We start from the raw sequence: 72,089 nt of genomic DNA, 5'->3' as shown, positions 1-72,089 counted from the left end.
ATGGAGCTATTGTATCAGCATACTCAAAGTCTTGTGTACAGTGTAGACCAGAAGACTTGATTTCATCATGCAATTCAAGTAGCTTCACTACTCGGAGGATGTCTACTACGTTACTCATATTGGCAGCTGTTCTTCATTCGAATTGTGGAATATTTTTTTCATTTCGTTTCTGAAGGCATTTCGGAAGGGTGTGTTTAGTAACTCTCCTTTGGCGGCACTGTCATCCCTTTTATCTCCATCGCTATCGCGCAGAGAAAGCATTGATTGTGTCTCGCCGCTGACATACTTAACAGACGACCGGAATCTCTTTAGATTTTCTGCCAGGTTTCCAGACAAAGTTTCATTGTAGAAACTATTATAAGGATCTCGCATTGAAGTCCCCGCTAAATTTCGAGCTTCTGTAAATAATCGCCAATCTCGGAGATTTTGCGTCTGATAGAATTTGGCTTGTTTTTTCATTGTTTCTGCAACTGTAAATTCATACGAAAGCTATTTTCTCGTTCATGTACAGTTTTACTTGCAAGTGATGTAGTTCTTTGTGTTTATGAATTTAAAGCTGCCTTACGAAATCTGAACTGGAATTAACTTGTGGTGGAGAAAAATTTTGGTTTCGTGTATGCGAAGGTAGCTCGTAATGAAGCACTGCTATGAGCATTTAGAGCTGGTAGAGGAGACGCGAAAGCTGTAATGCTGAAAGTAGTACAGCAAAATTTGAAATACTGAAACTGAGAATGAGAAAAAGGATTGTGGGAGATAGGATGCGGATAGGGTAGGCCGAGGCGAGAAATTTGATACGTGACACTTGTGACAATCGGGATAAAAACCACAACCTGGCCTACCTAAGGTACAGCACAAGCACCGCGCGGGAGGTTTTGAATATCCTCTCGCCCTCTTACGACTTTGACTTAGTCGGTCAGATTTTGGAGGTAAAATTTAGTCATATGTTTTCCAATTTGTAAGTGCAAGAACAAAGTATAGTCAACATTCAAGAATGGTTTTAGAGAGAACTGTGAAGACCGACAGAGCATGAGGACGAGAAAACATCGACAATTTCGCTCACCACATACGCGCTGTAGGTTAGGTGGTCTCTGAGGGCCGGTTAGATGTGGTTTCCAAGATTGATGGGCTGGTAAGGTGGTTGTACTTTCATTCGTAATGGTAATCTGGAGACCCAACCCACCAGGTGAAGAATCTTGAGAACCGTCAGCGGCGAAGCCCCCCCCCCCTTTACCACCAAAATGGCAGCGCACAATTGCGCTGCTTTCTCTTCAACGTACCTTCGAGTCATAATATGTGGCTAGTCCTCTTCAACGGGGATTGTTCAGTGTGGACAATCCGTGCGTGGCAGATCTCGAACGAATTGTGTCTCACGGTAGTGGCTGAATGTTCGAACGGTGATGGCGTGGTGAATGCCATTTCAACTGGTAATTTAATGTGCAGATAGCCTTTCCTGCCATAAAGGAAGAATGTGCGCACAGTCTACGCTTGAAGTCATTTTTATCAGAAAATGTTGACACACTGCGTAAATATTATTCACTGCTGAACTACTATACACTGCGTAATTATTATGAATTTTCTTATTTGTATATAATGTAATGTGAATGTTCCTCCTATAGAACAGTGCAAATGCTATGACGACATAAACGTGTGATGAAAGGAGACGCTAAATCAACCTAAATGTATTCCAATTAACTTTTAGTAGAAATAATTAAGAACCTTAAAACTTTATGCTACCGAAGTTATCATGTGAAGGTATATCATACAGTGTAGCGAATGATGCTACAATGCGTGACGTAATAGTACATACCTTTTAATTCTATCACAAGAAACTAACAGAGTAAAAGTCCTGCCTAAAATTTCCAACCGACCTTTGGAAGAATAAATGCCAAAAATGCTCTTGTTAAAATTTCAGTACCCAAACAACTCTGAAGCCTGCGTGACATACAGGCGAACATGTAACATAGCACACTGTAAGACTAAAAAAAATTGCCAAGAGATACGAGATCTGAGACTCATGATAATTTGTAATGCAATGCTTGAAAGTAAAGTCTTACTGTGTCCCAACAGTAACGTCAAACTAGCCGTAACAAGCTTTCATGTCTTACTTTGTGGCAAGGGGAACAAAGTACTGCTCGAAAGTCGTTAACCTTAGAACACAGTGCTGCAGCAAAACAGCTAGAAAAAACCTTTCCCAAGTGCAATGCAATGAAAACTAACTGTGCTAAGCATATTATACAGGGTGATTCAAAAAGAATACCACAACTTTAAAAATGTGTATTTAATGAAAGAAACATAATATTACCTTCTGTTATACATCATTACAAAGAGTATTTAAAAAGGTTTTTTTCACTCAAAAACAAGTTCAGAGATGTTCAATATGGCCCCCTCCAGACACTTGAGCAATATGAACCCGATACTCCAACTCGTTCCACACTCTCTGTAGCATATCATGCGTAACAGTTTGGATAGCTGCTGTTATTTCTCCTTTCAAGTCATCAATGGCGGCTGGGAGAGGTGGCCGAAACACCATATCCTTAACATACCCCCATAAGAAAAAATCGCAGGGGGTAAGATCAGGGCTTCTTGGAGGCCAGTGATGAAGTGCTCTGTCACGGGCTGCCTGGCAGCCGATCCATCGCCTCGGGTAGTTGACGTTCAGGTAGTTACGGACAGATAAGTGCCAATGTGGTGGCACTCCATCCTGCTGAAATATGAATTATTGTGCTGCTTGTTCGAGCTGAGGGAACAGCCAATTCTCTAACATCTCCAGATACTGTAGTCCAGTTACAGTAGCACCTTCGAAGAAAAAGGGACCAAAAACTTTATTGGCTGAAATACCAATGTTTAATACACCACCTATCAGGAGGTTTAACACCATACTTCGTTCGAAATGCACGCTGAACAACTGTCGTCGATTCACTTCTGCCGTACTCAATAACACAAAAAGCTTTCTGTTGAGCGGTCGCCATCTTAGCATCAACTGACGCTGACGCCTAGTCAACAGCGCCTCAAGCGAACAAATGTACAACTAAATGAAACTTTATAGCTCCCTTAATTCGCCGACAGATAGTGCTTAGCTCTGCCTTTTGTCGTTGCAGAGTTTTAAATTCCTAAAGTTGTGGTATTCTTTTTGAATCACCCTGTACTTAAAGCTTCCGCTAAGAGCAATCCCGTGACTCCAGATTACAAATTTAAACTTCAGTAAGGGGACAGTGAAAGAAACTGAACATATTAAATGGTATAGAAGAGAGTAGCAATTAAAAAAACTTTATTATGAAACAGGCTTTTAAAGGTACAGCAATCTTTACAAAATTATCTTCGTATATAAAAAAATAGACCTCTGCTCTGCTGCAACTGATTAATGAAATGGTAAAAGAGTGGTGAGTCAATGACTCTGTATCCAAGCCATAAGAACAGATAATTTCGTTTAATCTCGTCGCGACAATCAAACTAACCGACTTGAATCAATTATGGAAAATCACAACGAAACTTTGCCTACCTTAATGCGGCAGTGCACTGGAAACATTAGCTGAATATCTTGTCACTTATAAAGTCGATGCTTACAAAACAGTATTTCCAAAAACCAACATCCTCTGCATCTGTGTGTCCTGCAAGATATTTTCCCATACCGTTCAGAAATGTGACCGACACCAGACACTGTCACTGAATATGCACGAGTGCTAAACTGACAACGACAAACTACTGACAACGACAAACTACTGACAGCACAAAATCACACTGCTTGTACCCAGAACATTTTTGGCCTAACGTATCGACAATTAAAGACATTTGTCTGATAAATATCCAGAGTTCAAATATAAAGTATGACTCATCCAATAAACAGAGAACTCACATCGCTCTCAGCGACTAGGAATACTAAGCTGGAGACTTTACATCATTTTACAACAGCACGGCGCACACAAGCAGCGTCACCCCATTCCCGACAGAGTCAGCGCGCTCTTCTTCACAGAACTCAAGATGCAGGTTCACTCTTAACTTCATTACATGGGAGTATCTTTGTAGCAGTTCCCTGGCATCAAAACGTGTTGAGGAAGAGGTACCCGACGAATGAAAAAATGGATTAGAAGAATCTTTGTGAATCATGGAGGTAGTAAAAAACATTAAAACATTTTCTAGCTGTTTGTGTTGTACAGATAATAAATCTTCATAACGGCAAAATCATGCGAGTGCGGCTCTTGGGTATTATGTTCTGTGAGCTACTGACATTCACTGGTGGTATTCTTGGACACAGACTGAATAGGTACACTGGTCCCCTCTGTAAGTAAACCTGTGAAATACACAACAATGATCGGTTTCTGATGTTACAAATTATAATTTTATCATTTCGAGTGCATCTGCATTTAATAATTCTGTTATGTAGGCAGTATTTCATTGTATGAAATAGGAGACCATAGGTAACATTCAGGTCATGTGAGTACATAGAAATGTGTTGGTTTGGGAGCACTTAATTACGAAATAGTTATGCTTTCTTCCTCAATTTAACGTACATAGGACAGTGATAGTGAAGAAGGACTCTACAATTATTAATTTCAACACAGTTACAGAATTAACTTTCTTTAATCAATACTACACGCAATGAAAGTTACAAGAAAATATAAAATTGCTAAAATATCTTTTAAAACTAGTACAGGTACATGAGCACCCTTCTCAGTGACTCCCACACTGGTTGTTTGTTCGTCAGTCTACAGTCCATTAACTTCCGAATTGTCTGGCTCCAATGACTCATACCCCAACAAGCTGACCATGTTCGCAGCAAATCAGGTTATGTGCAAGTCAGACCCAATGGTGTCCGCTATGTTGCAGGCTACATCAGTCAAACAGCAAGGGTTCACACACACACACACACACACACACACACACACACACACACACACACACACACACACCATGCCTCATAGATCTAACAGGACATAATCGAAGCAAGACCAAGTGTCCATCTGAATCCCTTCAGTTGGGGACATTGGCATGTTGTCCTGCTCTTCTACTGGTGTAGCCTGCAACAGTGTGGATACCATTGGATCCCACTCAGATGTGTACTGGTCTACAGTCGTCAGTCCACATTCACCCATGTCCTGGTCTTCGGTATTTGTATTCCACTCACACACATCCTGATTTTCAGTTGGCAGGACCCATTCACACAAACCATGATCTTCAATCATTGGAACCCTTTCACACATGTCCTGGTCTTTAGTCATCTGGTTCCATTCACTCACACCCTGACCTTCGTTCAACATGGCCAACTGATTGAGGTATACGCCATTTTCGGCGGTAGGTGGACTGCAGTGGTTTTCAGTAGTGGGTAGGGCGATGCCAATGCCAGTTGCTGATTCGCTAGAGTCAGGATACGCCCAAGCCTTGCCAAGGTTTCCACCACTGCTCTCTTCGTCTTTGCACTCTTCACACTCCACCTCTTCGACCTCTTCACAGCCTGGACTCTCCCTCTGCCTCCGCTCCTTCGCCTCGTCGGAGCTCCTCTGCAGCGCCGCCTTCAGCAGTGACAGCCGCCCATCCTTGCAGCGCTGGCGGCGGCCCTTGCGCAGCCTCCGGACCCTGAGATCCATCCACCTGTGTGGAAGAAACAAGCGGCTGCTTAAAGGCTCCCACTACCTGGAACTTACATTTCTAAATATGGTACACAGCTCCAGCCTCTGGACCCTGACCTCCATCCACCTGTGTGACTGAAACACACGGATGCTTAGCGGCTCCCACTACCTGCCACCTACGTTTCTAAACAAGGTGCACAGCCCCAGTTACAGGTTATCTACTTCACAGTTTCAAGGACTAACAAAACTTTATTTTCAGTACTTCATAAAATTCTTATTTGACTTTAAAATTTTAAAATGCTGTGAATCTACTGACAGGTAAATGACAGGTAAAATGTTACCTCAAACGAGTGACAGAATAATTGAACTATCATTCAAGACCGACTTGTTTCTTTTTTTTCAGCAAGTTTAGATGTATTCAAGTAGAACAAAATACAAGTTATGGCAATTGTGTTTCGTAGGGACTGTAAATGCTGATAAGTAGGAAACTGTCTCACCTCTCTCACCTTTTAAATCCGTGGGAACCAAACTAAGATACAAACAGATTATTTCCAAGAGGATAAAAATTGGAATGGTTGGAAACATTTAAAGATCGCAACTCAATTTAAATTAACAGAAATATTTTTAGTGTACTTGCAAGAAGTCGAAAAAATAAATGAACTGCCATGGAATAAATGTTTTTTTTTCATTTAATAAGAAACAGTTGTTGGCCCTGTCTAGTTATATTACAGGAAAACATTCTGCTGGCATTAAGCTTGCAACAGTCATTTCACTAGACGACAAATATGAGCGACATAATTTTCTCGACACCACCTGCAGATCTCACCCCAAGACATTTGAAACTGAAGTCAGACACTGCCCACTGAGCACTAAAGACGTAATAATATTCTCATAAAAACGCAATCATATTTTCAGAGAAAATGCTACATTTGTGTGTCACATGAAACACTACCGCAAAACACCGCAGGAAAAGTAGTTCGCTCTTTCTTGAGATTTCAGTTGTGACCCGACCTCAAATGATGCCAGAGATCTTGTCGGTATCTGCGACGCTGGTGCCACCTCTTAGAGCGCAAACAAATGACTGGATTTTGGTGTGCTCGCTCAGTGTCAAGAGCCAGCCCCAGGCACCAATGACATACCACCGCTGTTCCGGTAAGAGATGTTGTTGCATAGTCCCAGAACGCTGATGTGTCAGATCAGGTTTTATTTGATCAGACGTATTTTTTATTCGTTAGAGCGTTCTCAGAAAGCTACGATTTTTCTGTATCACGACTTTCTGTACTCTTAGTGTTCTGCATTACATGTGAAAACTGTCATAACCGATGTAGTTGCTTCTGAACTACAGTATGCCTGCATAATCCAGGGACGCTCAGGCCAAGACATGAAAGCTGGATGCAGCAGTGCTTTTCTTTTCTTGGACGGTCGGAAAATTTACCTTTTGTCTTGTCTGCGTAGCACCCTACTACACAGATAACCATAACATTAAGTTTCATGAAACCAGAATCTCGTCCAAACTGTCTTCGCGGACACTTGTAAAAGATACTGTAGAGAACAGACTCTGATACTTCATTGGTATTGCAGCTGTAATTTTAGAGGTGCATGAAAGCGGTCTCTAGAGATGGGATACTCGAAGTTTTATCACCTTGAAAAAAATATATGGCGTAATTAAAGTTTTGGCTGCTGGTAAGCACATGTTTACAGTCCTGGTACACAGTGAAAACCCCGCGCCATTCAAACAGTTGCGTAGCGGTCGGCCAGAGCAGCCAAAATAAATTGGCGCAGACAACTGGTAATGCGGCGCATGCGCAGTAATTCATTTTCGGCTGCAGCAGCTATGTCGCGGCTGTGGCGGGCCAGTCCAGACTGCTGGGGGAGTCTCCGTACGGAGCAGTTCGCTGCTGGGTTCACGTTCCCATGGCCAACACTGGCATCGCACACACGTCGACACGATGTCTAATACCACAACAGCAACTTTTTACAAAGACGAAGGAGATTACCGTCGAATGACAGAGTTCTCACCTGACACCGCGTGAATGCCGAAAATACTTAACAAAAGGGTGCCATCGGGAGAAATATCTTTCCCGCATGCCTCAATGTATTGATAACTACTGAAACCAAGAAGCAGCTTAGGAAAACCTGGACAAGGAATGTCGACATCCTTTCAAAAACACTTACTCAGAAAAAAGTATTTACGCGCAGATCTGAATAAGACGAAAGGAATTCATATGCAAATAGTGGTCAACTCTTCGTCCAGAAGGATCCTGCGTGCAAGTTCAGTTGCTAACGCATATATGTGATTAAGCTCGAGTGGTAAGTAGGGGACTGGAAACAGTTACTCAGAAAACAAAGGACTTACTAGCAGATCTGAATAACACGGAAGTAATTCATATGCAAATAATGGTCATCTCTTCACCCAGAAGGATCCCACATGCAAGTTCAGTTAACGCATATTAAGGTAAAAGAACAGTTTTTCATTGCCTTCATTTTGATGGGAAGTTGAGAAGTGATGGCCTACAGTTCCTGGTCGTCAGATTTATTCCCAATTTCCCAGATTAAATTCCAAACATATCGACCATGTCGCTTGCTGTAAAAACACTCCACGATAAGATCCGTCCGTTGGACTCTACCACTGCCGAATCTCAGTTTGTGAGCGCCTCAAAATTGCACGCTCTCCCATCAGTCTTATCACCAGCAACGACACACACACACACACACACACACACACACACACACACACGACGCGACACACCTTCAACACCCACTCACCATGGCTACTCACACTACATTTCTGACACCATGCAGGCGTATGTGCCAAAATGATATCTACATCGAAGGTTTCCTATCGGGAATGAGCAACACAGCAAGTAAATCAAAGTCAGCCGTTGCGGCCGAGCGGTTCTGGGCACTTCAGTCTAACCGGGTGACTGCTACGGAGCAGGTTCGAATCCTGCCTCGGGCATGGAAGTGTGTGATGTCGTTAGGTAGGTTTATGTAGTTCTAAGTTCTAGGGGACTGATGACCTCATCTGTCCCATAGTGCTCAGAGCCATTTGAAGCATTTGAAGTAAATAAAATTCTGGAGAAACTAACAACCCCATAAGGTACCACTATCTCCTAGATCTTACACCCAGGCAGTTACTTCTTATGTCAGAAAGTTATTGGTCCCAGTCAGAGAAGGCTAATCTCAGGAAAATCCAGTACCCAGATTACTCTTAGAAAATACATGCGCTTTTCCAACGACTTCTGCAGGGAACAAGAGTTGACAATCAACTACCAGTTTTGAGGATCAGCCTCAACGAGGTCTCTCACGAAGCACTACAGTTAACTGAATGAATATACCGACAGTAGGGGTGCAGTGGTCAGTGTACTGGACTTGCAGAGGGCAAGAAAAGTTCGCATTCTCGTCCGGCGCTCGGACTTTCAGTAGTTTCCGTGACTTAATGTGGTTACAGGCAAGGGCTGAATTACTCCCCTATTCTCTTCCAATCTCATCTACCAGCCCGACCCTAATGACTTCATCGATGGGACCTTAAACTCCAGTATTCCTTCCTACAAGAATATCTCGAAAGCGTTTATTTAGAGAATGAAAGGAACAGCCTTACCAGTTGCTGCCTGCATTAAATATCAGTCAAATTTATGAAAATCTCATGCGTTTTCTCTTGTGCTCTGACGGAGTTCCAAAAACTGTCTTGCCCTTCCCCAGACCAGCGGCCACAGCTAATCATCCCAAGGAAAAGAACGAACAAGCTGAGAACTGTCTTACTTTCTTATGCCCTTCGCATATTGGGCTCGCATATTACAGTTAAGGAATTTCATCCTTTCATCAGCCTAGTATCCCCCACCTTTCTTCCTAGCATCTTTTGTGCTAAGATATGCCTGCTTTCATCTGCTGTCTTTCAATTGGGATTCGTTTCAGTGTTCTCAAATAGGTTTAATCTAACCAGTACTACTAGAAACGTATTAGCTGGTACTTCACTCTTGGTTTGGTGACAAAAACTACTAGTAAACTTCCACTAACGCACTAGAAGCCAAAATTGTGCTAAATTTTGGCGCATACGCAATTATATCTGCCCCAAATATTTCATCCATTAGCCGAAATTTTTAAATTATGACATTCATAGTAAAGAAAATTATAAAACACGTGTTAAGAGATCAGGAAATAATTTAAACTGCACTACTGGGTGGTCTAGGGGGAAGGGGGCATTGTCGAGGAAGGCCATAACTAAAATATACAGAAAAAATAATTGACGACGTTGGCTGAAATATGACATTGACGTAGGAGAGAAAATAGCTTACAACCATGGCAAACCAATCATAAAACAGAAATCCAAGACATTTCTCAAAAAAGTGAAGGAATACACATTACACTGTACGATTTTGTGTTGATGATAAAAGTGCTTGCTGCCGTTCTAGCAGGAATTTATCATTGGTGTCTCGGGCAACGAAGCGTTCCGTATCAGTGTGAAAACGCGGAAGTAATTGCTGTTATCAAAAAAGGTCGCCGCATAGATGAGTTTAACTATAGGTCTGTATCACCAGTCTGTGCTACATTTTTGGAATATGTTGTACATTGGGGTATCAGGATCTTTATAGTGCCACGTAAATCTTATAAATCTCCATTGAAATATAGATAAACTAGAAGTCCGTGTCATAAATCGACAGTTATAAAGCTTAATTTTACTTGCTAACTTCAAATAATTCTACATACCGCACGCTTTAGCCTGTAACTTCACACGTATTTGATATACTTGAGGTAGAATGTGTGATATCTAGTGGATAACTTAGTACAATAATTGGGAATTGAGATTCAACATGATTTAACAGAAATTAATTATAAATTAATATAATGTAAGCTACTGCAGAAGACTAATTGTACCTGTAAAATGAGAGTTAAGCTTTCGAAAAATTGGTGGAATTCTAGAAACTGTGTTGACCACACACACGTGCTCCCTTTACGATTAATCTGAATTCAATTTTTGGGGGCAATAGACAACAATATCTTCTCTAACTGAATTCAGTAGAAACTGTTTTAGTAGAGTTTGGTGCTAGTGCAGTCTAAATCACTAGGAAGGTTTGTGTTCTCCCCAGCGACAACCAAGCAGTCAGAACACTGAGCAACGTCAGCAGCATCAGACGTAATTAACGTGTTTACACCATCAGTTTGGCTTGCAGACTTTAACTCGAAGTGCTGGGGCCGTATGCGTTTTGTTCGTTTGAAAGTCATTTATTTGCTGATTTAACTCACATTGGCTCAAACTCGACATCAAAACGGCTCTAAGCAGTATGGGACTTGACATCTGAGATCATCAGTCCCCTAGACTTAAAACTACATAAACCTAACTAACCTAAGGACATCACACACATCCATGCCCGAGGCAGGATTCGAACCTGCGACCCTAGTAGCAGCGTGGTTCCGAACTGAAGCGCCTAGAACCGCGCGGTCACAAAGGCCGGCAAACTCGACATCGGCGAGATTTCTATTTCCATAGCCTCCCAGGCGTTCAGCTGATGTAGTAATACTCTTACTTCCAGTACATAACTGAAATTCTCAATTTATTACTAACTCCGCCTTTTCAACATAAACTTGTTTTTTAATAGAATTGGCCAAATCATAAAACTAAGATTTGATAATAGCTATATCATCCGATAGAGAAAGGATACGGGGCTAACTCATACAGATAATATTTCCAAAGTTGTTCAGTGGATTTCCTGTGGAAGAAATATATCAGTATTTGAAGGGTGAAGTCTGCCGATAATTTGGATTTGAGATGCGATAGTATTTAGAGGACAAGTCGATTAGTTTTTTTCTGTTTAACTTCACTATACCGAAGTTCTCCCCATTCGGTGTAACGCATTCAGTTTATTCACCCACTATCGCAGAGCTAATGGACACTACGATCTCAATAACAGGAACAGTATCGTGAGACGAAAATCTATCATTCAGTTTCTTTGACTAAGTTATTTATTAGTATTCTGACAGGTCTAGCCACCAGATGCTGCTTAGGAGTGCCAAATGTCGCGCCATATAACTGCTGGACTTGGTGTAGGATCTCGACAACAGTAGACATCGAAGCAGTCCGCCCAGCCAGAATGCTATGTATCTATTAATTCTCTGCCATGTGTTAAGACGCAAAGTACTCTGCACTTTGCTGACCTTTTTGAAAACTTCTCATGTTTGACAACTTTGATCCTATGATGTTTTTGCTAGAAATATGGGCGTTTCGTGGATATTTTACTTTTCCGTCAAACTTAGTAAGACTACCTTGTTTTGACATTGTGTTTCTACAACGGCCCTTCATAGAACAGAAACTTATCTGCACTTTATCGACCAATAGTTTAATACTATACATTGTATGTACTTGTGTATTTTTAATGAAAGGATTAGTTTGATAAAATGGAGGACAGTAAGAAAAAAGTTTGAAACTTTAGACATTTTTTCAAGGTAGCAGCCGAAGCTCTACTAGGAAATAGGGCACTCTAATATTAACCATATGGGACGCTTGCCTCAGTGATGAAAACATTGTCCATAACTTCTCCAGGGCATCACATTTCCTGCATATAATTTTACAGGGCCACAATGTTTATTCATTATTGAGGACCGAACTCTAAACAGCGACAACCATAAAATATCGATGAGTATACATCTAGAACGATCACATAAAACTGTTTGCAAAAAATCACCTACTAGACAGATTCACGGAATAATTTAAGGATATGTTGTTCACCGTCGAAATAGGTAGCTTTGAAAACTGTCTTCCGACAAATACTAAAACATTACTCGTTATCCCTGGGACTATTACGCGATAGGATTAGTAGAGGTTAGAGAGTAGATCCAAAAGAGCAGCACGTTTTTCTTTGGGTTCGTTTGGACAGAGCAAGAGGAACAAAAAACGTTCTGCATCACGAAAACGCTTGCTTTAAAATTGTACGAGCGGTCGTTCGAAGAAGTGTTAAACGATATACTACTTCCTAATATACACTCTCACAAAATTAATTTTTCAGTCTTATTTTTCTCCTCAGCCTTACAACTGCAAACAGCAGTATGCTTAGTGAAAATCTTCTGTGCATTAGCCACATTAATTGCGAAGAGGGGCAGCATCTAATGACTTCATCTGAGAATTCTGCCAGTTATGGTCTTCTACGTAAAGGTGCATCAAGATGAGGGACGTAAATTTCCAATCCTTTTATTGCGCCTGCTTCCACATACTGTCTGTGAAGTACTTCCGCGTTTCTCAGTACCTCTTGCTTTGTTGTTCTGCTTATCTGGCAAAATGACTTGAATGATAAAAATTGTTGTTTTGACCTCATAGTAATGCTTAGCGGTGGCTGATGTTTCCGGGCAAACATTTGCAGATGGAATAACAATGGGATGAAATAAAAAGAGAGGCCCATAATACCGACCGCCATACACCATGAAAAAACGTCCGAACCACAGATACATGACCATGCATCGCACTGCGTCTGTCTTGATTGAAACTTACTGCACTTTCAGTATATTACTTCTACATATGGAGGTTCTTTATGTTACCAAGAACATGGATGATTTACCCAACCTATACTAAAAACGAAACCACCTTTTCAATGGCAAAGTCAATTACGATAATATTATGGTCACTTTGTGCGTAATTTTGATTGTAAGATGTCCAGCAATGTAAATTGACGTTCCATGCTCTAGACTCCTCAGTTGCTTCAAAATGAAATGTGTACTGAATTCGTAACGATAAGCGTTGCAATTTAAAATGTAGAGCAATTTCACAGAAAAGGTGACTACCTGGATGTACCAGTACAGAATGAAACAATTCATATTCAAACAACAGAATGACCTTTCTACACTGCAGAGCCAAAGAAATGGCTACACCCGCCTAATACGGCGTAGGGCCCCCGCGAGCACGCAGAAGTGGCGCAACACGACGTGGCATGGACTCGACTAATGCCTGACGCAGTGCTGGAGGGAATTCACACCATGAATCCTGCAGGGCTGCCCATAAATCCGTAAAGCTACGAGGGGGTGGAGCACAGCACGTTGCCAGGCATCACTGATATGCTCAGTAATGTTAATGTCTGGGGATCTAGGTGACCAGCGGAAGTGTTTAAACTCAGAAGAGTGTTCCTCGAGCCACTCTGCAGCAATTGTGGATTTGTGGAGTGTCGCAGTGCCCTGCTGGAATTGCCCAAGTCCATCGGAATGCACAATGGACATGAATGGATGCAGGTGAAGACATAGGATGCTTATGTACCTGTTACCTCTGACAGTCATATATAGACGTATTAGGGGTCCCATTTCACCATATCACTCCAACTACACATGCCCCACACCGTGAAAGAGCCTCCTCCAGATTGAACAGTCCACTGCTTACATGCATGGTTCATGGATTCATGAGGTTGTCGCCACACCCGGACACGTGCACCCGCTCGATACAATTTGAAACGAGACTCGTCCATCCAGGAAACATGTTTATAGTCGCCAACAGACCAACGTCGCTGTTGCCGGGACCAGGCTAGGCGTAAAACTGTTTGTCGTGCAGTGATCAAGGGTACACGAGTGGGCCTTCGGCTACGAAGCCCCATATCGATGATGTTTGGTTGAATGGTTCGCCCTCTAACACTTGTTAGTGGCCCAGCAATGAAATCTGCAGCAGTTTCCCGAAGGGTTGCGCTTCTGACAGGTTGAACGATTCTCATTAGTCGTCGTTGGTACCGTTCTTGCAGGATCATTTTCCGGCCGCACGGATGTCGGAGATTTGATGTTTTACCGGATTCATGGTATTCAAGGTACACTCGTGAAATGGTCGTACAGGAAAGTCCCTACTTCGTCGCTGCCTCGGAGATCCTGTGTCTCATTGCTCGGGGGCTGACTAAACCACCACGTTCCAACTCACTTAGATCTTGATAACTTGCCATTGTAGCATCATTAACCGATCCAACAAGTGCGCCTGACGTGTGTCGTCTCACATAGGCGTTGCCGATGGCAGCGCCGTATTTTGCCTCTTCGCATATCTCTGCCTTTGAGTACGCATGCCTAAACCAATTTCTTTGGCGCTTCAGTGTATTATTATGTTCTAGCGAGTAATGCAGCAGTGAGGAATTTTTGCAGATCATCAGCACATCAGGGAAGGTCAGTCCCACTGCACACCTTACTCTCTACAATCTACAGCCACAACTCATTTACCAAACATCACGTAACCAAGCAGCAAGGTTCAGTGAAATTATGCTGAATTCGTTATAAATATGTGATAGAGTTGTCACTTACCGTGGATTTCGGTTGCTGGAAGGTGTCTTCGCGTAAATTTCTTCCAGCGAGTGCACGGAGACCACCTGAAAATCATTACAAGAATCATATTACTTAACATTCGTTCAGAAGTGTGCAAAAACATGAAAAGACATTATTCAACACAGACTGGACCTTTGTAGTCCTCTGACGGGGATAACAGATGACTTGCAGTTCCGCTCATCGATATGTACTGAGTACTAACTGTAACCTTCAAAGCGGATCAGAAACGGAGGTACAGTATTAAATATTATCAAGACCGTTACAGCATTTTCTACGTCAATCTTTAATTTCTACTTTTTAAATGAAATTTCACTAACATTTCAGCTCTGTAGCGATTATCAAGGGCAAATGCCAACTTAAAATAAAACGTGTGGATAGTACAGTGCAGGGCATATTACAGAGAATATACAGGGTGTTTCAAAAATGACCGGTGTATTTGAAACGGCAATACAAACTAAACGAGCAGCGATAGAAATACATCGTTTGTTGCAATATGCTTGGGACAACAGTACATTTTCAGGCAGACAAACTTTCGGAATTACAGTAGTTACAATTTTCAACAACAGATGGCGCTGCGGTCTGGGAAACTCTATAGTACGATATTTTCCACATATCCACCATGCGTAGCAATAATATGGCGTAGTCTCTGAATGAACTTACCCGAAACCTTTGACAACGTGTCTGGCGGAATGGCTTCACATGCAGATGAGATGCACTGCTTCAGCTGTTCAATTGTTTCTGGATTCTGGCGGTACACCTGGTCTTTCGAGTGTCCCCACAGAAAGAAGTCACAGGGGTTCATGTCTGGCGAATAGGGAGGCCAATCCACGCTGCCTCCTGTATATTTCGGATAGCCGAAAGCAATCACACGATCATCGAAATATTCATTCAGGAAATTAAAGACGTCGGCCGTGCGATGTGGCCGGGCACCATCTTGCATAAACCACGAGGCGTTCGCAGTGTCGTCTAAGGCAGTTTGTACCGCCACAAATTCACGAAGAATGTCCAGATAGCGTGATGCAGTAATCGTTTCGGATCTGAAAAATGGGCCAATGATTCCTTTGGAAGAAATGGCGGCCCAGACCAGTACTTTTTGAGGATGCAGGGACGATGGGACTGCAACATGTGGCTTTTCGGTTCCCCAAATGCGCCAGTTCTGTTTATTGACGAAGTCGTCCAGGTAAAAATAAGCTTCGTCAGTAAACCAAATGCTGCCCACATGCATATCGCCGTCATCAATCCTGTGCACTATATCGTTAGCGAATGTCTCTCGTGCAGCAATGGTAGCGGCGCTGAGGGGTTGCCGCGTTTGAATTTTGTATGGATAGAGGTTTAAACTCTGGCGCATGAGACGATACGTGGACGTTGGCGTCATTTGGACCGCAGCTGCAACACGGCGAACGGAAACCCGAGGCCGCTGTTGGATCACCTGCTGCACTAGCTGGCGCATGAGACGATACGTGGACGTTGGCGTCATTTGGACCGCAGCTGCAACACGGCGAACGGAAACCCGAGGCCGCTGTTGGATCACCTGCTGCACTAGCTGCGCGTTGCCCTCTGTGGTTGTCGTACGCGGTCGCCCTACCTTTCCAGCACGTTCATCCGTCACGTTCCCAGTCCGTTGAAATTTCTCAAACAGATCCTTTATTGTATCGCTTTTCGGTCCTTTAGTTACATTAAACCCCCGTTGAAAACTTCGTCTTGTTGCAAAAACACTGTGTTCTAGGCGGTGGAATTCCAACACCAGAAAAATCCTCTGTTCTAAGGAATAAACCATGTTGTCTACAGCACACTTGCACGTTGTGAACAGCACACGCTTACAGCAGAAAGACGACGTACAGAATGGCGCATCCACAGACTGCGTTGTCTTCTATATCCTTCACATCACTTGCAGCGCCATCTGTTGTTGAAAATTGTAACTACTGTAATTTCGAAAGTTTGTCTGCCTGAAAATGTACTGGTGTCCCAAGCATATTGCAACAAACGGTGTATTTCTATCGCTGCTCGTTTAGTTTTTATTACCGTTTCAAATATACCGGTCATTTTTGAAACACCCTGTAAAAGGCACTACATATTTAAGGAGCACTACCCACAGACGAAACAATGATATGTCTGAATGGCACTCATCATCAATATATTACAACATATATTACGTTCAGTCGTTGCATTACATGATGTGGATTCGTATTAAAAATACATAATGCACAGCAGAGGCATTTCATCACAGTGTGTAGTGTTTACGGTGGTCGTTACGATGCTGTGACGTGCTACCACGTCCATATATCAATAACATAAGCATTTGTCAAAACCTCTTCAGAAATAGTTACAAAGTAATACCGCTGTAAGTGGTGTGCGGTCTTTGGAGCGCCAATGCCATTACCAGGAACGTGACCGTGATCGTTTACTTGGCTTGGCGCTCGGCGTACACATATGATTGGCTCAGCGTCTTACGAAGGATACAATGAAGAAAAGCAGCTGTCAAAGCAGAAACATATCCATTCTGAGATATACAACAAATTGTCATCTCAAAAGCAGTCTGAACAGATCTCACACTATAAATCTGTATTCTACTTTCGTGGCTAAAGTTACACAAAAGAGAGGATACATACAGATGGAAAAACAAACATACTGGTGCCGCAGAATCCTCTACATGAAATTAAATTGAAAAATTAAAATAAAAACTTTTTATAGCTGTAGTTATGGTATACTGTAATACTAAAACTGTTACATGTCGTGGTTTAAAATCGTAATGCATTATCTGCAGTTAACATATCTAAAACGTGGCAGGGAGGGCACAGAAAAACAACAACGCCGTCTTCACACGACATCAACCTCTCACAGAATTCATGTGAACAGCCAGGCGACGCCGCAACACTCAGGGTCTTATTCAATGACAGGATACCAAGCGCAGAACAAGATTGACGATCAGTAACTAATGCATACACGCTATGATAAGATTGACGATGTTCTGTGTACTATCTTATGAACATGATATAGTTTCTGGTAGATTAGTTAATCAATGTAGGGGTGGGGCGAGGTGGAGAGGGGCGGGAGAAAGGGGTACAGTGTTACTCTGCAGTATTTGCATTATCGTGTACTGCAATATGCATTAGAAAAACTGGAAAACCCCACTTTGTCTTGCTGAAATTTCACCCAAAGAAGGAAAAACCGTTTTTTTACTGATATGCGATCTCCAGAACCTTAAAAACCTACTGTTTACGTTGTCGCGACCATTGAGGTAACGCAGCCCCTACTTTTATGGAATGCTTATTTACGGATACAGCACTGTACATAGCGAACGTGTACTCCGGCGTGAGCAACATTACATACGGTATACGTTTGTTCTGTTTGATGAAAGCACATTTTTGTAAAGCTCAAGTATCTACACTACCGGCCGTTAAAATTGCTACACCAAGAAGAAACGCAGATGATAAACGGGTATTCGTTGGACAAATATATTATACTAGAACTGACATGTGATTACATTTTCACGCAATTTGGATGCATAGTTCCTGAGAAATCAGAACCCAGAACAACCACCTCTGGCCGAAAATAACGGCCTTGATACGCCTGGACGTTGAGTCAAACAGAACTTGAATGGCGTGTACAGGTACAGCTGCCCATGCAGCTTCAACACGATACCACACTTCATCAAGAGTAGTGACTGGCGTATTGTGACGAGCCAGTTGCTCGGCCACCATTGACCAGACGTTTTCAGTTGGTGAGAGATCTGGAGAATGTGTTGGCCAGGGTAGCAGTCGAACATTTTCTGTATCCAGAAAGGCCCATACAGGACCTGCAACATTCTGTCGTGCATTATCTTGCTGAAATGTAGTGTTTCGCAGTGGTCGAATGAAGGGTAGAGCCACGGGTCGTAACACATCTGAAATGTAACGTCCACTGTTCAAAGTGCCGTCAATGCGAACAAGAGGTGACCGAGACCTGTAACCAATGGCACGCCATACCATCAAGCCGGGTGATACGCCAGTATGGCGATGAGGTATACACGCTTCCAATGTGTGTTCACCGCGTTATCGCCAAACACGGATGCGACCATCATGACGCTGTAAAAAGAACCTGGTTTCATCCGAAAAAATGACGTTTTCCCATTCGTGCACCCATGATCGTCGTTGAGTACACCATCGCAGGCACTCCTGTGTGTGATGCAGCGTCAAGGGTAACCGCAGCCATTGTCTCCGAGCTGATAGTCCTTGCTGCTGCAAACGTCGTCGCCTTGTTCGTGCAGATGGTTGTCGTCTTGCAAACGTCCCGCCTGTTGACTCAGAGATCTAGACTTGCCTGCACGATCCGTTACAGCCATGCGGAAAAGATGCCTGTCATCTCCACAGCTAGTGATACGAGGCCGTTGGGATCCAGCACGGCGTTCCGTATTACCCTCCTGAACCCACCGATTCCATATTCTGCTATCAGTCATTGGATCTCGACCAACGCGAGCAGCAATGTCGCGATACGATAAACCGCAATAGCGATAGGCTACAATCCGACCTTTATCGAAGTTGGAAACGTGATGGTACGCATTTATCATCCTTACACGAGGCATCACAACCACGTTTCACCAGGTAACGCCGGTCAAGTGGTGTTTGTGTATGAGAAATCGGTTGGAAACTTTGCTGATGTCAGCACGTTGTAGGTGTCGCCACCGGCGCCAACCTTGAGTGAATGCTCTGAAAAGCTAATCATTTGCATATCATAGCATCTTCTTCCTGTCGGTTAAATTTCGCGTCTGTAGCACGTCATCTTCGCGGTGTAGCAAATTTAATGGCCAGGAGTGTGTATTTACTGCCCGTTTAAAATTTGTAAAACTTATTTACTGTGACGTGTTCTCAACATGTATTTCACGCTGAGTGTAGTTTATACGTCATTGTAATTAAAGTCCAATATTTTCACTTAGACCATGCTGTAGCAAGCAGTCTGCACGATAAAGTTTATTCCGTACTTATATTTACACAGCAAAAACAAGATACATGTCATACGATTCTGGACACTAGGATCATGTTCCTGAGCAGTGGAGCTCAGGTAACAGTTTGACTAGGGTGACCTGTATCAGTAAACTATTTTAAACTAATGGTTCCCTTTAAAGATGCCTCTGTCGCTTACTTTCTCTTCCTTTTTGTTCTGCCTAAAGACCTCAGCATTGGTGACACATTCAGCTAGCTTCCTGCTCTGACCCACTCCAGAGCGGCTTCAGCTGGACACAGCGAAATAAAGTATAACTGCAAAGGCTATTTGCTCTGCCACGCTTTAGTCATCAGCTTTTTGTAGCTTTCACAATCTGTTCACTGTGTACCATTTCGTAAACAGATAGCGAATTCTGTTTCCTGTAGCATCATTTTTATAGATGATACTGATTTCCCATTTTCAGCCAAACACATCGGCTGTGTATTGCGGCAGTAGGATTTCATTCATGCATGCATTTACTCGTTGCGTAATGTTCTGGCTTAGCATTTATGAACAAACTGAAAAAAATCACAGCACCCAAAAATAATTAATGTAGAGGAATGAAATTTTGGGAATACCTTCGTCTAGGTGACATAGCAAGATCGCAGGTGAATGTAAGCGCGAGATAAGCCACTGAAAATTTGAAAATCTGTTACATTAGTAACTGGTGTAACCGCCAAAATGTTAAGTGCAAGCATGCAGACATGCATGCTTCGTGTTGTACTGGTGCCAGATGCCAGTTTGTCAGATGGAGTTCCGCACCTGTTGCACTTGGTCCGTCAATACAGGGACGTTTAAAGCCAGTTGCGGGTGACGCCAGAGTTGTCCGTTGATGTCTCTTACATGCTCAACTGGCGACAGGTGTAGTGATCGAGCAGGCTATTTCAGCACGTCGATATTCTGTAGAGCATCTTACGTTACAACAGTAGTATGTGGAAGAGCGTTATCCTGTTAGAAAAAACCGGTGCTTGAGATAACCTGAGTTAATAACGAGCATCAAAACCGATTCAGGGATTAGTGAACTCAGAGTTGTCGTAGCGCTATTGAATATTGTAATCCCCAAATCCTCAAAAAATAAGCGAAAAATATACCTATTCAAAAAAGCAGATAAAAATTCACTTGACGCCTTCCTGAGAGACAATCTCCACTCATTCCAAATTAATAACATAAGTGTAGACCAGATGTGGCTTAAATTCTAAGAAATAGTATCGGCAGCAATTGAGAGATTTATACCAAATAAATTTACGACGGAGCTGATCCTCCTTGGTACACAAAACGGGTTAGAACACTGTTGCAGAAACAACGAAACAAACATGCCAAACTTAAACAGACGCAATATCCCCATGTTTGACGATCAACAGAAGCTCGAAATTTAGCACGGGCTTCAATACGAGATGCCTATAACAGTTTCCACAACGAACCTTTGTCTGGAAACCTGGCAGAAAATCCAAAGAGATTCTGATCGTATGTGAAGTATGTTAGCGGCAAGAAACAATCGATGCCTTCTCTGCGTGATAGCAATGGAGATACTACCGAATACAGTGCTACCAAACCAGAGTTACTAATCACAGTCTTCCGAAATGCCTTCACAAAAGAAGACGAAGTAAACATTCCAGAATTCGAGTCAAGAACAGCTGCCAACGTGAGTAACGTAGAAGTAAATATCCTCGGAGTACTGAAGCAAGTTAAATCACTTAATATAAGTCTTCTGGTACAGACTGTATACCAATTAGGTTCCTTTCGGAGTATGCTAATGCATTGCTCGACGAAAGATCCGTACCCAAACGCTGGAAAGTTGCACAGGTCACACCAATATTCAACAAAAGTAGTAGCAGTAATCCACTAAATTACAGGCCCATATCGTTAACGTCGATATGCAGCTGGAACATATGTGTTATGAATAACCTCGAAGAAAAAAAAAAGTCTATTGACACACAGTCAACACGGGTTTAGAAATCATCGTTCCTGTGAAACACAACTACCTCTTTATCCACATGAAGTGTTGAGTGCTATTGACAGGGGATTTCAGATCGATTCCGTATTTCTGGATTTCCGGAAGGCTTTTGACACTGTACCACACGAGCAGCTCGTAGGGAAATTGCGTGATTATGGAATATCGTCTCAGTTATGTGACTGGATTTGCGATTTCCTGTCAGAGAGATCACAGTTCATAATAAGTGACGGAAAGTCATCGAGTAAAACAGAAGTGATTTCAGACGTTCCCCAAGGTACTGTTATAGGCCCTTTGCTGTTCCTTATCTGTATAAAAAGTTCGGGAGACAATCTGAGCAGCCGTCTTCGGTTGTTTTCAGACGACGTTGTCGTTTATCGACTAATAAAGTCATCAGAGGATCAAAACAAATTGCAAAACGATTTAGGAAAGATATCTGAATGGCAGGAAAAATGTCACTTGACCCTAAATAACGTAACGTGTGAGGTCATCCACATGAGTGCTAAAAGGAACTCAAACTTCGGTTACATGATAATGCAGTCTAATCTAAAATCCGTAAATTCAGTTAAATACCTACGTATTACAATTACGAACAACATAAACTGGAAGGAACACACAGAAAATGTTGTGGGGAAGGCTAAACAAAGACTGCGTTTTATTGGCAGGACACTTAGAAAATGCAACAGACCTACTAAGGAGACTGCCTGCACTACGCTTGTCCGTCCTCTTTTAAAATACTGCCGCGCGGTGTGGGATCCTTACCAGATAGGACTGACAGAGCACATCGAAAAAGTTCAAAGAAAGGCAGCACGTTTTGTATTATCGCGAAATATGGGAGAGAGTGTCACAGAAATAATACAAGATTTGGGATGGACATCATTAAAAGAAAGGCGTTTTCGTTGCGACGGAATCTTCTCACGAAGATCCAAACACCAACTCTCCTCCAAATTCGAAAACTACGACAAAATAAGAGAAATCAGAGCTCGTACGGAAAGATAAGGTGTTCATTCTTTCCGCGCGCTATACGAGATCGGAATAATAGAGTACTGTGAAGGTGGTTCGATGAAACCTCTGCCAGGCACTTTCATGTGATTTGCAGAGTATCCTTGTAGATATAGAGAGTGGTCCTACTGTCATACGAAATAGCACCCCAGAACTTAACTCCAGGAATAGGTCCAATGTGTGTACACACTCACAGGTTGGTTACAGGCCCTCAGCTGAATTCCTTCTCACCAACGCAAGTACATCACTGGCAGCGAGGCAGTCTTTCTGCAATATCGCAGAAGGAATATGCATCTCCTTGTAGCCCTAACACATGACCTCGTTGAAACTCAGAGGCGTTGATCATGTTATCTTTGTCACCTTAAAGGCATTCTTAACTAGCATCAACACACTACGTTCAGTCTCAAAGGTAACTAATTCACACGACCGTTAGAGCGTGTATTTAAAGCAAACTTCATTTGCATCCTCATAGTGGCGCTACGAGCACCACTGTTGGGCCTCTGGCACTAAACTTGAACAGACACCTTTCAGATGTCTAAATACGCCTACCAACTTACGTTTAGGGGGCAGAACTCCGTCTTGGTGTTGCGATTTTTCTCCCGCCTGTTCCCAGTTTCTGGAAATACACCTGATACTTCCATTAAACTTTTTTTAGGAACAATTCCGTGTTCGAGCGGGTGTGTGCGTGTGCGTGTGCGTGTGCGTGTGTGTGTGTGTGTGTGTGTGTGTGGGTGTGTGAAAACATTATGGTATCATTTCGATATACCAAAGGCGCTAAGTTAATAAAAATAAACAAGTTAACAGAAGCTCTCCTTTGTAGATCAGCGTACTTTAGCTATTGCTGGTTTAAGCCTCTTCTGTTTGGCGTCATTCCTTCCAGTTCCTCCATCCAAATAATTAGGTATTATATGAAATATTAAAACTAATCTGTCTTTAATTAGCGTATCATTGTTAAAGAATACAGTTACCTATTTATTTTATATCGTATTTTTTACATAATTGCGTACGAATTTAGTATGATGCATTAATATTTCTTACGATGCCTATATCTTGCAGTGGTTTGAAGACGGCGAACTAATACAAGCGTCATTAAAACGCGAGCGTGAGGCGCGTGGGTCGTGCGGCGACCCGAAGTGGCAGGCGTCGCTGGCGGTTGCGTCTGTACTGCGAATTTTTCGCTGAAAATTAATTGAGACAGACTCTACGATCTGATATTGTTTTGAGATTTACCTACGTTGTCCAGGTAGCTTACTTGCACTTAAATATCACACTTTATCATTTTTAGATGTATTGAGTTCTAATTTCAGTTACTTAGCGGTCTCCCGACGAAACGACGCTTGGCTCAAAAAAATATCACTTCTATTAAACTTAAAGGGGCAATAAAGTTTTTTTTAACTTTTCAGAGTTTTTTTGTGAGGTGATCTTTTTTAAATTTCAAATTTTATTTCAACTTTTCAAACGTTAGATTTTATTATTAGACATGGTACGTTCGACACTCTATCCCCACATTCACACGTGTACTTTTCGGCACGGGACACGAAATTGTGGCAAGAGATGTTGCCTCGCCAAATTCTGCGTATTCTTACTGTAGGTGTATTTTCATAAATATTATTACAGTAGCAAGATTTTGGCAGTGCAATAATGGCCTTGCGATTTTGAGTTGCAGCCTGGAATTATTCTTCTGACTTTTTTCTTCTCTTTGATATTTTGTTCACCTAATGCGATTTATGTGTTTATTTTCTAAGTTCACGCATACGGTCATTGAATATTTTAGTATATATTTAGCTAATTTAGGTAACATAAGCAATGAGCCTTCCCCCATGAACCATGGACCTTGCCGTTGGTGGGGAGGCTTGCGTGCCTCAGCGATTCAGATGGCCGTACCGTAGGTGCAACCACAACGGAGGGGTATCTGTTGAGAGGCCAGACAAACATGTGGTTCCTGAGGAGGGGCAGCAGCCTTTTCAGTAGTTGCAGGGGCAACAGTCTGGATGATTGACTGATCTGGCCTTGTAACATTAACCAAAACGGCCTTGCTGTGCTGGTACTGCGAACGGCTGAAAGCAAGGGGAAACTACAGCCGTAATTTTACCCGAGGGCATGCAGCTTTACTGTATGATTAAATGATGATGGCGTCCTCTTGGGTAAAATATTCCGGAGGTAAAATAGTCCCCCATTCAGATCTCCGGGCGGGGACTACTCAAGAGGACGTCGTTATCAGGAGAAAGAAAACTGGCATTCTACGGATCGGAGCGTGGAATGTCAGATCCCTTAATCGGGCAGGTAGGTTAGAAAATTTAAAAAGGGAAATGGATAGGTTAAAGTTAGATATAGTGGGAATTAGTGAAGTTCGGTGGCAGGAGGAACAAGACTTTTTGTCAGGTCATTACAGGATTATAAATACAAAATCAAATAGGGGTAAGGCAGGAGTAGGTTTAATAATGAATAAAAAATAGGAGTGCGGGTTAGCTACTACAAACAGCATAGTGAACGCATTACTGTGGCCAAGATAGACACAAAGCCCATGCCTACTACAGTAGTACAAGTTTATATGCCAACTAGCTCTGCAAATGATGAAGAAATTGATGAAATGTATGACGAGATAAAAGAAATTATTCAGGTAGTGAAGCGAGACGAAAATTTAATAGTCATGGGTGACTGGAATTCGTCAGTAGGAAAAGGGAGAGAAGGAAACATAGTAGGTGAATATGGATTGGGGCGAAGAAATGAAAGAGGAAGCCGCCTTGTAGAATTTTGCACAGAGCATAACTTAATCATAGCTAACACTTAGTTCAAGAATCATAAACGAAGGTTGTATACCTGGAAGAATCCTGGAGATACTAAAAGGTATCAGATAGATTATATAATGGTAAGACAGAGATTTAGGAACCAGGTTTTAAATTGTAAGACATTTCCAGGGGCAGATGTGGATTCTGACCACGATCTATTGGTTATGAACTGCAGATTGAAACTGAAGAAACTGCAAAAAGGTGGGAATTTAAGGAGATGGGACCTGGATAAACTGAAAGAACCAGAGGTTGTAGAGAGTTTCAGGGAGAGCATAAGGGAACAATTGACAGGAATGGGGAAAAGAAATACAGTAGAAGAAGAATGGGTAGCTCTGAGAGATGAAGTAGTGAAGACAGCAGAGGATCAAGTAGGTAAAAAGACGAGGGCTAATAGAAATCCTTGGGTAACAGAAGAAATATTGAATTTAATTGATGAAAGGAGAAAATATAAAAATGCAGTAAATGAAGCAGGCAAAAAGGAATACAAACGTCTCAAAAAGGAGATCGACAGGAAGTGCAAAATGGCTAAGTAGGGATGGCTAGAGGACAAATGTAAGGATGTAGAGGCTTGTCTCACTAGGGGTAAGATAGATACTGCCTACAGGAAAATTAAAGAGACCTTTGGAGAGTAGAGAACCACTTGTATGAATATCAAGAGCTCAGATGGCAACCCAGTTCTAAGCAAAGAAGGGAAGGCAGAAAGGTGGAAGGAGTATATAGAGGGTTTATACAAGGGCGATGTACTTGTAGACAATATTATGGAGATGGTAGAGGATGTAGATGAAGATGAAATGGGAGATAAGATACTGCGTGAAGAGTTTGACAGAGCACTGAAAGACCCGAGTCGAAACAAGGCCCCGGGAGTAGACAACATTCCATTAGAACTACTGATGGCCTTGGGAGAGCAAGTCATGACAAAACTCTACCATCTGGTGAGCAAGATGTATGAGACAGGCGAAATACCCACAGAATTCAAGAAGAATATAATAATTCCAATCCTAAAGAAAGCAGGTGTTGACAGGTGTGAAAATTACCGAACTATCAGTTTAATAAGTCACAGCTGCAAAATACTAACACGAATTCTTTACAGACGAATGGAAAAACTGGTAGAAGCGGACCTCGGGGAAGATCGGTTTGGATTCCGTAGAAATGTTGGAACACGTGAGGCAATACTAACCTTACGACTTATCTTAGAAGAAAGATTAAGAAAAGGCAAACCTACGTTTCTAGCATTTGTAGACTTAGAGAAAGCTTTTGACAACGTTAACTGGAATACCCTCTTTCAAATTCTGAAGGTGGCAGGGGTAAAATACAAGGAGCGAAAGGCTATTTACAATTTGTACAGAAACCAGATGGCAGTTATAAGAGTCGAGGGGCATGAAAGGGAAGCAGTGGTTGGGAAAGGAGTGAGACAGGGTTGTAGCCTCTCCCCGATGTTATTCAATCTGTATATTGAGCAAGCAGTAAAGGAAACAAAAGAAAAATTCGGAGTAGGTACTAAAATTCATGGAGAAGAAGTAAAAACTTTGAGGTTCGCCGATGACATTGTAATTCTGTCAGAGACAGCAAAGGACTTGGAAGAGGAGTTGAACGGAATGGACAGTGTCTTGAAAGGAGGATATAAGATGAACATCAACAAAAGCAAAACGAGGATAATGGAATGTAGTCAAATTAAATCGGGTGATGCTGAGGGAATTAGATTAGGAAATGAGACACTTAAAGTAGTAAAGGAGTTTTGCTATTTAGGGAGTAAAATAACTGATGATGGTCGAAGTAGAGAGGATATAAAATGTAGACTGGCAATGGCAAGGAAATCGTTTCTGAAGAAGAGAAATTTGTTAACATCTAGTATAGATTTAAGTGTCAGGAAGTCGTTTCAGAAAGTATTTGTATGGAGTGTAGCCATGTATGGAACATGGACGATAAACAGTTTGGACAAGAAGAGAATAGAAGCTTTCGAAATGTGGTGCTACAGAAGAATGCTGAAGATAAGGTGGGTAGATCACGTAACTAATGAGGAGGTATTGAATAGGATTGGGGAGAAGAGAAGTTTGTGGCACAACTTGACTAGAAGAAGGGATCGGTTGGTAGGACATGTTTTGAGGCATCAAGGGACCACAAATTTAGCATTGGAGGGCAGCGTGGAGGGTAAAAATCGTAGAGGGAGACCAAGAGATCAATACACTAAGCAGATTCAGTAGGATGTAGGTTGCAGTAGGTACTGGGAGATGAAGCTTGCACAGGATAGAGTAGCATGGAGAGCTGCATCAAACCAGTCTCAGGACTTAAGACCACAACAACAACAAAGCAATAAGCACTTTGCTACAGAGTTGCCTGCCATTGCGTTCTCTTTGAGAAGGCTGACAAAACGAATAGGGCAAAATCATTTGGTTAGGTACAGAATTGTAGATCTCAAACACAACTACAAAAACCCTGCAGGTGTATCAGTTTGTCTTTTATAGCTTAGTCACAATCACTATTTTTCTGCTTTGTAGGTGCTGAAATGGGCAGCTCCAAAAGCCAAGAATCATCATTGTTGTTCGACAGTAAAAGATAACCATATATTCTCACTCACTTCTGTTTAGATCCTTTTGAGCTCTACAATCCGGTACTACGTAACTCGATGTAGCTGTTATGTACTACATATCCGGTGGGAAACATTTTTTTTCATTTAGCTATTGGAATTTAAACAACTGAACAGACTTTCATGGAATGTAGCGAAGAACAATCTCGACTAAAGAAGACTTCAAATTTAAAAAAAAAACTGCATTGAAATCCAACTTGTCATTTGGGAGCTACGATACCAGAGACAGGTACACAGATACAAACATAAATACAACACCCCTCTGATTGCGTCGGGGGTTAAAAACTGCCGGCGCTGCGTAGTAACGGTGGCTGTCTGTGTGAACGATAAGTGCCACTGCAGAATGCCCCCAGCTGTGGCGTCACTTTAGTTGCGTGTGTGGACACAGCTTTACATCCTCTCATGAGCTGATGATACCTGCTGTTAATCAACTGAAGTTAATAACCTTCTTTGGAACGGTAATGATAGCCGCCTGGCCGAGAACGATGTTGCCTCACTGAAATCACCTGCTACGAAAATTGTTCTGCTGAAAGAGTTGACCGCTCTCCAGCTGTGTACGCCATAACACAGGACTCGTCTGGACGTCTCAGCTAGACCACTAGCAGACCACTGCTACAGCCAACAGGCAAAAGAACTACTTTAAGTTTGGAAACTGAAGATTGAAGATCGCGTGGTATGCGGCTACGACTCACTTCATCCTTCAATGATCATCAGAGACTGTCATAAGACCAGAAAGACTGCGAAGCAATTAGCAGCGGATCAGCTTGTACTCTCTTATGTTTCCATCTAATATCTCTTTACGATGCGACTATACAAAAGTGGTGTACGGTTTAGGTATAATTCGCAGGATGCATTTCATTAATGTTGACAACTGCAGTGTTTTCAGCACTTTTAACAACCTGAATATGTCGAAAAGATCGAAATCCCAATGATGGATATTGTAATAAATTTACAGTCAATGTTGAATACAGTCATTTACAAAATTCACAGAAAACAAGTTGCACATTTTAATAAAATATTTTGTTGGACAGACACTTTTACCTTGAATTGCACTGTTAGTTCTCGTAGCTCGGTAGGGCTGTGACTAACTTCCGCTTAAAATGTTAGCCCCAGGAGAGCTCAAAAAGTAATAGCTATTAAATCTAGAAATGTTCGAAAAATAATATGTAGCTGAAGATTACTTACCAAGTAGTGTACGTCTATCTATCCGAAAAGTAAATAAGTACCAATTAACGTCGACTATTTTGGAATAGTCAGGTACGGTACACTAAAGTATTTCGAAACTCCACCCACTAGATTCCCTACTTCAGAGGCCTTAAATAAATGTTTGGACCTACCCGCATTGTAGCGGTGATGCAAATTTTGTGCACCTCGACGGCTCAGTATCATGCGTATTCCAAGAGATGACATTCATTTGAAATACGGTGCATAATTTTATGTATAGGAGTTTAAAACGAGAATCTGAACTTAAGTTTAATCATTTAACTTCACCTACGAAATAACTGTGCAATAGCGGAATGATAGGATAAAAATTTCTGAACTTCTCTAGAAAAAATTGCTTTTGGCGTCACCGTTCCAATTCGACGCATTCTGTCATGGGAATCATCCTTACAGCCATGATGTTTTGTGATGTAACATAATTCGACCCGAGAACTGATGAGTAAAGTAAGCAGATACAATCATTCCGCTGTATTTCTCTTGTGTAGACATATTTCCTAATTGTATCTCAGAGTTCGTATTAATGTCACCATAAAAAATAATGAATCAGATTAGTTAGTAAATACACTCCTGGAAATGGAAAAAAGAACACATTGACACCGGTGTGTCAGACCCACCATACTTACTCCGGACACTGCGAGAGGGCTGTACAAGCAATGATCACACGCACGGCACAGCGGACACACCAGGAACCGTGGTGTTGGCCGTCGAATGGCGCTAGCTGCGCAGCATTTGTGCACCGCCGCCGTCAGTGTCAGCCAGTTTGCCGTGGCATACGGAGCTCCATCGCAGTCTTTAACACTGGTAGCATGCCGCGACAGCGTGGACGTGAACCGTATGTGCAGTTGACGGACTTTGAGCGAGGGCGTATAGTGGGCATGCGGGAGGCCGGGTGGACGTACCGCCGAATTGCTCAACACGTGGGGCGTGAGGTCTCCACAGTACATCGATGTTGTCGCCAGTGGTCGGCGGAAGGTGCACGTGCCCGTCGACCTGGGACCGGACCGCAGCGACGCACGGATGCACGCCAAGACCGTAGGATCCTACGCAGTGCCGTAGGGGACCGCACCGCCACTTCCCAGCAAATTAGGGACACTGTTGCTCCTGGGGTATCGGCGAGGACCATTCGCAACCGTCTCCATGAAGCTGGGCTACGGTCCCGCACACCGTTACGCCGTCTTCCGCTCACGCCCCAACATCGTGCAGCCCGCCTCCAGTGGTGTCGCGACAGGCGTGAATGGAGGGACGAATGGAGACGTGTCGTCTTCAGCGATGAGAGTCGCTTCTGCCTTGGTACCAATGATGGTCGTATGCGTGTTTGGCGCCGTGCAGGTGAGCGCCACAATTAGGACTGCATACGACCGAGGCACACAGAGCCAACACCCGGCATCATGGTGTGGGGAGCGATCTCCTACACTGGCCGTACACCACTGGTGATCGTCGAGGGGACACTGAATAGTGCACGGTACATCCAAACCGTCATCGAACCCATCGTTCTACCATTCCTAGACCGGCAAGGGAACTTGCTGTTCCAACAGGACAATGCACGTCCGCATATATCCCGTTCCACCCAACGTGCTCTAGAAGGTGTAAGTCAACTACCCTGGCCAGCAAGATCTCCGGATCTGTCCCCCACTGAGCATGTTTGGGACTGGATGAAGCGTCGTCTCACGCGGTCTGCACGTCCGGCACGAACGCTGGTCCAACTGAGGCGCCAGGTGGAAATGGCATGGCAAGCCGTTCCACAGGACTACATCCAGCATCTCTACGATCGTCTCCATGGGAGAATAGCAGCCTGCATTGCTGCGAAAGGTGGATATACACTGTACTAGTGCCGACATTGTGCATGCTCTGTTGCCTGTGTCTATGTGCCTGTGGTTCTGTCAGTGTGATCATGTGATGTATCTGACCCCAGGAATGTGTCAATAAAGTTTCCCCTTCCTGGGACAATGAATTCACGGTGTTCTTATTTCAATTTCCAGGAGTGTACTTCATTCAGAATGTTCTAGGTGCCATACCAGGATTATGAGTAGTTCAGAGTGCCAGTAACATAACTTTTAAAAGTTGTTTCTTGCGAAGAGGGAAACGAACTGACAACTGTTAATAACGCAATTTGTTTACAGAAACAGTGCCGTTACCTGTTTCTAAACGACAGGTGCAATATAAACGAAAGTGACTGCCTGAAGATGACCCGGTCAGTTCGTAATCGATAACGGGGCTATTGGTGTAAATAGACAGCATTACTGTCAGTAGCTGGATACAGTTTTCTTATTTGAAAGAATAAACGTGTACTTTGTACACAATTGCAGTCTCACAAAAGTCAAGTTTCGATAAAATAGCAGGAAGGAAATATTTGTTCCAACTGCTATTAATACTGAGGCACTATGTTTTATCTGTGATCATAGACGTACAGAAATACAGCACTAGCTTTTAAGTAATAGAACCGTCATCAGAAAGAATCACTTCTCATATTTATTCAATTTCGGGTCTCCAGAGGGAATTACAGTTTGGCGGTAAGACTGTGTGTCATCTACTAAGGCAGGTCTTAAACACATCCTCCACTGTTTGGCCCCTGAATCAAACCCAGGAACATACAGCGGAGCACTGAAAGCACGCATTTTGTGAAAAAATTTCCACTTAGAAGCTTTTCCATTAAAACTCTTCAATTAACAGTTCTCTGCTCCTTGTTACTAACTACCGAAATGATTTAACAAAAAATAAAATTTCAACTTAAATTTGATATCAGATATTCGTAGCTCCTATGGATAAACTAAATATATACTAGTACATCTAATTCTAAGCTAGTATCGCATGACATTATTTGCTTATTTGCAAATGTTCCCTCCGATGACTGTCTAAATAGACCTTAAGTAAGTTTCCTCGAATGTTATTACATTAATTGTCAAAAAGCAACTCTCCGTAAAATGAATTCTTTCCAGTTACAGAACACACCTTATTAACAGTTTGATAACGCAGCTATGGATTCTCTTCTTAGTCCTGCAGTGTTTGAAATTTTAATGGGCATTTTCGAACAAGTTTTCTTACAGAAAAGGCCACGAAGTTGTAAAATGAAATTTAGAATCAGTTCTGTGGATGATGCGTTGTTTTTACGGGCTTGTATTATAGGACCATTAAGCACAACCATAAAGCATTTAAACTGAGCAAAATAAAATCCAGCTTACGATGGAGCTCGGAGGGTCTTGTATATTCTTGGACATTAATACAGACTTTTCACAAAGCACCACTTAGCATTTGCAGGAAAACAACATCTGGCAATATAAAACAACGAACATGCAGATTTCCATTCTATGTTGCATCACTTCATAATGGTTACATTATCAGAACACTCTTTTCTGTCAGAATTGCAGATGATCAAACTATTCGTTCTTAATAATGGCTGCAGTTCTCTTCTGGTTGGTACTATTGTACGAAATAAAAGAATGCGTAAATTTGCATCACTTCTGAACGTTGGCCAACAAGGACCTCTCTGTCCCATTTGTCTCGCAACACCAGACATGTGTTTCACAATAACAACAACATTGCAAAATTTTAAACCTCACAAAGAAACATTTGGCCTGTAGTGGTGTGTATACAATCAGCTGTAAGCGATTTTGGAAATATATGTTGGTCAGTCAGTCACAGGTGTCACAGTTAGGTTATCGGAACGTGAGATTAGCTAGAGACTAGGGAAGACAGATTTTACTTTTTGCCGAACGTTTTTAACAGAAAACCACACTCTTAGTGTAGATTGCGACATTTTAAATACATTACGATTCGCAAAAAGAATGGCATTACTAGAAACACATGACATCAATAAACATATTCTAAATGGCAGCTTAGTTTAAAAGAAAAAAATATTATTTACTTTTTCTACTATGTTAAGTTCCAGACATGCAAAATTAAAGACACAAAAAGAAATATAACTGTATTTTTCATTTGTGTTTTATGTAATGATTACCATACAATATAAAGAAAATAATGCTTTCCTTGTTACAAAACTTGTGCCTCAGATTCTATGTGTCTACTGTATCTGTATCGGTATACGATGCATGTTAGTTCGTCTGTTATTGCAACAATCAGTTATCATATGACGATGATAGAAAGCTGATTCCCAACCAAATAAATAGAATTATAAAAACTCCAGGGAAATGTTTCCATTTTCATGAGAAAAGTCATATTCTGTCAAGCAACGATGGAGAATTCAGTTACAGTCATCAGTTCATTTCTTTACGAGGTGTACAGTTGCGTCTCAAGAAATTCTGGCGTCCAACGCGCTACTCGTTCTGCAATAACTTAGTTGCTAATTCTACATCTGACAAATCAACCAATTATTCAGAGCCACTTATTATAGCAAGTAATCATCGGTTGTACTGCTGATACCGTCGATTACTCAAGATGTCTCAATACGCGTGACGATGCACACTCCATCTGTCTCAGGGTATAACCAGTAATTTTAACAGAGGGTGCGACTTCAGAGCCTCGCCCTGATGACGCAGCTTTAGATCCAGCTGAAACACACAGGGGTATTCAACGTAGTTACTCACTGGTAAAGCAACCACAGTCCTGGCCCTTAACGTTCTCTTCCATAATCGCTGTTTTGTAATACGATTGCGCGGTGAGGAGTGGTTGAAAAGGCAAAAAAGCTTAACATACGGCTACAAAGTTAGTAGCAGTGAATGTGCAATAAAGGGTGGAGGAGTCAAGACGGTAAACGCAATTTCAGGACGCTTTCGCATTGTTAAAAGCCAGCGGGGTGCTTCCAGGTAGACCGAAGGCCGGTTATCAACGCGGGATGGGCCGTAACTGTGTGTGAAACGTTAACAGCACCAATCGTGGAACACATTGCTGCTCATGACTAAAAATCATATACTTAAATGGTATGAAACTTTGAGAGTAAAAATATAAAACTTTGAGAATGAAAATAGGCTTTATTCTTTTTATTGTCCGCGAAATGGGCCAGTTTCAAGCGTAGATCATTTTCAAGAACATATTTTAAGCTTTATGCTTCATTTCACCTTCTACTATATTGCTGGTACATGTGGACGGCTATACATCGCACATCTGCTTGTATGTGGTACAAAAACAATACAATAGTGTACATGATGGCTTTCCTTAGCCGGTACAAAAAGCTGAATTGCTTCTTACTGCACTGTAATATTGTTTTGTGCCACATACATGCAAAACTATGGTCTATACCTGTCTTTATCCACCAGCGATGTCATAGAATGTGAAGTGGGGCTTGAAACTTAAAATATGGGCTTGAAAACTGCTCACGGCTGAAACTGGCCAACTGCAGGGATAAGAAAGAGAATACGTCCTACTTGGACCAAGTTTTCTTTCTCAAAACTCGTTAGGGCTGTGTACCCCCACATAAATAAAATTTTAAGTGGCAAGAAGCCGTTTTGCACTCTTAAACAATTTTGGAAATAACGCGTAAGGTCTATGAGGCTGCCAGTGGGTGATGCTATTGTATTTACGAAACTCGAAACGACAGTAAATTGTAGCGAAACGCAGGAAAACCAGCAAATTACCCACGCTTTTTGCAGTGACTAACAGTTCAAGATCTATGTAAATTAAAATAATTTATAATTCATAAACAGGCGAAGACATCAAATGTTAAGTGATTGATTATCAGTAATTCCAAACTTAATAACGGTAAACCAATAGTATGTGACAGGAGCGACCTGAAATGGCCACATAAAACTGGGTGTAGCAAAAGCAAACACTGGATTGGGATCTTGATTATAAAATGGCTTCGGAAAAATAATTTACCCTCAGCTCCTTCAGTTGATTTTTGGGTACTGCGTATTTCTATTGATCGTTAAGCAGACAGGGTTAAGAAGTTAAGAAACACAACGAAACGGGGGGCATTTTGTCACCGATTTGTTTAGTAAGTGCAAGACCGCCGCATAGATTATTACAAACTCCAGACGCGTTTACATCACGGACAGACTTACTGTTGACTTTCCGAAAGTGTACCATCCAAAAAGATCTGACTATACTCACTAAAAGGAAACGAGTGGACTACATTTGGAGGAAATCAGTGAAGATGCAGGGACAAGAAACGATATCATCGCAAAACAATTCAGAATTGATTATATCGTCTGGTATAGATATGTTCGGATACCTTAATGGTTTGTTTTGTCCTACTGCCTAGTATTTCGAAAACAACCTAATTATAAACAAAACTGCGACGCTCTGAGAGTGTGCTGTTTACGTAGGCACAGAACCTTTTAAAATAAATAAAGTCCGCAAACAGAAACAGTGGTTTCAAAGCTACCATAGCGCTACATTGCATATCAGAGTGAAATTTTTAACATTGCCTGGTTTACAAGAACAAAAATTAAGATTATAATCAGACGTTTTACTTTAGTAAGATATTCATCTAGTTTTTTAATATAGGATTACTAGAGTCTTGACCAAACAGTACAGATTTAATTTTTTATTAGTTTCAGTAGAAGAAAATCAGTTAAATTCCAAGAAAATAATTTAGTTTGAATTGCAATATCATTTGCTGTCGCGTTTGAACGAAGAAACGGCAGAAGAATGTCCTACGCACTTCTTACAAGTAATTTAAGTAACGAATAAGAATCCAGACCAAAAAAAAAGCATCATTGGCACAAAAAGTGGTACAGTGGCGTTTCATAAAAAAAAAAAAAAAACACTTGCGAGAGACACGGCAGATAGAAAGTCTGTCATCAATAAAATTTCTTAGGCTAGAAATTTTACACTCCTGGAAATTGAAATAAGAACACCGTGAATTCATTGTCCCAGGAAGGGGAAACTTTATTGACACATTCCTGGGGTCAGATACATCACATGATCACACTGACAGAACCACAGGCACATAGACACAGGCAACAGAGCATGCACAATGTCGGCACTAGTACAGTGTATATCCACCTTTCGCAGCAATGCAGGCTGCTATTCTCCCATGGAGACGATCGTAGAGATGCTGGATGTAGTCCTGTGGAACGGCTTGCCATGCCATTTCCACCTGGCGCCTCAATTGGACCAGCGTTCGTGCCGGACGTGCAGACCGCGTGAGACGACGCTTCATCCAGTCCCAAACATGCTCAGTGGGGGACAGATCCGGAGATCTTGCTGGCCAGGGTAGTTGACTTACACCTTCTAGAGCACGTTGGGTGGCACGGGATACATGCGGACGTGCATTGTCCTGTTGGAACAGCAAGTTCCCTTGCCGGTCTAGGAATGGTAGAACGATGGGTTCGATGACGGTTTGGATGTACCGTGCACTATTCAGTGTCCCCTCGACGATCACCAGTGGTGTACGGCCAGTGTAGGAGATCGCTCCCCACACCATGATGCCGGGTGTTGGCCCTGTGTGCCTCGGTCGTATGCAGTCCTGATTGTGGCGCTCACCTGCACGGCGCCAAACACGCATACGACCATCATTGGCACCAAGGCAGAAGCGACTCTCATCGCTGAAGACGACACGTCTCCATTCGTCCCTCCATTCACGCTTGTCGCGACACCACTGGAGGCGGGCTGCACGATGTTGGGGCGTGAGCGGAAGACGGCCTAACGGTGTGCGGGACCGTAGCCCAGCTTCATGGAGACGGTTGCGAATGGTCCTCGCCGATACCCCAGGAGCAACAGTGTCCCTAATTTGCTGGGAAGTGGCGGTGCGGTCCCCTACGGCACTGCGTAGGATCCTACGGTCTTGGCGTGCATCCGTGCGTCGCTGCGGTCCGGTCCCAGGTCGACGGGCACGTGCACCTTCCGCCGACCACTGGCGACAACATCGATGTACTGTGGAGACCTCACGACCCACGTGTTGAGCAATTCGGCGGTACGTCCACCCGGACTCCCGCATGCCCACTATACGACTTCGTTCAAAGTCCGTCAACTGCACATATGGTTCACGTCCACGCTGTCGCGGCATGCTACCAGTGTTAAAGACTGCGATGGAGTTCCGTATGCCACGGCAAACTGGCTGACACTGACGGCGGCGGTGCACAAATGCTGCGCAGCTAGCGCCATTTGACGGCCAACACCGCGGGTCCTGGTGTGTCCGCTGTGCCGTGCGTGTGATCATTGCTTGTACAGCCCTCTCGCAGTGTCCGGAGCAAGTATGGTGGGTCTGACACACCGGTGTCAATGTGTTCTTTTTTCCATTTCCAGGAGTGTATTTCATTAATTATCCACTCGTCACGTAAGGTGACAGGGCTCTTTTTCTTACTGTATCTGAACTGGAGATGTTTAATGGCATGATTAGGGAGCTCACGGCAAACTCTGTGTGGCGTCCTCTGACTGGCCCAAAATTCTATTAGCCACGGCCGTTTCGTCCGAAGCAGTGACAGGCAATATATCACTTCCTTTTAATCGCACTATATGAAATGGGCGTTAAGAGAGAATCAGAGAAATTCGTATGAAAATTTTGGGACGTTCTTTTCACCGAACATTTGTCACTGGAACAGAATAGTGACACCTGAAGTACTCGTTTCTACACATCATAAGAAGGCTTACCTGATACAGAAGTAGATACAAAGGTTGGTTTTACTATAGTGGTGAGTCCGTTCTAAACAAGTATTTGTGTCACACATCATATCTCACCTCCCTCGCGCCGTCGATTTTCGCAACCCCTTTAGTTTCTCGGTTTTAAAAGTAGCGTTATACTTTTGCATTCTTAAGTTTTCGTTCATATATTTCGCAAATCATTTAGGCGCTCGCTTGAGCAAACTTTATGGCTGCTGCCTAGACATTTTCACTTGTCAATGACGAAGATGGAAAATAAAAGAAAAGATTACACGATATCCTGTTAGGTGGGCCTAGAACTCGCGCCAAGCGAATGAAAATTGTTAGTTTCATAAAATATTTTCATTTCCTACGGTATTTCCGGGATTACTTTTCGCTCAATTCTCTTATACAACAAGTCATATCAGGGTGGCTGCTCAAACTTAGAGAAAAAGAATTTTCTGTGAGTTTCAGATGTGAGGTGGAAGATGGTGCGACGAACCTCCTGATGAATTAACATCGAGTGGGCTCGAAGCAGCATACCACGGCAACGAGTTTCTTTCTTCTCATCTGAGCTGTATACCAGCCATAAGCAGCAGTTTAACCCGAGTTTTTAAACAGCGATTATTTATACGGTATAGCATTGATATAATTAACACATTTTGGGATACAAAATTTTGAAAATCACAGCCCTCAGTCGCGAACACAATTAATTTGCAACCTAGGTTTCGGTGTCACAAGGGACACCTTCTTCGGACAATATTAAAACTAAATGTTTCAGCATAACGTGCCAAAAAATACGAAAGCTGCCGTCATACCTGACAGCATCAGATAGTCAGAATTAAAATAACATGTAACAGAGGTACAAGCCACTAGGGGCTGCTATGCGTCCTCTACTACAGTCAACACAAAACTGAAACATCATGTGGCTTGTGCGCCACGGCAACTTCAAGACAATACCGCCCTCTGGTGGCTAATTGGTAAAACAAGCTATTTTGTAAACATCTCTCGTCACTGCAGAGAGGGAAATGAACAAACACTTGAACGGTGTACATGAAGTAATTACAATAGCTGGATACTGATTGATATAAAATACAACTAATGAATGACTAGCTGTAGTACAAAAATTACAGAATAAATGCATAAAGAAAACATATATGAAATAATCCATTGAATGACATTACTGCTTGCTATAACGGATACGTTATAAAAAATCAAAAAAGTTTTTTTTGTAATTATTTACGTATATGAGCTGTAAAAAGTAGAAAGAAAAGGTATCTCTGAATCTGCAAGAAGTAGTTGGTACATCAAAGTTTTAGATCTCGTAAAACAGCGGCTTTATACCATTGAAATAACTTCTTCCGCGCAACTGCACCTGCTCGTTGAGAAAAAGTCCGTCATTCGAAAGTGAATGTTTGAAAATTTCCAGCTCCTCCAAAATATCAAGTTTACGCCCTTTTTTTCAATATGCAAAATTTCCAACTTCTCAACCCATTTAGGAGAGTGCCCTGTGATTTACAGGTGATCTTCAAAAGAAGGATTAGGGACACACGAACAGTTTCTCCTCAGAAAATGTACTTTACAGCGAATCGAAAAGGTACGTCCTGTTTGAACAATATAATAGGCACCGCAAGTGTCACATGAAATCTTGTAGACACCAGAATTCTGCAGAGGGCTAGTAGTTCACTTTAAATTATGGATGACATTTTTTCTCAAGTTGTTATTTGTACAAAAGGCAATATTACATTTATATTTAATCCGAAGCAACCTTTGAATCTGGTATGACACTGGACCTAAAAATGGAACTGAGAAGAATTTTTTCTCCGATTCTTCTGGGACGCTGATGAAAGAACCAAGTGTATTGCCCTTCTTGCCAATCTTCTTTCTGAGGATATCATCTGAAAGCCGAGCTTCGTAACAATCATTGACCACCACAGTTGTAATAAGATTAATCTCATTATTAAAGTTTTCTTTCGAGAGGGGAATGGTAAGTGCTCTGTGAATAGCTGAGAAAAAGAAAGCGTTTTTGTGAGAGGCTGGATGCGTAGAAGAAGCTGGAACGATTTGATCAGTTTGAGTCACTTTACGGAAAATGTTGAAGGAAATTCTGTTTTCAGTTTATCACAACATAAGATCGAGGAAATTTAATTGACGATTTTCATTTCCTAGTTCTGAAGTGAACTTAATATTGTCATAAAGATTACTAAACAGATTGAAAATGTGGTTGATTCCATCAGGAGGACCTACGTAGACTACTAATATATCGTCAACGTATCTACAGTAGGACAAAATGCCCAGATCTGTAGCTGAAAACAACGTAAAGAATTTCACCTCTCACGAATTGATAGAAATATCAGCAAGAATTCCGGCTATCGGTTTCCCCATAGCTAGGCCGTTATTTTGTTGGAACAGTTGTCCATTGAACTGAAAGTAATTGTACTTAACTACAACAGTGATCAAATTCATGAAATCTGTAATTTCTTCATCACAGATATCTCTCTTAAACCTACGCAGATTTTACTCCACAATCTTAAGGGGTTCTTGCGCGAGAACATTAGTGTGAAGGTTTTTTATGTCTAACGAAAACAATCTAGTAGCCTGGTCACAGTCTATATCCTTTACTTTGCGAACTACAGCAGCACTATTTAAGTCAGAATAGCAATGAGTGAAGACAAAAGACTTTCTCAGCCGATCATGTAAACATCTAGCAAGTTCACGATAAGCACTGTTCTGACCGAAATCGGACGAATGTGATGGCCAAGCTTATGTATCTTAAATTGCGCTCTTAATTTGGGACGTTGTGGATTCATATTAATAAGAGAGTTTCTGTGAAATGGCTTAAGCAAGAAATTGGCGTTGTTAACAGCTGATCTGATTTCTTTCTGGAGGGAGGGAGCGGGATCGACTTACAGATCAGAAATACCATTTTCTTCGGAAAAAGACATGGTTTTAGAAATACATTCTTCATTATATGCGATTACTAGTGAAGAGCCCTTATCAGCTTTCGTTATAAGAGCATCATTATCTTTAAGTTTTTATTAATATTTCTAATCAAGGCCTTATCATTACATGAGGCGTTAGGGGAAGCAGCCTGACATTTACTGAAAGTATTTGTTACATCATAAGCAATCCTAGTTTGCACAGCACTATCCATTTTTATGCAATCTAAACCAGTTTTCAGGTCTACAAGGACATTCTGCACGACCTGCTTGTTAGTCAGATCTGGTTTAACATTATACTTATGCCCTTTTTCTAACAGACTAGTTTCTGCTTCTGTAAAATTAATATTAGTCTTATTTAAAACTCAACTGATCAAACTCAAACTGATCAAATCGTTCCAGCTTCTTCTACGCATCCAACCTCTCACAAAAATGCTTTCTTTTTCTCGGCTACTCACAGAGCACTTTCCATTCCCCTCTCGAAAGAAAACTTTAATAATGAGATTAATCTTATTAAAACTGTGGCGGTCGATAATGGTTACGAAGCTCGGTGATAAAAGACGTGGTCACTTTTCTTAAAATTTTCGCAAGATCTCTCGGGTGGAAAAAGGCAGAAAAGCTTACTGATTTTCTTTTCATGCTTGTACATAACACCTTGTTTACAATTCTCTAAACAGTCAATAATGCCCATTATCGATTTAATGGGCATTGTAAAATTAAATTTAGAATCAGCTATGGGATCATGCGTTGTTTTTACGGGTTTGCATTATAGGACGATTAAGCACAACCGTAAAGCATTTAAACTGAGCAAAATAAAATCCAGTTTACGATGGAGCTCGGAGGCTCTTGTATCGATTTTAATGGGCATTGTAAAATTAAATTTAGAATCAGCTATGGGATCATGCGTTGTTTTTACGGGTTTGTATTAAAGGACGATTAAGCACAACCGTAAAGCATTAAAACTGAGCAAAATAAAATCCAGTTTACGATGGAGCCCGGAGGCTCTTGTATACAGGGTGTTACAAAAAGTTACGGCCAAACTTTCAGGAAACATTCCTCATACACAAATAAAGAAAAGATGTTATGTGGACATGTGTCCGGAAACGCTTAATTTCCATGTTAGAGCTCATTTTAGTTTCGTCAGTATGTACTGTACTTCCTCGATTCACCGCCAGTTGGCCCAATTGAAGGAAGGTAATGTTGACTTCGGAGCTTGTGTTGACATGCGACTCATTGTTCTACAGTACTAGCATCAAGCACATCAGTACGCAGCATCAGCAGGTTAGCGTTCATCACGAACGTGGTTTTGCAGTCAGTGCAGTGTTTACAAATGCGAAGTTGGCAGATGCCCATGGATTAGCACGGGGCAATAGCCGTGGCGCGGTATGTTTGTATCGAGACAGGTTTCCAGAACGAAGGTATCCCGACAGGAAGACGTTCGAAGCAATTGATCGGCGTCTTAGGGAGCACGGAACATTCCAGCCTATGACTCGCGACTGGTGAAGACCTAGAACGACGAGGACACCTGCAATGGACGAGGCAATTCTTCGTGCAGTTGACGATAACCCTAATGTCAGCGTCAGAGAAGTTGCTGCTGAACAAGGTAACGTTGACCACGTCACTGTATGGAGAGTGCTACGGGAGAACCAGTTGTTTCCGTACCATGTACAGCGTGTGCAGGCACTATCAGCAGCTGATTGGCCTCCACGGGTACACTTCTGCGAATGGTTCATCCTACAATGTGTCAATACTCATTTCAGTGCAAATGCTCTATTTACGAATGAGGTTTCATTCAGACGTGATCAAATTGTAAATTTTCACAATCAACATGTGTGGGCTGACGAGAATCCGCACGCAATTGTGCAATCACGTCATCAACACAGATTTTCTGTGAACGTTTGGGCAGGCATTGTTGGTGATGTCTTGATTGGGCCCCATGTTCTTCCACCTACGCTCAATGGAGCACGTTATCATGATTTCATACGGGATACTCTACCTGTGCAGCTAGAACACGTGCCTTTACAAGTACGACACAACATGTGGTTCATGCACGATGGAGCTCCTGCACATTTCAGTCGAAGAGTTCGTACGCTTCTCAACAACAGATTCGGTGACCGATGGATTGATAGAGGCGGACCAATTCCGTGGCCTCCACTCTCTCCTGACCTCAACCCTCGTGATTTTCATTTATGGGGGCATTTGAAAGCTCTTGTCTACGCAACCCCGGTAGCAAATGTAGAGACTCTTCGTGCTCGTATTGTGGACGGCTGTGATACAATATCCCATTCTCCAGGGCTGCATCAGCGCATCAAGGATTCCATGCGACGGAGGGTGGACGCATGTATCCTCGCTAACGGAGGACATTTTGAACATTTCCGGTAACAAAGTGTTGGAAGTCACGCTGGTACGTTCTGTTGCTGTGTGTTTCCATTCCATGATTAATGTGATTTGAAGAGAAGTAATAAAATGAGCTCTAACAAGGAAAGTAAGCGTTTCCGGACACATGTCCACATAACATATTTTCTTTCTTTGTGTGTGAGGAATGTTTCCTGAAGGTTTGGCCGTACCTTTTTGTAACACCCTGTATAACTGGACATTAATACAGACTTTTCACAAAGCGCCGCTTAGCATTTGCAGAAAAACAACATCTGGCTATATAAAACAACGAACATGTAGCTTTCCATTCTATGGTGTATCACTTCATAATGGTTACATTATCAGAGCAAGCTTTTCACTCAGAATTGCAGATCATCAAAGTATTCGTTCGTAATAATGGCTGTAGTTCTCAACTGGTTGGTACTATTGCACGAAATAAAAGAATACGTAAATTTGCATGACTTCTGAATGTTGGCCGACAAGAACCTGTCTCTCCCATTTGTCTTGCTACTACAGACATGCGTTTCACAATAACAACATCGTAGCAAAATTTTAAGCATCACAAAGATAGATTTGGCCTGTAGTGGTTTGTATACAATCAGCTGTAAACGATTTTGGAAATATATGTTGGTCTGTCAGTCAGACCTTTGGCAGTTAGGTTATCGGAACGTGAGATTAACTAGAGACCAGGAAGACAGATTTTACTTTTGCGGAACGTTTTTAACAAATGGTTCAAATGGCTCTGAGCACTATGGGACTCAACTGCTGTGGTCATCAGTCCCCTAGAACTTAGAACTAATTAAACCTAACTAACCTAAGGATATCACACACGTCCATGCCCGAGGCAGGATTCGAACCTGCGACCGTAGCAGCAGCGCGGCTCCGGACTGGAGCGCCTAGAACCGCACGACCACCGCGGCCGGCGTTTTTAACAGAAAAACAGACTCATAGTGTCGATTGCGTCATTTTAAATACATTAAGATTCGCAAAAAGAATGACATTACTGGAAACACGTGACATCAATAAACATATTCTAAATGGCAGCTTAGTTCTAAAAGACAAAATACTATTTACTTTTTCTCCTCTGTTAAAATAAGTTTCAGACATGCAAAATTGAAGTTACAATAAGAAATATAGCTGTATTTTTCATTTTTGTTATATGTAATGATTACCATGCAATATAATGGAAATAATGCTTTCCTTGTTACAAAACGTGTGCCTCAAATTGTATGTGTCTTCTCTATCTGTATCGGTATACGATGCATGTTAGTTCGTCTGTTATTGCAACAATTAGTTATCATATGACGATGATAGAAAGCAGATTCGCAACCAAATAAATAGAATTATAAAAACTCCACAGAAATGTTTCCATTTTCATGAGAAAAGTCATATTCTGTCAAGCAACAACGGAGAATTCAGTTACAGTCATCAGTTCATTTCTTTACGAGGTGTACAGTTGCGTCTCAAGCAATTCTGGCGTCCAACGCGCTACTCGCTCTGCAATAACTTAGTTGCTAATTCTACATCTGAGAAATCAACCAATTATTCAGAGCCACTTATTATAGCAAGCAATCATCGGTTGTACTGCTGATACCGTCGATTCCTCAAGATGTCTCCATACGCGTGACGAAGCACACTCCATCTGTCTCAGAGCACAACCAGTAATGTTAACAGAGGGTGCGACTTCAGAGCCTCGCCCTGATGACGCAGCTTTAGATCCTGCTGAAACACACAGAGGTATTCAACGTAGTTACTCACTGGTAAAGCAACCACAGTCCTGGCCCCTAAGGTTCCCTCTATATTCGCTGTTTCGTAATACGATTGCGCGGTGCAGAGTGGTTGAAAGAGGCAAAAAAGCTTAACATACGGCTACAAAGGTAGTAGCAGTAAATGTGCAATAAAGGGTGGAGGAGTCAAGACGGTAAACGCAATTTCAGGACGCTTTCGCATTGTTAAAGGCCAGCGGGGTGCTTCCGAGAAGACCGAAGACCGGTTATCAACGCGGGATGCACCGTAACTGTGTATGAAACGCTAACAGCACCAATCGTGGAACACATTGCTGCTCATGACTAAAAATCATATATTTTTTAAATGGTATGAAACTTTGAGACTAAAAATATAAAACTTTGAGAATGAAAATAGGCTTATTCTTTTTATTGTCCATGTAATTGGCCAGTTCCAACAGTAAATCATTTTCAAGAACATATTTTAAGCTTTATGCCTCATTTCACCTTCTACTATATTGCTGGTACATGTGGACGGCTATATATCGGACATCTGCTTGTATGTGGTACAAAAACAATACAATAGTTTACATGAATACTTTCCTTAGCCGGTACAAACACCTGAATTGCATTGTAAGGCACTGTAGTATTGTTTTTGTGCCAGATACACACAGAACTATGATCTATACCTATCTTTATCCAGCACCGGTCTTAGAATGTGAAATGAAGCTTGAAACTTAAAATATGGGCTTTAAAACTACTCACAGTTTAAACTGGCCAACTGCAGGGATAATAAAAAGAATACGGCCGACTTGGACCAAGTTTTCTTTCTCAAAACTCGTTAGGGCTGTGTACCCCCACATAAATAAAATTTTAAGTGGCAAGAAGCCATTTCGCACTCTTACACAATTTTTTGAAGTAACGTATAAGGTCTATGAGGCCGCCACTGAGTGTGCTATTGTATCTACGAAACTCGTAACGACAGTAAATTGTAGCGAAACGCAGAAAGGCCAGCAAATTACCCACGCATGTTGCAGTGACTAACAGTTGAAGATCAATGTAAATTAAAGTAATTTATAATTCATAAACAGGCGAAAACATCCAGTGTTACGTGATTGTTTATCAGTAATTCCGAACCTTAATAACGGTAAACCAATAGCATGCGACAGGAGCGACCTGAAATGTAATGGCCACATAAAACTGGGTGTAGCAAAAGCAGACACTGGATTGAGAGCTTCATTATAAAATGCCCAGGGAAAAATAATTTACCCACAACCCCTTCAGTTGATTTTTGGGTACTGCGTATTTATATTGATCGTTAAGCAGGCAGGTTTAAGAAGTTAAGAGACACATCGAGACACGGGGCGTATTGTCACCGATTTGTTCAGCAAGTTCGAGAGCTCCACATAGATAATCACAAACTCCAGACACGTTTACATCACGGAGGGATTTGCTGTTGAGTTTCCGAGAGCGTACCATCCGAAAAGATCTGATTATACTCACTAAAAGGAAACGAGTGGACTCCATTTCGGGGAAATAAGTGAAGATGCAGTGACAAGAAACGATATCATCGCAAAACCATTCACAGTTGACTATATCGTCTGGTATAGAGATATTCTCGGATAGCTTAATGGTTTGTTTTCTCCTACTGCTTAGGATTTCGCAAACAACGTAATTAAAACAAAACTGCGACGCCCAGAGAGTGTGCTATTTACGTAGACACAGAACCTTTTAAAATAAAAAAATGGAAACAGTGGTTTCAAAGCTACCATATCGATACAATGCCATAACAAAGTGAGTTTTTTGACATCGCCCGGGTCACAAGAACAAAAATTGAAATTATAATCAGACTTTTTACTTTAGTAAGATCGTCATCTAATTTTTTAGTTAATATAGGATTACTAGAGTCTTGACGAAAAAGTACAGCATTTAATTTTTTATTAGTTTCTATAGAAGAAAATCACTTAAATTCAAAGAAAATAACTTTGTTTGAATTGCGATATCATTTGCTGTCGTGTTTTAACCAAGAAGCGGCAGAGGAATGTCCTACGCACAACTCACAAGTAATTTAAGTAACGGATAAGAATCCCGACAAAAAAAAGCATCATTGGCACAAAAAAGGGGTACAGTAGCGTCTCCGGAAGAAAAGAACACTTGCGAGAGACACGGCAGATAGAAAGTCTGTCAACAATAAGATTTCTTAGGTTAGAAATTTAATTTTATTAATTATCCACTCCTCACGTAAGGTGACACGGCATTTTTCTTATTGCTTCTGAGCTTGAGATGTTTAAAGGCATGATTAGAGAGCTCACTGCAAGCAGGTAACTCGGTGTCGAGTCCCCTGAATGGCCCAGAATTCTATTTGCCACGGCCCTTTCGTCCGAAACTGACAGGCAAAATATCACTTCCTTTTAATCGCACTATATGGAATGGCCGTTACGGGAAAATCAGAGAAATTCGTACGAGAATTTTGGGACGTTCTTCTCACCGAACATTTATCACTCGAACAGAATAGTGACACCCGAAGTACTCTTCTCCACACATCTTAAGAAGGCTTGCCGGATACAGACGTAGATACAAAGGTTGGTTATATTACAGTAGTGAGTCCGCTCTAAACGAGTATTTGTGTCACACATCCTATCTCACCTCCCCTGCGCCGTCGATATTCAAAACCCCTGTAGTTGCTCGGTTTTAAGAGTAGCGTTATACTTTTGCTTTGTTAAGTTTTGTTCATATCTTTCACAAATCATTTAGGCGCTCGCTTGAGCAAAATTTATGCCCGTTGCTAGACATTTTCACTTGTCAATGACGAAAGTAGAAAACAAAATAAAAGATTACACGATATCCTGTTAGGTGGGCCAAGAACCCCCACCAAGCGAATGAAAATTGTTAGTTTCACAAAGTATTTACATTTACTACGGTATTTCCTGGATTATTTTTAGCTCAATTCTCTTATATGATAAATCATATCGGGGTGGCTGCTCAAACTTAGAGAAAAAAAAATTTTCTGTGAGTTTCAAATGTGAGGAGGAAGGTGGTGAGACAAAGCTCCTTGTGAATTAACAGCGAGAAGGATCGAAGGAGCATACCACTAAACGAGTTTTCTTTCTTCTCAGCTGAGCTGTACACCAGCCATAAGCAGCAGTTTAACCGGAGTTTTTAAACATCGATAATTTATATGGAGTAACAATCATATAATTAACATATTTGGAGATATTAAGCTTTTTAAAATATGTGATTTACAGAAATCAATAAAATACAATTGCAATGCTAGGTATAAAACACAGAATTCCCAGAGATTTTATGAAATTCCTGAAATTGCCTGAGATTTCGCTGATTTTTCCAGATAAATTGTAATTAGCTGACAATGCCAGATTTTCAAGAAAAAACGCCACACTACATGTTATCAGCAGTCAGCTCAATAGTAATGAAATAGAAGAGGGGAAGATTGTTATATGACACAGACCACATTGATTCGTAAGGACTACCGAGGTATATTTGAAGATTCCATTTTGATAGTGTTCATACGTCCCATTACGAGACGCACTTCATCACAACAAAATGCTCTCTGTAAATGAGTTATGAGAAGGCAAAGGACTCCAATAACCCGCGTACCAGCTCACTTAGTGGTTTGAACCAACATTAAATTTCATTCTCCTCGTGTTAAAATTGGCAAATATATGACAGAGCTACTATTTTTCAGTTCCACACATTACATTAGCATTAAATTTTACAACTTAACAAGAGTAACATTTCTTGTCTCATGCAGATAGCCTACAGCGTTATTAATAGGCCGGGAGTACGAGACTCCACGCGTAGGCATACATAATCTAATGATATGTGAGTCACAACATAGACCTGAAAATCGATCACGTTAGTCTAACATACGTTTTACAAGACTAACCGATGAAAGTTAAAAAGAACGTTTATCCAAAAACGGAACTCGTGCTGCTAACAAACCCATTGTGTACTGATCCACCAAGACTGCTAATTTCATGCCGTTGAAATTTTTGTTACCTCGCTACCACACTCCCACTAGCAACAGGATCCGGTGTAAATACTTTTCCCGCCTAAACAGGTGGGGAAATGCACGAATAATATGGTAGAAAATGTGTGTCATTTGTCAAATAAATACAGAAACCTTAACAATTACGCAGTCCCTATTCCAGTCTACAGTTAGCAGACGTACTGTAGACCTGAATAAACTTTTATGTGGCTTGTATCCAGAATGTAAACAATATTACGTAGGAAAACATACGGAGACAGAGATATGGTTGAAAGGTAAGGTCGGCTTACTTGTGAAAGTTCTGCTAATGTGAAAATCATCACGTTGCGAATCATGGACAGTTAGATTTTTGTAACTGATCTACTCCACACCTCTGGACAACCAGTAAACGAACCGAGTGCGAAATCTGCTAGTGCCGCTCCTCCGCAGCCACCAGAACGTAACCGAGCACCGCCTGAGCCGCCGCGGACTCACCTCGAAACGGCTGCAGTGTGAGCTCGGAGCTGGCGCCGCTTGCTCTTCTGGCGACGGGTGCTCTGCTGCCGATACTCGCTGTTAAAAAGACTGTGGATTCATCTCCATCGCGGCGTTCACAACTGTAAGAACGATATTGACCGATGCTGCGTTAACCAAAGGCTGGTTCACCTCGCGACACCACAGTAACTGAACCACTTACCTACGGGCTCACACGCAGTACCTGTGATTAGTAATGGTACTGTAAGGGAGGGTTAGTGGCGGGGGTGGAGGGGATGACGCGCTGGAAATTTCGGAGAATTGTTTGCGAAACTAGCGGCGCCCCGTGAATAGACTCCCCACCCCTCAGGTACCTGGACTCGAAGCAAGGACCAAAGGTCAAGGTGTCTGGAATGTGGACGACGGAGGTTATAGACGTAGCACTAAAGCGGGGATGGCGGGGAAGAAAATCGGCCTTATCTTTGTTTGACATTCGCATTAATTCGTTCAGGACAACTTGGGAAAATCAAAGTGTGGATGGCCCGACAGGAATTTGTACTCCAGACCTCTGGAATGCGAGTCTGCGACGGTAGCGTTATCGAGGCGAACACCAGCACGTGTCAGATGGCCTGCTACCCTCACTTAAAATCTGACAGCAAGTCAATGTATATAAAATTATGTGATGCAGCTGGTGGGCATGTGTTTTGGGCGGACCGATTTCAAGGAGCTGTATTTCAATTTTCAGTAACAGACCTCGTGTACAGTGGTACAAGAACCGTATATGTATATATCTTTTCAAAGTTATAATTTCCTTACTTTACCGTGACATTATATTGTATTTCACGTCGATGTGCACCTTATAACTAACAGGGCGTGTGTTACAATGGAGTTTTGTTTATAATAGATTTTCGTTGTTAGGATTAGTGATCCAAATGGTAACTGGATTACTATTAGTTGTAAGTTGTACTTCAGATACTTAAATACCGTTTAGCAGAGTATTCCATATTTGCCGAGATGTTAAAAGCAGTAAAATCATTTACATAAGTGTGACTGCAGTTGACACTTAAGTGCCTGCCAGAGGGTTCATCGAACCACCTTCGAACTGTTTCTCTCCTCGGTCCATTCTCGAATATGGCACAAAAAAAAAAACACAACAAAAAAACAAAAAAAAAACAAAAAAAAAAAACTTGACTCTTTCCTTGCAGCTCTGATTTCTCTTATTTCTTTGACGATGATCATTTATCCCTACTTAGTAGCGAGAAACGCCTTTGTTTGAATGACTGCCACTCCGACTCGCATATGAAATATTTTTTTCGCTATAATACAAAACGAGCTGCCCTTCTTTGAACGTTTTTGATTATTTCCTGTATTCTGATTAATACGGATCCCACAAAGTGCAGAAATCCTCCAGAGGAGGACAGAAAAATATAGTGTAGATAGTCGCTTTTAGTATCTTGTTGCATCTTCTAAATGTTTTATAAATGAAACGCAGTGTTTAGTTCGCTTATTTCATAACATTGTCTATGTGATCGTTTCAACTTAAATTTTTCGTTACTGTAATTACTATGTATCTAGTTCAATTTACAGCCTTCAGATTTGTGTGATATACCGTGTAACCGAAATTTAACCGATTCCTTTCAGTGCACATGTGGATGATACCACACTTTTCGTTATGTAGAGTCAGTTGCCATTTTTGCACCATAGAGATCTTGTGTACATCATTTTACAATTGATTTTGATCTTCTGGTGACTTTACTAGAGGGTAAACTTTGTATCATCTGCAAAAAAAAATCTAAGATGTTTGCTCAGACTGTCACCTAAATCAATAAGAGGCAATCAAATGAAAGGCACACACATGGGAGAAAAGTAAGTACGCTGTTTATTATTCAAAAGTAATCGCCATAAATGTTTATACACTTAACCCACTGTAAGACAAGATGGCCAGTCGCTATACGTAAAAGATTTTTGCGGTTGCCCACGGAACCACGATTGTACCCAGGCGTGGACGTCTTCGTTCGAAATAAATCGAGGGCCACTGACAGCGGGCCCACGTGCTGCCGAGGTTGGTTGGACTGCGCTGGAGAAGTTTCGCTGGAAAGCCCTTGCACATCCTGCATTCGGTTCCGATCGCCCCCCACAAGATTTCTATATTTTTGGATCCCTGAAGAAGGACATTCGTGGCCGTCGATTTACTTCGGACGAAGAGGTGCACGCCAGGGTACCATCTGGTTTCGTAAGCAACTGAAAAAAATTTTCCGTGAAGGCATTGACCGCCTTGTGCCACTGTGGAATAAATGTCTTAAAAGTTATTGCGATTGCTTGTGAAATAGTAGTGAGTTTACGTACTTTTTTCGCCATCTGTCTGATTTTTGTTTGACTGCCCTGTACAGATTAGATTAAGCAGACGCCGTATAACACTTTCCTGAAGAATGCGATGTGTCATTTAGGTTTTAGTCGATGGCTTTCTGTCATTTTCTACCATCTGAAAGAAAATCTACACCGGTTCTAGCATCCCTCTTATCCTTCCCCTGTAAACAGTTACTTTCCAGATTGTGCTTTTTAGTGACGCGGCGTATATTAACCTTTACTTCACCTTGAGCAAATTCTAACTCTTGCTTCGTTGGTTATGTGTCCACGCCTTGTCATTATATGTTCTGCAGTGCTTCGTTCTGACACTTGCCTGCTGCAGCCGTGCTTGCGACACGCCACCCTGAGTGCTGCGCCCTTATCTCCTGTCGTAATCCCGTTACCTGCACTGACTGCCACCCCTCCGACGCGATACCTGGAATTTCTAATGGCGGCAGCCGGTCCCGCCTTTCTTCAATATTGCAAAAACCTCCCGTCAAAGATTTCTAAACGACGAAATAAAAATACATACAGTAGTAGTAATAATTTAATGTTTCTAACTCCAACGCACGTCATTCATGTACTACTGATGAGTGCAATATATATTGTTTCATGACCCGTAGGGAGCGGTGGCCATCCATGTCGTAGCATGCAGTAGGAAGTATGGAAGTAAGCTTAAGGTCTGATGTCCCATCGACCAGTATGTCATCCGTTCGCATTTGAGAAAAATGAAGACGGCAGTAGTTTCTGTAAACTTCGAAGCAACCATACCTTCAGCCATTTATGGAAACCACTGAAAACGTATATGCGAGTCCGTAAAAGGAGACTTGAAACTCCATCTCGTGGTATTAGGGAGAGCAACCTTGTTCGGTTCCAAAACTCAAAGCGTTGTACGAGGGCCGAAATATACAGACCATGTGTTATATCGATCTAATAAATAACGAAAAAAGACATCATCTTTTAGCGGCTACTTTGTTGGATACATGTAATGAGACCTGTACATAGTTCGGTGTAAAATTTATTAGTTACACAGCTGCAGACAGAGCGCTTGCTCACAGAATCACTAATTACCATCTGTAATACGGATTCCATATATACTGTGTCCATATGGTATATACCTCGACGCCATGTTTAATGGCTTATAACTCTGGTTGCTTGAATTTCCAATCCCCTTATGCAATGCTAGTTGCCAGTGCCCTTTCTTTCACGGTGCGCTGCGCAGTGTTTAGTGCTATTACACAGCATTCGAAACAAGCGCTGTTCAAAATGGCTCTGAGCACTATGGGACTCAACTGCTGTGGTCATAAGTCCCCTAGAACTTAGAACTACTTAAACCTAACTAACCTAAGGACATCACAAACATCCATGCCCGAGGCAGGATTCGAACCTGCGACCGTAGCAGTCGCACGGTTCCGGACTGCGCGCCTAGAACCGCGAGACCACCGCGGCCGGCAAAAACAAGCGCTGTAAACGTCGGCGTGTACATCCTCCGCCGCCCATTTGCTGACACACTAGAACGGCCGAGGGGGCTTAGTGGATTCGACTTTGAGAGGACGGCGGTCGAAATACCAATCTGGCCATCCACTTTCAGGTGTTCTGTGATTTTCGTGGGGCCCTTAAAGTGAGGGTTGGAATGTTTTTTTTTTGAAAATTTTACTCCATGACGTTATCATGAATAGAACGTTAAACCTTGACTTTATTTTATTTATTTATTTATTTTGAGGATGGCGAATTTGCGATCTTGAATCATCCTTCAGTCCTTTTCCTTCACACAGTAATTCATCAATAGGTGCTCTATCAAGGTGTTACATAATAAATGCGTCCGAAGAATTTGTGTATACAGAGTGTTCCAGGAGGAATGTCCATATGCAGGGATATCTCAGGATCATTCGAAGAAAAAAAATCAAGTAAACACTGGCTGAAGAATGCGTTGCTTAGGAGTTAGGCCTATGACTACTTGTTCATCTTCGCTGCTGTGAAAAATATCTCTTCTACGAAACTAAGTCATACGTTTTAAGGCAAGCGTTTTAGAGCTCGTATTTACTGGTCGATATTTTCTTCTTTTCGTCCGTACCACCTTCTTCCAAAATAGAGAAAGCAAAGAGCTTGACATTTGTTTAAGAGTATAGAAGATGAAAAAATAACTCTGAAGGTATGCATTTTTCATCCCATGTTTACTAGATTTTTTTTGCTTCGAGTGATCGTTCGCCTGAATACTGACCACTTCTCATGAGACGGCCTATACATGCATATCGGAAACATAAGTTCTGTATTCGTTTTCCCCTCTAATTTGGTGTTGTATCCACAATTTCAGAATACGCTGTTGTTTGGTGTGTGCCCTGCTCTCAGTAAGCGTGCGGACAGCACCACGGGCTCCACCTCTCCGCTCTCTTAACACCACCACACCGCAGCAGCACGCCCGTGCCGCGGTCCCTGAGGCCAGGCCGTCTCGGCACATACGCTTCAGTGAGGTTATACTGGAAGATTGCTTGAAAGACTCAGAAGGAAGAAAGAAATTGGCGACTATAACAACGCATATTCCAAATGTTTTTCTTTTAGTGGTTAATGAAGCAGCTGTAATGGCTAAAGACGCGCACGCAGCGACGCGTGCCACACGCGTGCGTAGCCGCCGCCCCCGCGGGTCGCTGGCCGGCCTGTTGTGTGGAGACAGGCGGACGGCCGCAGACAGAACGCCCCCACAGCCGAGTCGCCGGCTGAGCTGCTTAACCAGCGGGGCTCGGACGAGCTGTCAGTCAGTCCTTCAGAATGGCGAGTCTCGACAAGTTTGTAATTACACTACTGGCCATTAAAACTGCTACACCGAGAACAAATGCAGATGATAAACGGGTATTCATTGGACAAATATATTATACTAGAACTAACATGTGATTACATTTTCACGCAATTTGGGTGCATAGATCCTGAGACATCAGTACCCAGAACAACCACCTCTGGTCGTAATAACGGCCTCGATACGCCTGGGTATTGACTCAAACAGAGCTTAGATAGTGTGTACAGGTACAGCTGCCCATGCAGCTTCAACACGATACCAAAGTTCATCAAGAGTAGTGACTGGCGTATTGTGATGTGCCAGTACCTCGGCCACCATTGACCAGACGTTTTCAATTGGTGAGAGATCTGGAGAATGTGCTGGCCAGGGCAGCAGTCGAACATTTTCTGTATCCAGAAAGGCCCATACAAAGACCTGCAACATGCGGTCGTGCATTATCCTGTTGAAATGTAGGGTTTCGCAGGGATCGAGTGAAGGGTAGAGCCACAGGTCGTAACACATCTGAAATGCAACGTCTACTGTTCAAAGTGCCGTCAATGCGAACAAGAGGTGACTGAGACGTGTAACCAATTGCACCCCATACCATCACGCTGGGTGATACGCCAGTATGGCGATGACGAATACACGCTTCCAATGTGCGTTCACCGCGATGTCACCAAACACGGATGCGACCATTATGATGCTGTAAACAGAGCCTGGATTCATTCGAAAAAATGACGTTTTGCCATTCGTGCACCCAGGTTCGTCGTTGAGTACACCATCGCAGGCGCTCCTGTCTATGATGCAGCGTCAAGGGTAACCGCAGCCATGGTCTCCGAGCTGATAGTCCATGCTGCTGCAAACGTCGTGGAACGGTTATAGATGGTTGTTGTCTTGCAAACGTCCCCATCTGTTGACTCAGGGATCGAGGCGTGGCTCCACGATCCGTTACAGCCATGCGGATAAGATGCCTGTCATCTCGACTGCTAGTGATACGAGGCCGTTCGGATCCAGCACGGCGTTCCGTATTACCCTCCTGAAACAACCGATTCCATATTCTGCTAACAGTCATTGGATGTCGACCAACGCGAACAGCAATGTCGCGATACGATAAACCGCAATCGCGATAGGCTACAATCCTACCTTTATCAAAGTCGGAAACGTAATGGTACGCATTTCTCCTCCTTACACGAGGCATCACAACAACGTTTCGCCAGGCAACGCCGGTCAACTGCTGTTTGTGTATGAGAAATCGGTTGGAAACTTTCCTCAAGTGAGCACGTTGTAGGTGTCGCCACCGGCGCCAGCCTCTTGTGAATGCTCTGAAAAGCTTATCATTAGCATATCACAGCATCTTCTTCCTGTCGGTTAAATTTCGCGTCTGTAGCACGTCATCTTCGTGGTGCAGCAATTTTAATGGCCAGTAGTGTAATTGCGGCAAAAGTGCCTGACACAGTGGTAGCGAGTTGGCGTAGCGTTAGTGTTATTGTAAACGGTATTTGCGATTAAACGGAGAAGTTAGTCACGCTGTGTTCGCTTATTGCTGCTCCTCACGCACCCAGTGCCCACATTGTCCAGAGAGTAGCACATGGGGTCCCCAGTCGAGGATAGCCCATTATAGAAGTCTTTTCTCGGGCCCTTAGCTGATGATAACCATTGTAGATGTCAATGTGGGGATGAATTCTGCAAATAATACAGCGAGCGCGGAAACTATAAAATAAGAAGCAGTAACCATTCAACTGTCCCTATATATCAAAAGTAATGAAGAGTTTATTGTACGGCTGCGTTTCTGGTACAATGTAATACTAAAATCCAGTATATGCTCATATGCGTAATTGGATGATTCTTATTACCGGACTTCATTTATATTCTTAAACATTTGACATGCTTTTCACTTCCTCGAATCAAGTCTGTGGAAATGTTTTCCCAGAAAAGAAACATCTAAGAAAAACCATTGCAAGCCAGTTCCACCACACTGTTCATTCCTGTGTATTTAGTAGCCATTCTTCAACAAACCAGCCACACAAATTGAATTTGGAAACTAGTAACCAGTCCGTTTGAGATGGTCCTCACTTACCGAGAATTCTCGTTGCTGTCGCGTGTCTCCTCGTGTATTTTAGTGATGGACGTCACCGACCTCACCTGAAGATTAATACAGGAAGCTAAGTTACTTAGCAGTACGTGTCAGGTAATAACATGTTGGTGAGAGAAAGCGTTTTCTTAACACATGCTTTAAAATTTACCATCGAAGAATAGCTCAATTTTTAGCAATTATATACGGCTTCTTGTTCGTCTAATGATCCTTATCTAAGTACTCTAAAGTTGTGCGGGTCGCACCAATACAGAAGAACTGAAATAGAAGTAATTCGCTGAATTATTGACCCGTAACACTGACATCGATTTGCGATAGGATTATAATACTACCTTGCTCGAACATTATGAAATAATTCGTAGAAAATGACGTATGGACAAGTAAGAAGCACAAATTCAGAAAATTTTATTCTTACAAAACACAGTTGGTTCTTTATTTCCACGAAGTAATGAAATCTATCGATAGGAGCTCTTAAGTTAAATACCTGTTTCTAGGTTTCTAGAAGGCTTTTGACGTCGTTCTTCACAAGCGGTTTCTATTTAGATGACGTGTCCATGGAGTATCGCCTCAGCTGTCCGACAGAATTCGTGCTTTCTTTTTAGAAAGGTCATAGTCTGTACTAACAGTCGTGAAGTCCCTCTGTTAAACCAAATTTATGCCTGAGGTTACGCGGGTTATAGTTCTCTACCGTTCTTACGGCATATAGACGATTTTGGAGACGATCTAAGCCACTCTCTTGTTTTCAGAAGATGCTGTTGCTTATAGTCTGGTAAAGTCAACAGACGTTTAAAAATACTTTTAATACCGCTAATACAAGATATGTGTGTGGTGCGAGAAGTAGCAACAGACCCTAAAGAATAAAAAGTGTGGGGTTTGAAGTGATAAAAGCTTTATTATGCTGTATGGATGATGACTTTGCCGACTGCAAGATATATGGCAAAGTACAATATGTTTTTGTCTCAGTAATAGTTATTTCATGTAAAACTAAAGAGTTTAGAACTGCTTATCAAAGGAAGGCCACAATGACGAAAGCAACCTTTCTTTTTTTTCTTTATTGTGATTATAAAACCCGTATAACAGGTAGGCTGGCAGCAGCACAATACGCCGCTCTTCAACCAAAGATAGTACAATGATAAAAAAGAGAAGACACATTGGTTGGAACAAAACGGCGGGGAAAAAACAGGAGACACATGAACATAAAAAAAACATGAAGCCGTTCACGCTCGATGAAAATCCACACTACAAACTGTTGACACGAAGCACAAACACTGAAGATGTCGATGGCACTGGTGAACGATGGAGTGTGACGGTGAACACTGAACACTAAACACGACGACACACACGAGACACTAATGGCGATGATCTCCGGCGCGCGAATGTCCACGTAGCGTGTGCGAGTCCGGGGACCTGCCAAGTGGGGAAGAAGGGTGAGGGGGGAAGAGGGGAGAACAAAGATGCCAATGGCTGAGGAGATGGGAGGATGAGTAGTGGGACAGGGGAGGGGAAGCCCGGGGAAGGAGTGGGGAAAAATGGAGGAGGGAGGAAAGGGGGAAGAGAAGGGAGGGAGGGTGCCCAAAGGAGCAAACACAGGAAGAGGGAGGGAGGATCAGAGTTGGTAGGAGGGGTAGATGGAGGGCAGGAGAGCATCATCAGGAAGAGGCAGCTGGCGGAAGCCACCTTGGTAGAGGTTAATGAGGGTGGAGAGATGGAGACCGGGTGGGACGTGGGAATACAGGCGCGGCAGCGAGCGGGGGTGGGAGAGGATGGGGGAGACAAGCGGGTGAGGAAGATCGAGTTTTCAGGAGGTGTACAGGATCCATATCCATTCCAGGAAAAGGAGGAGGTGGGGGGATGGAATGAGGTCGTACAGGATCCACGTGGGGGAGGGGAGACGTATGCGATAGGCGAGGCGGAGAGCATGGTGTTCAAGGATCGGAAGGGATTGGTAAAAGGTAGGGGGGGCGGAGACCCAGGCAGGATGGGCATAACAGAGGATAGGTCGGATGAGGGATTTATAGGTGTGAAGTATGGTGGAGGGGTCCAGACCCCATGTACGGCTGGAAAGCAGCTTGAGGAGACGGAGTCGGGAGCATGCCTTGGCTTGGATTTTCCATACATGGGGGGTCCAGGAGAGGCGACGGTCGAGTGTGACGCCAAGGTACTTAAGGGTGGGGGTGAGGGCGATAGGACGGCCATAGATGGTGAGATATAAATCAAGGAGGCGGAAGGAAGGGGTGGTATTGCCTAAAATGATCGCGTGGGTTTTGGAGGGATTGACCTTGAGCAACCACTGGTTGCACCAAGCGGTGAACCGGTCAAGATGGGATTGGAGAAGGTGTTGGGAACGCTGCAGGGTGGGGGCGAGGGCAAGGAAGGCGGTGTCATCAGCAAACTGGAGAAGGTGGACGGGGGGTGACGGCGGCGGCATGTCCACCGTATACAAAAGGTACAGAAGGGGGTAGAGGACGGAGCCTTGGGGCACACCGGTGGAGGGAAAAAAGGTGTAGGAATCCGTGTTATGGATGGTGACGTAGGAAGGACGGTGGGAGAGAAAGGAGGCGATCAGACGGACGTAGTTAATGGGAAGGGTGAAGGTTTGAAGCTTGAAGAGGAGACCTGAATGCCACACGCGCTCATAGGCACGTTCGAGGTCCAGGGAGAGGAAGATTGTGGAGCGCCGGGAATTTAGCTGTTCGGAAAGGAGATGAGTGAGGTGGAGGAGAAGTTCATCGGAAGAGCAGAACAGTCGAAAGCCACACTGGGTAACAGGAAGAAGGCGAAAGCAACAAAAGCGTTCGAGATAAATGGCATTTATCCAATCGAGTGCCACGTATTTATAGCGGAAAGTTTCCTACCTTCTAATCTTACAGACCAGAGTGATAGTTTTAATGATGTTTTTGCGTATCCATCCTTGTGGTTGGAGGCTTGAGAGACTTAATTGCTAGTTGACGGTTGGAGACACAACATAATTGTTAAAGGTAGTCTGCAAAAAGCAATTTATAGATGTTTTATCTAGTACCTTCCGCCGCGGAAGTCGAACACGCGGCAAAACAAATGGACGTGGTCAGCCCATAGAGGGCTCCGCCTCCGCGGGGGCTATTCTGCGCAGCGGCTCTCGTGCAGCGAGGGCGCCACCGCTACGCCACGTGCAGACAGCAACCAATAGCCACTCCCTCCGGTTTCGTAAATAGGGACCCGCTCTGCCCTAGTCCAGTCCCTCCTCCCCTTCTCCCCACTCCTCCCCCGGGCCTCCCCTCCCCATTCCCTCTACTTCTCCTACCATCTCCTCAGCCATTGGCATCTTTGTTCTCCCCTCTCCCCCCCCCCTCCACCCGCCCCCTCCTCACCATTCTTCCCCTCTTGGGAGGTCCCCGGACTCGCACACACTACGTGGACTTTTGCGCGCCGGAGATCATCGCCAACACTGTCTCGTGTGTGTGACGTCGTTTTGTGTTTTTAGTGTCCGCCGTCACGCTTCTACGTTCACTTGTGCTGTCGGATTCATCAGTGTTATGTGCGCCGTGTCAACGTGTTTTCAGTGTCGTTATCGTCGAGTGTGAACGGCTCCGTGTTTTTTGTGTATCTGTGACCACTATTTTTTGCCCATCACTATGTTCATTTTCATTCTCCGTTATTGTACTGTTATTGTCAACACTATGGCTGAAGAGTGGCGTAGCATGCCGCTGCCAGCCTACCTGAATGTTCAGGTGTTAAAATAACAATAAAGAAAAAAAAAACGTAGTCCAGCCAGTCTGGTAGTCGCTCTGGATTTCGTTTCTATCTCGGCGGTACTGCGTTCTGGTCGTTGCTCGTTGTTGACATTTGCCTGGCTCTGGTTCCGAGTGGATTTACATTTGGTGTTTGGTGTTGTGGTTTCCACAAGCCTCCGTTGTTTATCTCTTCCTGGTTGTGTCGCTCATAGTCGGTCGTGGTCGGCTGTTGTCAGTTGTTGTCAGTTGTCGTTGGTCTGTCGTCCGACTCGTCCTGTGTTTACCCGGTGGTGCGTGCTCCACCGCCGGCGGCTTCCCCGCCTAGTGGCTCCGATCCGCAGCCCAAGGCGTTCCCGCTGTTGGTTGTGGTTACTACATTTTCCACTGATGTGTATACGATTAGCGTTATCTCCCTCGGGGACAGTTAAGGCATTAAGATGGTGTACTGAAGCACCGAAACTTGTAACTATATAATAAATAACACTGTCAGGACAGCTGTAGGTGTTCCTTTTTATTATATATGTTTTAACGATGCATCCACAGCTGAAACTGGATCCCTCCAGAGCCAAAATTCACAATCGTCTACAAATGAACCACAACCAAGACCATGTGCCTACGTTTCCCGAAAAGAAACAGTTCCTTTGCAAGAGGAAAACGTTGTTAGAAAAGAGAGAAGAAAGGGAAGAAGTCGGAAAGAGTATATGGGGCTCAATTCAAGGAACAACTGGAACCCCAGTTAGGAGAACAACAAATAAATAAGCCAAAGAGGAAATTGTTTCTAGCCAAGCAAACGAAAAGAAAAGAAAGCAAAATTTAAATACGTCGACAGAAGAAAGGCAGCCTTTTCGCTGTCCAGACTGCTCTGCAAAGTACAACAATCGGTCAACAGAAGACTTCATTCAATGTCTAAAGAGCGAGGAGTGGTGTCATGAATCCTACTCTTGTTATGAAGGTTCTGGACACTTAGTTTGTGTTTTTTGTTGAACAGAATTGCCTCCGACTGGAATACTTTCGCTTGTTTCTGTTCACAAACCCTAGAATTATTAATTAAATCATTAAATTAAATGTATTGTATCGTGACACACAAGGTACATAGTGTGTATTTATGCTATAAATCAAACAAAGAAGGAGAATTGAATGGCACGTACGTTTTTCCATTTTTTAGAGATCTGTACCTCAGTAACTGTTTTGTCCTTCTGTCTGTCTGTCCGACTGTTAAAAACCTTTTATCTCAGAAACGGGTCTACGCATCAAGCTGAAATTAATGCCACATACTGAGATCCAGGATCCCTTGGCAGTGGTTAAAGGTAGATGCTTCTACGTCAATGCAGTCAAAAGATACGGTCACTTAAGTCACATATTTTGATATTCGCAAACTCACTCTTCAAAACTTGTAGGGTACTTCCTGTTGACAGGGAACCATGACATTTGGCAAGAATCAAGGTTTTGCGGTTAAACTAAAATAAAACTCCAAAAATGTTAATTTGTAATTATCAGAGGGAAAAAAGATTCTCATTTGCTATCAGACTGTATGTCTGTCCGTCCTTCTCTTAACACCGGTTTTTCTTAGGAACGTATAGAGATTCGTACCTTATAGTAAGCTCTACGCTCCCTTTGCGATGTAAAACATTGAGGCTCCTACGTCATTGCAATAAAGAGATTAGGACATTTACATCACATATTTTGATACCCTACCAGTATAGATATCAATAACAGGCAAAACTCGTTAAAATTCTCGATTTCCTGGCTGGATGAACTATTTATATACATAATTAAGCTTATATGGAACCCTCGGTGAATGAACCCTTTTTGTACTTATCTGGAATTTTTTAATTCTTTGCAAAAGTACCCGCACTGCAAACGTAGTCTGATCCCACGGTCGGATAATACTGTGCGTTTGCGTCACGTTTTTTGTTTTGTTTCTAATTTTGCGCTAGCAAGGAACCCTGTGAGTGCGATGTCGCAAAAGGCCAATGCTGTTTGCGGCATTCGACGCCCCACGTATTGTCTACGACGCAACCACGATACTGCCTGCTAATGGCAACAGGGGGCCGAGACTGGGGTATCCCATGGTGAGCACAGCATGAGGCTGCGGAGCGTAGTTGAACTGCTTAGTCGCTGAGTAACGCACAACAGTGCTACAGTGCTAGTGGTGTCGATACAAAGCAGAGCAATGGCGACGATAAAGAGAAGCAAATACTGCATTACTTCTACAAGAAGTTGTTGAAGTTCACCCAAGGAACCTAAGGAATTTCGTAGAATGAGAAAGAAGTGGCATATGAAATGTATTCTACAAGACGAGTCAGTGGAATGTGCGATGTCGTATACGCTCGAATGTGCAGACAATGTACATGAATAGTACAATGATGGTCATACGTACTTAGGAAGTGAAAATGATAATGAAGAATGTGTCGAGCCATGTAGTTCATCATCCTTGTCGGACAGGGAGCCGCAAATCGCGTCTCCGGCGAAACGTAGTAACGTACAGTCGTTGTTCAAGGAGAGGGTACTGTATATAATTACGTTTATTGAAGATTATCCGCAGCATAGTAAGAAAACAACGATGGCCAGTATGCGAATAAATCCGCAGCAGTATAACCGTGTAGTGCATAAGGAAAACTACAGATATCCGAGGGAGGACAAGGCGCACTTGCTACGAAAACCGGTTTTTACGCGTTTCGAGGACACTCGATACAATTTGCTGGATGTGTTTGACAGTGACCTACTACGTTACGCAGATCAAATGGCGCGCACCGTAGGTTACAGTGATTTCAAGGGAAGCGGTAGACGGTTGTTTGATTTATCACTTTTAAGCTCTGGTTTGAGAATATCAGAGATCAGACAAATAATAATAGCTAGTGATAGTAGTATGTGATCCGACTATTAATTTTTAACGGTGCGTAATACAAACTTTGGGAGCTTGGCAATGGCTTTTTTGCGTAAGGTCTGTTCATTTTAAGTTTGACCGTGAGTGACTTTTCTGAAAATATTTCTTTATCGGACATCGTACATTGAATAATTTCAAAATTTTGGCTCGTTCTGGACTATTCATAAGGTTTGTAACACGGAGCCTTTATCGATGCCAAGACGCCGTTTAATTATAACAGTAGCTTGCAACATAAAAGAAACACAAGATTAAATAATATCGCTGTATTGTGTGTGAATTCCTAAGGGACCATACTATTGAGGTCATCGGTCCCCAGACTTAAACACTACTTAAACTAAATTATGCTAAGAACAACACACACACCCATGCCCGAGGGAGGACTCGAACCTCCGGCGGGAGAGGCCGCGCAATTCGTGACATGGCGCCTCTAACACCACGGCCACTCCACGCGGCTCTCCTAGCTTAACTCGAGCACAGTCCATTACTTTTGTTAAATCCAGTAACCGAAAGAATTTGCACCAGAAATAGTTAGGGGACCGAGAAATGACATATGATGTACAGTTAGAATCCAAGTATTGCTTTTATAACGTGCACTAATCAGGCTGAATTCACTCAGTACACACAGCAGCGCAGACAACTTAACGTCTCCAGTCCTCCAACACAAGAGGACAACTCTGTCGAGAAACACACACATAGGCAATTCCGCTGTCTCCAACCTCTGCTTCGGTAACAATCATCCTGGTAACCTTAAAGCAAACTGAGCCCAGTCTCCGGCCAACACCCTCTTACTTCTTGTTGTCGCCCTCCACCACGGCAGCCACGCCGAGCAGCTAAATGAAACGGCCGCTCCCACTGCTGAGCTCTTGCCCTGCTTGATACTCACTCGCCGTCCAAAAACCCGACTCCGCGTACTGCTGGCTGTTCGTGAGCAATGTTGAGGACTCATTGAGTAATTTTTAAGAACAAAATTTCCGATAGAACATACCGATTTAAGAAATACATCGTCACTGTAAATGCACAATGTTTACCTCTTCCGTTAGGGCTTCTGGTGTGAAATTCGAAAAAACGATGCTATCTTGTGCCAAGTTCCAGCGTTACGATCCTTGAAGTTTCAAAAACAGCGATGTAGGAGGTCAAAGTGCTAGTAGCACTGCTGCAGTAGGCGTCCTGGCCACGAATGAAACAGTATGCATCCGAAGTTTGTCGGAAAACGGCGGTGGAGCAGTGAGGCAGAATAAAGTTTTTTTAATCCTCTATCGTTTAGGGGCGAGACTTCGTCGAATTCGATCAGAACACCGATAGGCAGGTTCCTGGTTGCACCTCCGCGGAAACACCCCAAATCACAAAGCGAGGGCTGTGTACACGTTTTTGGCCAGCAAGCGGATCACAGTCCTGGATCACCCACAATATTCGCCGGATTTGACCCCAGCCGACTTCTGGCTGTTCCCAGAATGAAGTTGGAAATGATAGGACATTACTGTGACGCACTTACGAACATCCAGGAAAACTGTAATGCAGTACTAAATGCAACTCCAAAAAAGAACTACAGTGACTGTTTAGAAACACTTTTCACATTATTTCAGCTGTGTATTGGTTCAGCGGGAGACTATTTTGAAAAAATAGAGTGATTTTTTGAACATAATCCATGACTTTCGTTTTACATAGCCACTGTCCTAACGGAGCTGGGAGACACTGTGCACATTTTAAAATAATAACTTGTCTGAATAAAAATATCACATTGCTTGTGACAATTTATTGAATCTTTACAGCGCAATTTTGAAAGCAACCAACTTGACCCGTATTCTTATTTACGGTGGAGGGCTTCATATGAGACAGGCGAAATACCCTCAGACTACAGCAAAGACTTTAACAAGTCCATTTTCAAAGACGGTAGGTGCTGACATCTGTGAATACTACCAAACTATCAACTTAATGAGTAATAGGTACAAAATACTGGCACAAATTATTTGTATAAGAATGGAAAAATTGATAGGGACAGATCTTGGAGAATATCGATTTCTGTTCAGGAGAACAACAGAAACCCGGGAAGCGATGGTGACTACAACTTATCTTAGAATTGGAGAAAGATTTTGACAATATGATATGTACCACACTCTGAAATTTTGAAGGTAGCGGTGATGAAACAGAAGAAGTGATAAGTTATTTATAACTGTTACATTAAGAAGCCTTTAGTTGTAGAAGTAGAAGGGTATGGTAGGTATGCTATAGTTGAGAAGATAATCAGACAGGGTTGCAGCTTATACCCGACGTTATTCAATCTGTACGTTGATCAAGCTCTTAAGAAATCCTAGGAGACATCTGGAAAGGAAATGAAAGTTTAGGGAAAAGAAATAAGAGCGTCATAGTTTACCGTAGACGTTGTAATTTTATCAGAGCTATTGAACGTGAGCCGTGGCGCCATTGAGTTAATAGACAATTCTGTCTGGCGCCACTGGTTCAAGGGCAGTGTCGACTATCCCCCTTGCGGCCCCACTGCCAATACCTATGAGAAAGAGTTGGTATCTGTGGGTTGTGCCCTTAGAAGGTGTTTGCTTGCCGATATGGCCCGAGAAGTGGAGGCACGAAGTTTTAGGATTGGCTGTAGCGTCGTGACAAGAGGTGGTCACAAGGTCCGAGCGTCGGTTGGTTGACAACTTTCTTGTCGGACGACCGCTCGTGGCATGGCTGCCCTCTTCTACCTGGCTTTCATCGGCACCACTCAGCAACCGTCGTGACGCACCGTGGATCCCCGGAGCTGATTTCTGATAAAGGCGAGTAACATTCTGTTATCCTCGTGGTGATTTGTGTCATTGTCTACCTGGCCTCATTATTTTCTGGTTTGTACCCGACCCTCAGAGTTTTCCTCGGCCGGCTCTTTCGTTGTAAATATAGGCCGTAGTATTGTACCAAGACACTAGCTGTCGTTTGAAAATTTGTCAGGCTATTATATTCATTAGTGTTCTAATGAATCAGCTGCTGGGCATAAATACAGCCGGAACCATTGTACTAACGCACAGGTTGTCGTTAAACAAAACAGGGGCCTTGTGGTTAAGTTTAGATGTTAACCAGTTCAATTCTTTGACTGTAATTGCGTTTCTCAGTCATTAGTTATAATCTGAACGACCTGTTATACTAAGCTGTGCGTTGCTGTGTTTGATAAACTGCACCTTATTGGTGTATTTTAGGCGGATCTTGTGGTTCCGTCGAGTGAGTTCTCTTGTAATAAGTCTTCATGAGTAATGTTGTAAGACGTTCCTTCAGAGCGGTCATAACAACTGAGATTCAGTTTAACTTGGAAAATATTAACAGCCAACTGTCACCAGGGCTTTAGTCAAAATAAGATTCTCGAGAGAGACGGGTTGGGATCCAAACGAACCTGCGTTGCCGATTGAAATTAAGAGGTTGGTTGCTTCGAAGTAATCCTTATCATTGTCATATTGTTTCCTAATCTCTTTAACCTTTAAGCACAGGTGCGGATCTTAACCACAAACCTTTCGACATGCAGCTTTCAAATTGAAAGTTACGTCAACTGTTTTGAGTAACTGAATCACTCTTGTCATCAATGGTGCTTACATAGTTTTCATGTGTTGCAGAAGGGCATGTAATAAGAGGAAGTGTGTGCAGCGCGGTAGTGAACACCGCTGTTTCATCCGATAACGGGTTGGCTGCAGGTCCGGCCGTGTTGTAGTTATTGTCATATTGTTTGCTGTTTTGATTTCTTTTGCAAAAGCTTATTGATCGTAAGGTTAAAGGTCAAAAAAAGTTGCAAAATTGTTCATTTTCTAAAAAAAATTATGGTGATATATTGTTAAATAAACAGGTTGTGTGAAAAGTTATATTGGTGAGTCCTCTCCTCCACGTTTCCCTTAATGCCAGTAAGTACCACGTCTCAGAACGGAATGGATAGTTTCTTGAAACCAGATTTTGAAATGAATATTAACAAAAGTAAAGGAATGTGCTTGAGTTGGAATAGGAGAGCCGCGGGGAGTGGCCGCGCAATTTGAGACGCCATGTCACGGATTTTCCGGCCGCTCCGCCGGAGGTTCGAGCCCTCCCTCGGGCATGGGTGTGTGTGTTGTTCTTAGCATAAGTTAGTTTAAGTAGCGTTTCAAGTCAAGAGACCGATGCCCTGAGCAGTTTGTTCCCTTAGGAATTCACACGCATTTCAATATTTTTTGTGAACTACGAGATGCTGAGGAAATCTGTTACGAAACTAGATGCTGAAAGTAACAGATGTGTTTTTCTACAGGGGCAAAAAAATAATTTGAAGATATAAAATGCAGACTGGCAACAACAAGAAAAGAATTTCCGCGGAAAAAGAATTAGTTACGATGTAATGCAAATTTTAGTGTTAGGTCTTTTGTGAAGATATACGCAATACAGACAAGAACAGGACCGAAGTTTTTTTAAATGAGGTGCTATACATCAAAGCTGAAAATCTGATGGTTACATCGAATAAAAAATAAGGAGATAGTGAGCCGAATTGGGGAGAAAAGAAGTTCAGGGTACAACCTGACTAGAAGAACGGATCGGTTAATACGACACTTCCTCAGGCACCAACGAATTTTCAATTCCGTAATGGAAGGAAGTGTGGGATTAAAACTGTGAAGCGACACCAATGCTTCAACTGGGTAAGTAAGACTTGCACTGCGAGCCACTTCAAAGCAGTCTGCGGGCTGATAATCACATCAATATCGAAAAGATATGAAGAACAATTTCGTACACTGAATTTTCCTGTGTTGCAAAGTGTACAAAGTTAGCATTCCCTTACGGGATTAAAACACTAAATCGTACTAATAGTACTGAAATATAACCATATCTTTTTCCATCTGCCCTGTTTTAGCACCAAGAGTACTGTGCTGCAGATGGCAGATTCCTACAATTCCTGTACCAAAAGTAAGCTCATTCTAACACACACTTGTGATAGACCGTGCGCCAATGTCTTGCAAAACTCTTCGCAGTCGTATACGGGGTGCAAAATTCAGTGTTCAATGATCCCTCTGTTATATGGGGACTCATTTTATACATTTTTATCGAGCTCAGTTAATAACATTAACGCAGAAACAAAAGATACACCGACTTCCCAGTTACGCAGTCACTACAACTCTGCATCTTTCAACCAAAAACTAGGCAACAAATAGAACTCACAAAAGTTTTGCAGTTGTTTTGTCCGTAAATACGATCTCCCTTGAGTGGAAACTAGTTTCCAGTTACAGTCATTCCTTTCTTTTCTTCTTCGCCTGTTTCTATTAATTTATTATAAGCGAGAATGGTAACCTTATCTGTGAGGCAATTTCACGACAAGTAACAAACGTGTATCAGACATTTTCCCGAAACTATGATCAGTAAAGAGTCTATAAAGTGTACTATTAGATAGTGTCCTGGTCACCGTATTAGTAGGTACCTTCCAGTGACATTTTTGTATTAAATTCATTCTTAAAAATATCTTAGGCACTGGTCGATCGATGTCACCAGATAATAACCGTAATATTGTATAGTGCAGTAACACATACTTTATGCCAAGTACGTTGTTGTATTAAAAGATTTACTTTTGTCATTGTCAAGACCTCATAGGAAGTAAACTCAATACGTGTAAAGTAACGAACGTTGCAGCACACAAAACAATTTCACAACTCTCCCAATTTGTTGGTACAGAAACGGTTTCTAATTGATCGTTCACCAGATCGTATGTTTGGAGAACTGTAAGGAAATTAAATTACAAGTTTTTCGGTCCACATTGTCTCATTGGAGTAGAAAATAGCTGTAATGCCGAATTAAACCCCTGGAAATAGTAGTCGATTGGTAAGATAATTGGGAGCCTCCACTACAGCGAAATCTTAGTTACTGAAGATAATCCCCTCGTCTTTGACGTAATACATCTAGTCTTAGAATTTAAAAATCCTTTTACTAATCGTAAATCCATCTTACGGTCTGTTTACAGGCAGAAGGATCACTGCCTGCTCCGTGTTCGAGTATAGCACATCTGCTAATATGAAGAAATGTCTCTACTGCGAATAGTATCGAGGTTTTAGCAATCAGTTATACTCTCTAAAGTAGGAGCTAGCTAGGAAGGACGTATATTACCATGTCACTAAACAGTTGGTATTAAAGTCTATACGCGAGAAATATACCACAATAAGTAAATGTTTCGTATTCGTAACTAAAAGTGGCTTCAGGCCTGATACTGATCTACGATACACTTTGTGAATACTGTTTTGTGTACAGCGTACTGTCTTCCAGGACGACAGATGGAGAAGACCTGCAGGGCACATGGAACATTCGTAACTATAGTGGTCATCTGTTTTTACTGAAACTTGTGACCATATGTTTAGGTAAAGATGTTGCTAAGCTTAATGGAAAAAAAGTGTCCAAGGTGAAAAATAACAGATCTGTCAGATGTTCGTTTAGAGACACATTTAATGTCTCCCACTTTTGCTAATTTCTGAATCTGGTGTAAAGACATATTCGTTTTTCAAAAGCTGCGTTTTTTCCCTGCTTTACCAAAAATTTGTGTATCCAGAGACGTCAGTGGAAAAAGACTGACTTCTCACGCACCGCTCCGACAATCTGGTTATTAATAATCTAGAAGAGCGTTCATGATTTATTTAGTCTGAGCTGTGATGAGCCATTATATTGCTTTATCATGACTTTATTAGCATTTTTATTGGAGAAAGACTGCCAATTGCACCTAAAGCCCCGTCCAGCGCCCGGGTTCCCGGGTTCGATTCCCGGCGGGGTCAGGGATTTTTCTCTGCCTCGTGATGACTGGGTGTTGTGTGATGTCCTTAGGTTAGTTAGGTTTAAGTAGTTCTACGTTCTAGGGGACTGATGACCATAGATGTTAAGTCCCATAGTGCTCAGAGCCATTTTAGCCTAAAGCCCCGGATCTGGCTACAAACAACTGCAGTGTCTGATAATGCTAATGCAACGCAACACTCTAGTAGTGACTCATTGGTAGGGACTAAGAGAATTTGTTTGCAAACATAGGCAAGCTCAGATGCGATGTATTTTCGAGGTTCGCCACACAGATTTAAATGATGGGTAGGGGACATGTGCTACATATTGTTTCGCAGAGGGTTACTGATGTGGCCTTGGTTAATCCAGAGCAGCTGCGAGAATGACATCGCTAATTCTAGAAAACAGTGATCAAATTGTCATCAGCGTGCAACTAACGAAGATAGTGCAATTTAAAATTAACGGTATGTTATCAACGCAAAACGGTACGTTTAGGATGAGGCATCCAGACACGATGGCAGTTCCCAAGATCAGCTGTGCTCTAGGGAGCAGCATTAACTGCTCTAAATTACAGTTTGTTTGGAACCAGAAGCACTCAAGAGGACGTTTCGGGATCTTTTAAGTGTAGAGATAAACTGAGTCTTTATAATGAACAAATACAGTACACGAGGCTTGAATCACAGGTAGGAATAAGACATATCTAGGAATCAATAAAGATTGAATTTGAACGCGAAGGACGAGTCGCCTCAATTGCCGTCGGCTCTGCATACGGCACACTGTGGTGTGACAGCGACCTGAAACGGTCTGGCCAAATGAATGCTGACTACTTTCCACCCAGCAGACTACAACGAAGATCAGCAGGAAACGGTGAGAGAATACATGGACGAGTACAATAATAGCCGAATTGTGATATCGTTCATAGAGGAGAGAAAAAGAGATAGGTTAGTGCATAAGTTATCCAACAGATGAGACAGCATTTGACAGCTTAATGAATGATACTGATGGCTACCTCAAAGAGAGGCTGTTATCATAAAGGTGCGACCAGCTGCTGCAATGTTTACAACTTTTTGCTATATAGGACTACTTGTGTAAACTGGTGGAAAACATCACTGCACCTGAAAGCAGACGAGAAACTTATGGATTTTTTAAATTAATGCGGCTTTAAAAACCCTGATCGTTAGAAGACGCATTTATCAGACGTAAGCGAAGTGAAAAACTTTAATGAAAAATTTGCTTATGGCCTAACAATGATCTCTAGTGCCCAGCTATAGTCACACATAGTATGCTGAATACGGTAAGACGTCTATGAATATGATTATTACACACATCTAATGCTGGAACGGACGAATCGTGAAATGACAAGAGAGAAATTAGAAAAATCTGCTTACAAGGGCCAGTTCTTGCCATCTCTTCTGCAATACATGACAGTTGCGAATACTATCAACTATCAGCTGTATAGGGGAATGACGACAGTATAAATTTGTGCCGTACCGGGACTTGAACCCAGATTTTTCGCTTTACTCGAGCGCTTTGGCTATCCGTGCATGTCTCATGGCCACACCCAAACTTTCATATGGCGACGTTCGTGCACCACAGCATGTACTCTTACACACATTATGTAATTACCGTAAAGGGGAGGAAATTTTTATTGAAAGTCACTTCTGTTGTAAGCTTATAAATACGATATACCAGTGTCTTTGTTGTAAAGGAGACCGATGCAATATTGTGTACATTTCTGCAACGTTTTCTTCCGGTCATTGCATGAATATCTGTAGAGCAGTGAGATGATGTAAAGAGTCGATACGAACGCAGATACTTAGGTAAGAATTGTTGTACTGTATTGTACTAGTGGGACCGGAAGGTAATGTTTCTGCGCTTGTTGATAATCGTTTGACATGTATCATCTCACTGTGTACTTCAAACCCGTGTCAAAACATTTTCAGGTTAGAGTAACTTGTTGACTTATGAATAAGTTAATTTTAATTTTTTAGGATTTTATGGTTAAGTGGCCAGCCAAATACCAGAAGAGATAGATATCCGGCAACTTACGCTTTTTGAGTTTCGCAAGGGTAATGACTGATTGAATCGCCACGAGGTACAGCTAAGCCAGGCTTACACTCCAAAAACCGCTTTTGTGTGTTTGATGGAGTATTTACGAGGCCGTTCCTTTTGAAGTGCTGAAACCTGGACAAACTATGAATCCAGATCTTTACTGTAAACAACTTTGAGTAAGTCC

This window comes from Schistocerca nitens, chromosome 1 (assembly GCF_023898315.1).
Source record: "Schistocerca nitens isolate TAMUIC-IGC-003100 chromosome 1, iqSchNite1.1, whole genome shotgun sequence".
NCBI classification, from domain to species: domain Eukaryota; kingdom Metazoa; phylum Arthropoda; class Insecta; order Orthoptera; family Acrididae; genus Schistocerca; species Schistocerca nitens.
Note: the sequence above shows the minus strand (reverse complement) of the source record.